The sequence below is a fragment of the Odontomachus brunneus genome, unplaced genomic scaffold (genome assembly GCF_010583005.1).
Source record: "Odontomachus brunneus isolate Ranch 3 - 2012 unplaced genomic scaffold, Obru_v1 Obru_scaffold_044, whole genome shotgun sequence".
Classification (NCBI taxonomy): domain Eukaryota; kingdom Metazoa; phylum Arthropoda; class Insecta; order Hymenoptera; family Formicidae; genus Odontomachus; species Odontomachus brunneus.
The window spans coordinates 1779829-1851917 of NW_022639494.1; the positions used below are offsets into that span (position 1 = coordinate 1779829).

General features: G+C 43.7%; 3 protein-coding genes across 4 annotated transcripts in view; 2 read left to right on the forward strand and 1 right to left on the reverse strand.

Moving 5' to 3' along the window:
• Nucleotides 1-5428: 5428 nt before the first annotated feature.
• LOC116844650 lies at nucleotides 5429-16378 on the reverse strand. Its single transcript, XM_032816483.1, has 3 exons — nucleotides 16273-16378; nucleotides 7370-7669; nucleotides 5429-6619 (listed from the first exon to the last, which is right to left on the reverse strand). The coding sequence occupies exons 1-3, from the start codon at nucleotides 16376-16378 to the stop codon at nucleotides 5994-5996; spliced, it is 1032 nt and encodes a 343-aa protein (XP_032672374.1). The 3' UTR covers nucleotides 5429-5993.
• Nucleotides 16379-16445: 67 nt separating this feature from the next.
• LOC116844628 lies at nucleotides 16446-34808 on the forward strand (the record flags this gene model as incomplete). Its single annotated transcript, XM_032816431.1, has 5 exons — nucleotides 16446-16752; nucleotides 22578-22816; nucleotides 30330-30470; nucleotides 30720-30857; nucleotides 31468-34808. Coding segments are annotated over 5 exons (1035 nt in total), but the record flags the coding sequence as incomplete, so codon positions are not given.
• Nucleotides 34809-64759: 29951 nt separating this feature from the next.
• LOC116844635 overlaps nucleotides 64760-72089 on the forward strand; it is a 68584-nt gene continuing 61254 nt past the window's right edge. Inside the window, exons 1-2 of one of the 2 annotated variants that reach the window (XM_032816444.1) lie at nucleotides 64760-64885; nucleotides 65830-66014. In XM_032816444.1, the coding sequence (XP_032672335.1) occupies nucleotides 66002-66014 (13 nt within the window). In that variant the 5' untranslated portion in view covers nucleotides 64760-64885; nucleotides 65830-66001. The remainder of the gene's footprint in view (nucleotides 64886-65829; nucleotides 66015-72089) is intronic. The other variant, XM_032816446.1, reaches the window with a different exon arrangement.

Here is a 72089-nt window from a genome sequence, read left to right on the forward strand (position 1 = left end):
ACAGTTTTTCTAAAATTATAATTTATATGAAGTTATTTTGATTATTTTTAAAGCAAATAAAAAACAGACCTTGTTAGATGGATCCGAAAAAATTCCATTTCTGTCTATAAAGGCAAATAACATATATGAAATGAAAGGATAATCAATTATTGCAGAGTGTCGATATATCCCTCGGTTACAAAATTCTATAGCAATTTTTACTATAAAATTTTCTCCATGTACATCGAAGTACCGTGTATTTATTGTACGTATACTTACGCATATATAAATACGTTGCACGGCGTGCAACAATCGAATGCGATGTATCTCGTAGTCCCATCTACCAACTGAGCATGATTCAAAGCGTGTTATTAAGAAACAATACCCGCATACTTGAAGGATGACGACTTTTTTTTCTTCCGCCAAGCAACTATTACAGCAGCGGTAAATCTGACTTACGGAGAGTAACGAAGTGACCGCAGGATAAATACACGAGGGATATTCCGAAAGAATATCCTGTTAGGCATACGTAAGCGTGCAAACGCAGCTTTAAAATGTCTCGTCTCCCGTGTTCATCCCCGCGATGCGAGAAAGACGCGAAAAGTCTCGCGCGGCTCGAGGAAACGCGAATGACGACGTGACGACGATAAATCTGTTGTGAAACTCTTCGCGCGAAGGAACTAATGAATTCCTACCTTCTTTCTGTTGCAGATCGAACTTCCTCGATAAAGTTGCCTGGCGGGATAAGGTGAGTCACTTCAGCCTCAGATACTTATCTCCCACGATTCTGCGTCTGGCGGGACGTAATGCACGAGCGAATTGCGATTTATTATTAGTCGCTCTTTCCCGAAAACGGGAACTCATAGCGGATATCACACCTACGCAATCCGCGCGTTCTCGCGGATACTAATTAAAGTCGCGCGCATACGCGCGCATCGACGCACTCGGAGTTATTCCCCGCGTAACGTGTGTTACGTCCCGCGATAGACGCTACGTGTAACCGATGCCGACTGAGTTTACGTTAGCGCAATATTGTGTCTTATCGGCGCTATTAAATTCCCGCGGCACACCAACACATCCTGTTTCAATAACGAATCGGCCGGCCCGCCCTTATATCCGTTACTGTGTTACCAAGCGACGACATTTTTACGACGGGGATCGTTGCGCGCGATATGGTTAACCGGACGACGTGCTCGAGATCATTCTTGAAATCCGAGAGACCCATGACGTTCCGTTTATGACGTCGAGAGTGATGTGGGCGGTCGTCGTCACGGTCCTGCGAAATCTCGCACCCACGGGAGCGACACCCACGGGAATCGAAAGTGACGCGCATCGCTCGGCCGCGTTCACCTGCATTCCGCCGCGACGGCAAATCGCGAATTACCGCCGATATGTCAATTGTCACTCGACTCGCGAGGATCTACAGCGCCGTAACGTGATCTATCACGCAACATTCGTCGCAGGCGGCACCGCCGCGATTGACGTCAAACTTTGCGGAAAGGTCATCAGCGCGATAGTATCGTCCAGCGTAATCGGTCGCAACCCGTCATATTATTTAATAGCGTTCTAATGAGCCGCGCTATTTAGCGGAGAACGCGCCGTACCATGCGAAACGTGAGCCACGTTGCTTTAGAATCGTGTCGAATGGTGGCAATGTGAGACCGATTAGGGGCGTGCAAAGCGACAGATATGAAACAGAACCGATAAGATGAGGCCTGAGGAACGCGCAAAACACGCGTGTACGTCTATGCATTAGACTGTGCATGCATCTCTGACATCGAAGTCAAGCTTCGACCATTAGGGAGTACGAGCCGCGCGTATTGTTCATTTAATTTTCCTCGTGAGTCGTTTGCCTTGATGCCGATGATTTCTCCTTCGTCGGCGCACCGCGGGAATCAACAGTATCTCGTAGATGCGAACGTAACGTTCGCTGGCATGTACGCTAATCAAGCGTGTCTTTTCTTTCATCGTCTCGCGGGCTCACAGATAAAAAAGTACACGTGCATCACGTCGACTTGTTGTTTATATCTAGCGCGATTGGACGTATGTGAGAACGTTTTCTAGCAACCCCACAATGTGCCGAGATCGTTAGTTTTTATTTTCAATTTTGTAAATAATTAAAAACCTGCAGAAATATAAAACATTTCGCAGAAATCATTCCAAAATTCTGTGTCGCGCTTCTTATTGGTGAACTAGTTTCACGTGCGAGAGACCTCTAATTTTGACAGATGCCTTCTGATGATGAAGTACCTCTCAGACTTATAGTCGTTACTTGAAACTCTTTCTTAAATAAGATGTATAGATTTGAATTTAGAGTTAAATTTTTCAATTGAATCGTGATTATTGATACATTGTCACGTTTACCTCAACTGGAAAACTCCAATCCGACTCTAAGCTTCGTATTAATAATCGTTACTTGAAATTCTTCTCAAGTGAGATACTCAGATTTGAGTTCCGAATTAGATAAGAGTTTTCAATTGAAGCACGATTACAAATATAGCGTCACTAAATTATATAATTTAACTGAAAAACTCGGAGCTAGTACTGTATGAAGATCTGAATATCTCATATGTGAATCAAATTCCAACGACTATTAATACAGAGCTAAGATTATAATTATTACTTGAAATTCGTCACAAGTGAAGAACTCAGATTTGGACTCAGAGTTAAATGAAAATTTACTCAATGGAATCGCAATTACAAATATAAATATCAGAATTCAGAAAGTAAGAAACTCAAATAACGACTATTAATACGCGGACCTTAATGACTAATAAGACGCGATTAACTTCATGTCTTGCAATGAGCAATGAACTTTCTTTGAAGTGAACTTTCAATTAGCAAAATGAATTGACGTCGTACTTCAGAGAATCTTCACCAAGTCATTCCGTTAACAGGCGAACGCGTTGTGTGTCCGGAAGCAACCGGGCGACAGATGCCGAAATTGACCCTCAGGATCACTTTTTCTCGGAAAGTAATCTGGAAATATAAGGATATGGCGTCACGAATACCGTTCGTGACGTATTTGACCCTCGGCAAACCGCAACGGGTTAACGTCGCGCATCCTCTGCGCGTGAATAATTGAACGCAAGTCATTGGCGGCCTTCTTTAGTGTCATCGCGAGCATGTACACTCTCGAGAACGTGAGTGAACGAGTACGCCCAACGAGTGCGCAATAATCTGCTTATAAAAATCATCATTACACGACATGACGCGCGGGTAATACCCGGCTATTTCGGACATTTCGGGAATTACCGGTGAATTTTTGTCGGCCGATGGCCTTGAATTCGATTAGCAGGTCGGGACTATTCAATTCTAGCAATGGCAACGTGACAAGTTCGAGCAACCTTCGCTCGTCCGTGAGAGAGAAAGAGAAAGTCCAGACGGAGAAATCACAATAGCGACGTCGCATTCATTCGTAGACGCACCCTGTTGCATATTGGCGCGACGTTTCGCTCCACTTTTGCGAGAATATATGCTCGCTGTCTCGTGGCGTTTGAGGAGAGTCTTCCTTCGTTCTTCCACGATGCTCGTCGGCACGAATGTTTTCGCGGGTAGTCACAACACATTCTCCGTTACGATTGAGCCGTGCGATCGTCCGACTCGCATTGTAGAGATTCGTTCTTTTTGTATTCAAGGCACCGCGAAGTACACGTCACGATACCAATTGAAATGCACCATCGAAACTGGAAACTCGTGAGATTGAACGAGACGATACCGCATGTATGTATATACATATACTGCCGCGTATGAAGTCGCGTCCTGATTCGACATAAAGTCGGTGAAGGAAAAGAGACACGCCACAACGCGCAGAAATCCCCGTGCCGAACTCCGTGACGTGCGAAACAGCACTGTGACCGCCGTATGGGCAGAAAGTTCCCAAAGCTCTCCGGTATCTCGCACGAGTCAGCTGTTTTCCCTCGCTTTTTCAACGATTCGGCGAAAGCTCGATGAGTAGTGTAGGTTACTCACCGCGAAAGTTCAAATTCGCGATATCACGCGCTGCATGCATAGTTACACTTCGTAGACACGCAATATCGCAATCTACTTCGCGCCGAAGCGTCCTCGTGTGTTCAACACGATCCACCGACTTTTTTCCGATCAAGGCAACTGGCGGCAGACTGTTTATCGTCACAACGTCGTATTGCCAGCAAACGTTTTGCAACATAAAAAATATGTCGCAGACATCAATGGACAAGCACAATCGGACGTCGGAGTGCGTAAACAAAAAAGACATTTACAACGTAAAACCCCTATCGACGATCGATCTTCTCGACCGACAGAGTGCCGACTGACCGAACGTGATCAATATAATTTTTTTACGTTACATACTCTTTCTCTTGCTCAATACACCGGACTCTTCGGCACTCGTCGATACAAAAGTACAGCCGCCTCGTGACACAATTGGAAAATCCTGGCAAGGTTCTCTCATAGCGCGCACTGTAGTTACCCGCTTAGAATAGTGAAGGATCTTTCCTCGTAACTTACCGGCGCGTCGAGGCTTTCGAGAGAGGGAGAGGTAGAGAGAGTGTGTTCAACGATCGTTAACAGGAGTTTCCACGTGTGTCACGGCGCTCACACGTTTCTGAATCGATGGACCTTATCAATTAATTACGTCCGAGCTTATCGCGAGACGTACCTGCGTGCAATTTACACAAACTACACGTTTCTCTCCACTTCGATGTCTCAAACATTCGATCTTACTCATCTAAACCGCTTCAATTCTGCGATTGTACATAGTAAAAAATTTTGTGTCAAGTTTAACATATCTCGCACGTCCCAATTTATCTACTTTAATTTTCATGTTAACTTGACATAAGGCAAATGTTTTTCACCGTATAAGTTACGATTGTAGACATCAGTTTGATAGAAATATTAATTGCTTGGACAAGCGATAATTTTCAAATTAATGCAGGGCTCTGTGAAATAGAAACACACACACACATACATACAGTGTCAATTTTTACGCATACCATATTGATGAGTGCTACGTGAGGGTGCGGTAAGTGCAACGCAACGGCGAGTCGGCAGTCTTCTGGTGACAGAAGAGCCGATAATTATGCAAGCCAAGCCCGCGGGATGACCTAATATACCCGGTCGGCATTAGAGCCGTCTTACAAACGTCTCCTCCTCGTCCTCCCGCCCTTCCTCTTTCGCCTCGTCTTTGCGCGGCGTAGCGTGATCACGCGCTAAAAATAATAGCAGACGGTTACAGCCAGACAAGATGAAGGCGTGCGTGAATCGAAGATTAGAGGAAGCACCGGCACCTTAAGGGTTGATTCATGCTGTACGGTTGTCGAATGAAATCTTAAGGTCATTCGCATTTCAGTTACGACCGAATTCAATTTTTATATTGCAGATAAAAGAAAACAAATATATATATATATATATATATATATATATATATATATATATTATAGCAAGGATGTTGTGTATTTTTTTAAATTAATATAAATTATCATCCATTACATATTTAATTACACGATGGCATATGAGATCAGTAATTTTTTTTGTTATTTGTAAGTCGACTCGCGCGTTCGATATTGGAATTGCATTCCCGATCTCTGCGCGTAAGTATATACATCCCTGTAATTCGATGTCTGGCAATCGTGATCGCGGATGCACTTTAGGTCCTAGAGATACATCCTACGACGCACTTGAAATTTAAAATAGCACACACGCAGAGCCACCGATTTGTCTTCAAACCGATAGTGCGGTTTCGAGAGTCGAAATCCAGTAGAAAATTCAGACGAATTTGACCGGAACCAAAGCGAGATAAGGAGCGGATTGATCGTACAAGAACAAATTTCCGGTTGCAATATTTCTGTCTTGTTACATTATATAGTCGGCGAGAAGCTAAGTTTAACATCTGTCATGCAACGCGAGAAGTCGGTACTACTACTACTAGCATAGACAAGATCACGGGATTTACATATACCGGGAAAAAATACTTGAAAATTTATTTGTCAGACATAAAATTCTTTTTTCTGTAAGTAAAGTTTATTTCTGTAAAATCAATTTTTATCCGGCAAATAAACTTTTAAATATTTTTTTCTCAATATACAGTTAATGTGCCAATGACTAGCGATATATTCGAAAAAAATGCGTTTTCTCAACTGAACAGACTTCTTAATTTCCCTTATCGTGCCGACGATTGACAATCGTCGTGAATATCGCTGTCCGCGATCGTAGTAATGGATCTTTCGTGCACGTGCCACGCCATTTAACTGCGAAATTAAATCCTGCAAGAACTTCTCGTCGCTCGGACCTGAAGTCCATGTGTGTGAGATTTCGACATGCTCTCGAAGATGCTTCATCAGTCGCATATGCGACGCGGCCATGATCTCGTATAAGTATATTCTTGTTCTTTTTTTTATTTGCGGAAATTTCATCGACAACTCGCGGGTATCCTTGGTACTCAATATGTGTTGAACGTCACCGAGAAGTATCGTGAACGATTGATCCTGAGTAATCGACCACGCGCGTATTTTACGCAGTACACACTCGAACAGTAGAATCAATTGCTCCTCGTGTAATTTATATATGTGAACTTCGCATTTACCGTCGAACACGATTATTAGAGGTAAATAATTGTCGGTCAAAAGACCCGATGCAGACGAATAGTCCTGATTCTTAAAACCTGCGTTGAAGTGAAGAACAGTTCAATCATAATTGCAGGAAAGAAATCTGCCTTTAGTATGGTCGCTTGCAAATCGGTTTTTGCAATCCATTTGCACATTTTTTATCGAATAAAGTTACAACGCTTTAAAATTGAAAATTACTGTAGACATATATGCTCACAACAATTGATTGTGAATATATAAAAATTACTCTTTAAAATAATATGTTCTCTTAATTTAAGATGAATTCTTTCCTCCGCATCACACTATGTACTGTCACTTCGACTCCTGTCATAATCGACTGCTGCACGAAAAAAAAGTATTTGATATTTGTAACTACAATCATATAAAAAAATAATTATTATAAATTGTGGTCAAGAAAACCATTTTCGTGTTAGAACCAAAAAATATAGATATATATTGGGGCCAAAAATAAGCATAATTTTAGTTAGATCAGCAATTTTTTTCTCTTTTATATACGCGTGCGCGGTGGTTTCAATCCTGACAAGCGTTGCAACTTCATTCGATAAAAAATGCGCAAACCGATTTGCAACAGACTATACATAAACAAATCGAGTTCGCAATAACAGATCATGAATTTGCATTATTGTGTGAGAGACGCGTCTTCGAAGACATCGAAAGTGATTGCGCGATGATGGATGACCGATTTGTCTCGCATTCATAATAAACAGGGGCTTCCCGATGACTATGGTTTGTGCGACAAAAACTCTCGATACGAGCTTATACTCCGATGTATCGGTCACGCGCACCCTTTTGTTTTGACTCCTGTCGCGCATCGTCGTTGACGTCGTTGACACGTGGATGCGTAGACCTCGATTTATCTTCGGGGCTTCGGAGTTCCCCAGCGGATGACCGTTGTATTGCCGAAAACCTCACGATAACGTGGCATGTCGCCGATCTCGCGACTTGACGGAACTCGTCGGTACGCACCGGATGCCGTCGTCGATGATCGCGCAAAAGCAGCGCACCTACTCGAACGAGACAGCCCGTTGATTGAACACCGGAATAAATGAACGCTGCCGTCGCATCTCGAGAAATTTTCAAGTCGGCTCACCGCCTTCAGACCGGTAAGCCGCGTTTTCCCTCGCGACATACACGGTATGAAACGGAAAAGCGACAGACAAGACAATACTTCTTGCCTCAAAAGAATGTACCCGACGTCGTAATTCCAAATGATCCGGTTGAATTGATTCCGGTCGAATTTTGCATTACATATGAATACTTGAAACTGTTAACATTGTTGAGACAATGTGCGAAAAAGATTTCGGCTTCGTCGCGTGAGATTTTTAAGCCATGCAGTTCTTGATGAATTATTTTTCCATGATGTGTTCCTCCAAGCCAACTTTTTCTTTAGTTTTATATAGCAATAGAAAGACGCATTCTTCCTAAAGATGTACACATGCTCCTCTGTTTGACGTACCGACTTCAAAGTCGCAAAATGCCACGGCGTGATCTTTGTTGCCATTGTTTGCCTCGGTATTTCAATCTTTCTGACCTTCATTCACGGACATAACTGAACAATAAACATCCTTATAACAGAAATTGCATACGAGACGATGAGAATGGGCTTTGGGTGGTCTCCACATGTTCGAAATTTTAAGCAGTATGGGTGAGAGACGAGAGAGAAAGAGCGAAAGACGGACGAAATGAGATAAAGAGAGGGCAAAAGAGCGGGACGCGGCTTCTATCGGACCCTGCCGTGCCTTTCGTACCTGTGGAATGTGGCCGATGTCTCTATCCGCTTCTTCTTGCCGTCACGAGGACCACACCAATCGATAATTGCCTCTTTCGAAAAATTGCCCCCCGCTCTTTCGGACGGCCAAACGCCGCTTTTTAGCGCGCGCGCCCGTACGCGCTCCGAATGCGTCCGCTCGCGTAATGCCGCGCGCGAAATCCCAACCGGTTGCTGCCTCGTGATCCTCGCGCGCGCGTCCTCCTCGCCGAGATTACCGTACTCGAGCGAGTACAACGAACTCCATCGCGAACACCACGAGACGCGATCGATCTAGCTCGTTGCCGTTGACGTCAATGTCGCTTTCATCGAGTAATCCTTCGTAACCGGAAACTCGAAGACACGTTCGTTTTCTGACGTTCGTAGACTGACGAAAGATGCTTCTGGATGAATAATATTTTTGTAGGAAACTTGTGAGATCTGTTTGGTCTTTTGAAAAGTTTCACGTAATGCAAGAAACATTTACTCGTAAGACATGCAAAAGATTTCAACTCGACGTAGAACTAACACACACATTCACACGAAGGATAACTTTTAGATAATTATATTGGCTATAATGAAGGACTTTCTAAAATGTTACAAAGGCTCGAATGAGGACTAGAATGATTACATTACTTTCCTACCCTTATCTTATTGTTATAAATATTATTATGAGGTACTCGTCTTTTCCTTCATTTTCTTTTTCTATTAATTACACTGGAAAGCTCTAAAGAGTATGAAATGTTAAATATTAATTACACTGATAAACTCCAAAGTGCGACCGTGCCAGGTCGCCTTACCGATTATTTCATTAATGACTCAAAATCTCGAGCGTTTCTTCCAGAATGAATTCCATGATTCATCACGTAATCTAAAGCGCCATGCCAAATACGTAAATAGTCTTAAATGTGACCTAAGCGACACTTATGAAACCGTTACTATCGGAAGCCTTGATACGCAAGGATCAGGGAGACATTATTACGATTATTCGGAAGGATCTTACTTGAAGTAGTAAAATTCTGAGTAAGCCTCGCATATTTCACGATTAGGATGACGAACGCGACATCGTTACGCGAGAGAACCTCACTGAGACGTGTTGAGTCGCTTAAACAGATTTCGGCCGCGTAATACGGACATATATGGCATTATTCGATCTTGTGCGCGCAACGGAAGTGAATAATCACGCATCTCCACATTTACACTCGCGTTTGTACAATGTTACGTATCGCTACGTAACGCATTAATCCCGTAATTTTCGCCTGTACTCTCCGACATAAGAACACGTAATCGATCGCTTTGAAGAAGTGAACTGAAACAAAAAAATAATTGATTCAATTAAAATTATAATTATTTTTAGCTCCAATCATATTTTCTGATTGTTTCAACACAAAAATGATAGTAGCAATATACATATAAGGTTATCATTACTAACATTATAGTAGAATTTATTACAGAAAGTAATATTTTACCATAATTATAATAATTATTACTCTATGTGATTATAGTTATAAATACGAAACATTTTTTTTCTCGATATAGTTGATTAAATCCTTGCTGCGGTATTGAACAAAATCTGTCAAAATGACGGTAAAATTTTGACTTTTACGCATCAACCGTTAACATTTGGTATGAAGGGCGTCGAAGAATAAAATGAGAGTAAATCTGCTTAGTTTGCGAACACACACCGATGAATTGGATCAGATTACACTTTAGATCCTTAAATACATCCGGCCGAGTCACAAATCCAGGATGAAAAGGTATTTACGGACTGAGCCGTGAATTCTTGCGGGTATTTCGAAGTTACGTTGCTTTAGAGCTTTAGAGCTGCGTTAGACATTCGTTCGTTCAAGTAAAGCGTAATAAACGCCCCGTATTCTGTGCACGTGTATTGGCACGTAACGCATTATCATCGCGCGCTGCATCTGTATGCGCATAACAACACAGGCGCGATATTAACGATCGTCGTTAGTTAAAAACAGGTTTCGATTACGCGAGAATAAATCTTCCTCTTTTTCGCGTCGGGGGAAGATCAGAACACACGTGGCGCGCGGACGGGTACACGTGTACCCGATACATACCACCCGTTGCACAATTTTGAGGCCTCGCCTTGAGAAACGATCTCTCGTTTTTCCATTCCACGGCGCTGCGCACGTGTTCTCCGTTGCGCGCAGTTCCCGCGATTCTCCTCTTGTGTTTCCATCGAAGTGATTATCGGCTATGATGATGGGCATTACGCGTTGATGCGTGACTATGAGCGTAATGGCCAGGCCGCGATACGAAATTAGACTAATTTCCATAAGTAACGAGTCCTATGTGTCAATCTTGCAAAAGCCGGCGAGGATGGATTCGTCACACACGCGACCCCGGCGTGCGCATCGCGCATGTACCGTTTTCGGCGGAAAACGGGCGCGTTTCCAGCGAACGCAATGATCGCGTTTGACTCATTAATTAAGCAGGACGTTCCACTTGGCGCTCGCTCCGTTCCTGCCTTTTTTTGTTCTACTCTTTTTTCCTCGTGGACCACGCGACCGCGCACGTTTTCTGCGTAAACTCTGTCCAGTCACCACTTAACCCCCCTCTTAAATGGCCCGTTGTAAATTTAGACGGAAGGAAATGCGTACATGTCAAGTGCCTGGAAGTATGCGACACTGGCGTCACGAATCACAGGCTGTTTCTTAAATTATAAGCTTGCCCATCTTACGCGAGCAGCTCCGCATTCCACAGCGGCGCCAAGTTGCATGAAATTACAAAGAGATTAGGACGATAAAGAGAATTTCAAAGAGCTTATTCGCTTCTATACGTGCTGACTAGAGTTTGCTTTTATTTTATTTGACCACGATAAGCTTGATATCGGCGCGATAGGTTAACGTGAAGAATAGCGAAATACTCTCGTTATATCGTTTCTGGAAATTGCACGACACGCTGCGCGAATAAAGTTAAAGTTTGTGGCGAAAATATTCATCAGGAATGCAGGTGAATTGCGTACGTAACGATTCTCGGAACGATGATCTATCGAAATTCAAACGAAATCGTCCGCTACGGTAAAAAATGCTTTCATTTGCGAACAACTTGTGCTCATTTTTAATACCCGACGCGATGTTATTCTCGCGTTGCCATTAGGAAATCACGTACATTCGGTGAAAACGTTGGCGCCGTATCACGCGTGATAAAAAAAATGACAGAGCAATGTGCAAGAGTATATTAATGCGAACGTGCGGAATGTAAGAGTTGTGATAAAAATGTGGGATTTTACCGCGCGGATTAAAGGTCAAATTTGTAATTTCTTAAAAGCTCACAGTCTGTTTAATGCGTGTTATCTATGAATTTTATAGGCGGAGAGTATCGCGTTCTTAAAAGCGACATTTCACCTAAATTGAGGCGTTTCCGACAACTTTATATTTATCCCAGAGGGTAAATTCATTTGGTGTATTTGCATACGCCGCCTCATTTGCGTCATATGCACGCAGTTTTTAATCAAATTGTCATCTTTCCTTATATCGTCCCATCACGTCGCATCACGAGCACGTAGTGCCTTCGCATAATGCGTGATCTCACACGGACAAAAGCCGTGAGGGCGGTCACGTAGAGCACATTCTTCAAATTAAGATGCGCCTCCCGATACAATGTGTCACTCGCGCGTGTACGCTTCTTTATTAACTAAATACGCAAAACGGCGCACGAAGTGAGTCGAGTGAACCGACCGGATATATAATTGAATATTTATCGCAGCGTAGAGTAAAAATATTCAAATCTAATTATCACGTATATAATATATTGCATCATATTCGAGCAGTGTTGGGCGATAAAAATTTTCTTTGACTGAAATAGCCGGCAAATCAGTAATCGAAATTAATCAATCATGTATAAAATCGTTAATAATTTCATCGATAACAAAAATTAGTTATTAATCAGACTTTTATACGATTGATTATATTATATTGATTATATTAATAATTATAACTTCATCAATCGAATTATTTATGTTTTTATACATGACGATGGAATAATTTTGATTATTGATTTGCGCCAATCACTTCATATCTACTTTATTAACGGAGAAACAATATCTTTGGTAATGAAAAAGAAAAAAAAAATTGTTTTGGTCAGAAGAAAATTTCAATCGATCAATGCCCAACACTGTATTTGATTATATATCTCTTTCAAAAGAAGAAATATAGACTTGATTGAAATTGTACTGAAATACGAAAATTAATCATTGTTTCTATCATTATTATTGTTTTCGATTTTTATTTTATTTTGCTTAACGACTGTACTGTGAACCAAAACTGTGAGCAAACGATAAAATAGTTGGGAAGAATCTCATCGTCTTTGCAATCGAAGTGTGATGTTAAAATGCTAGATAAGAGTCATTGCGTATAGCAAATCTTACCAATAAATTCCATATATCGTTCGCGCGACACTCAATATCTGTCCTTAATGGTGTACATCATCTTATTAACCTAGGTCATTTATTGGCAATACTTCCGTCAGTCGTTTTGGGCTGCATGACATGTTACTTTATCAATAAAGTCACATGATTTTTATCAACTGTACTCGTGTGAGAAGTGTCAAACAGTATTTTACCAATACGACCGCCTCCCACCGATAATCTTGTAGCGTTATATTTTGCCCAAAATTCAATTACTCCTGTTCCTTAATCACTTTGATGAACAACGAACAGTCAGACATCGTAAGAGAGAAAAAATGCCGCAAGTAATTAGAAAAAACACATAATGTTCTTATATCTGTAAATAAGGTTTTTCGTCAAAAACACTATAAAAAGCAGCAGACAGAGAATTCTTTTTTTCGCGTGTCATTTGCCGGTATTGCGTTACATGAGGCAATCGATGACACCAAAACCTATCGACTGCTGTTCCGTTTGGTCCATCCGCCTTTCGATTTCGACGAAAAATAATATAACATCATGCCAAATATGCATTTCCCGTAATCCATTCTCGTTTTAAACCAACAAACATAACTTCCTTAATGCGTGAAGTATGTTTCAAAAGAGGAAAGTAAGAAAACATCAAGTCACGTTCTTCCGCAATCATAAGAAAATGTTGCCATTATATAGGAAAGAATCTTCTTACCCGATCTAATTATTGTAATAGACATCTCGACAGTCACGTAACAATATTACGTGTAATTAATCCTATTACAGTTAATTAAAATTCCTTCATAATTTGGTTGTCTGGACCGTTCATTGTTAGCCGATCGAATTCCTCGAAAATATTCGTCAGCCCGGATCCTGTGTCCGAGAAGAAGTACGTTCTGAGAAAAAACCACCCCTCGGCGTTGGTGGTGCTAGCGTCTTATGAGATTCGCGGGTGCTTCTCCAAGTTCAGCCCACCTTACGTACAGACGTACGTAAGCATTTAAGAGTTAGTGAAAGGAAACGTCATCATTGTGACTTCAAGTGGGAGGCAAAAGAGGATACAGACAGTTTTGGGTGGGGAGGTCCGTGCACTCATGGTGAGAAAATTCGAGGCGAGAGAGAGGGGGCTCTTGTCCTGGACCGCTCGGCCACACGGAAATCTCTCCTCGTCCTGAAGAAGAGAGAGAGAGAGAGAGAGAGAGAGAGAGAGGGAGAATTCATTGGTGCATCGGATAACACTGTGACTGATTTCATATCGCTATCCAATACGATGATCACGATAGCCGTTCCATACGATACATTTCATCTGATGACCAATTAGAGACGCGATTGTAACGGAGACCGAATTAACGAGTCGCTAATCACCGGTCGACGGGTGCTAACTCGAGGCGCGAACTTTTCCGACGAAGGCGCGAGGTATCGATTTGTTAGGCGAGATAATGCGCGTAAAGGAACACTTGCTCACAGCAAAGCGATGCTCGAGGCGTGCTCGTTGTTGTCGCGAACAACTCGGGGATACCGGACTTTGCTTTCGGAACGATCGTTTAAGCTTGGCTCGAGCGGGATCAATCTGGCGCCGACGTCGTCGCATGAGACGACGTAATAATTACTGTCATCGTCATCGTCTGCTGTTGTTATGTCTACGGAAATGTACATATACGCGCTCTGACGCAGTCACGCTGCGAGGAATCGCGACCCACCATCATTAACGGCATTCATCAATGCCACGCAATGATCGCGAAACCCGACACTACGAAAGCACTCGTATGCGCGAGATTCTCGGCCGTACAAATGCCGGGGATAACAAATGGTGTGACATCTTCGTCGACGACAATAATTTGCGGAATCGCACGCACGATTGACGCACTCGTTCGATAGGGATGTTTCCATACTATAATTACCCTCGTCATCGGATTCGTCTTGCGTACAATGCCGTATTAATACACCGTTGATCCCATCGTGGAGAGAGCACAAATTGACTAACTGCCGCGATACAAAAATAGGAAAGATGTCAACGGTGATACTTCGCGCAGGAATTTACTCCGTGATGCATACATAGCTTTGAAGAGCGACAATTACGTAAAAGGCGCTTTCCACCAATGAAAACATCTGCATCGGTTTGTTTAATGACATTCTGGACTTTATACGACGGACAAGATAATTAACTCATAGCGTCACAGATAATTTAATCATAGTGTTTGAATGGAAAAAAAGGAAAAAAATAATCACAAAGTTGCCTGTCTTTTTACCGTACTTTTGCGTGTACGAAATGTAATAAAACCAAAGAAAACGTAAAAAGGAGACACGAGAAGAAGCGAGACATGACAATTCACGAAACTGGAAAAAGTGACTAGAAGACTGTAAAGAAGAAAAGACAATTTTTTTGATACTTGAATAAAATGACTCAAGAAATGCAAGAGTTATCTTAGCAAATACCAAGTAACAAGAGGAAAGAAGCTCGGTATCGTACATTCGTGATACCGTGGTCATGCCAGTGAGACTCGTGAGATGAGACTACAATGTACGGCGGGCCAAGCGTGAGTCGACGTTAGCATTGCATCGCTTGGTGACTAGCGTCTACTACGTACGCATGGTGGGGACCGAGTAAGGATCAAAGTGGGGATGGCGGGTCGCTCGCGGGGAGTTATGAATGAGTCGCGGAGTCCTGAACCATCAGACCCCCGCGGTGGGGGCAGGAGTCGCGTTGGAGAACGCGAACTGTCCAGGAGGAGGGAAGAGACGATGGGCGAAGGAAGTGGCGGCGGCGGCGGCGACGGCGACGTCGATGGTGAAGAGGAGGAAGAATAGAAGATGAGAAGAGGTAAGAATCCAAGCGCGGGCGTTCGAGGAAGGGCAAGGATAGTAGGGGGGGACCCCGCCGAAAGCGGGGTATGGGCCACGTGCTCGGTTGCTTTACAATCGTATATAGGCACCGCTCGACCGACTGGCCAGTACCATACACTGACAGTCACACCGGGGGCGCACGAGGTGATAGGAAGAGTGAAAGAGTTGCGCCCGTGCAATGAAGAGGAGGGAGACGGAAAGGAAGAGAAGACGAGAGGAATAAGAAGAAGGAAGAAAGGAAACGTAGGAGAATATACAATAGATAGAGACAAGGCGATCGCGGGAGACGACGATCTACGTACACGTTCAAGGCACAGACAGACAGAAGTCCACTTCCATTCCCTTAGACAGGTTCACTCCTACTACAAAGAGAGACGAGGAGCTTGCCTGCCTCCGTTGGTTCGTTCGTTCGTTCGTTCGTTCGTTCGCTCGCTCGCTCGCCTGCCTGCCTGCGTGCCCGCTATCCTGTCAGACTCTTCGCCTGACTGGGTTCTCCTTCTCCGTGCCTCGGACGAAGGCGACGAACATCTCAGTCACTTTCTGACAATCGCTTGCGAGGCCAGACTACCCTTTCGGACACCCGCTGCGAAAGTGACTAGTAGTAAAGCTACCGGTGGCAACGTAAACGTGACAGAGAGGGGATGCACGCCGGCTAGAAGAAACGGGGCAAGAGAGTTGGCAGAAAAAAAGGACTACCATTAAGACAGCCTTTAATAATTTACATTCTCTGATTGTTCCTTTTTTTTCGTACGAGTTCTCCCGCCACTTTTTTTGGGTGCACACCCCCGCCCCGCCGTACACAGCCTGGGGGACTCCTTCAACCCCCATTCTGTCCGCGTGTATAAAAATCAGTGCGTCGCGTGTGCCGGGACCAGTGTCAAACAGATAGTGATTCTGTGCGGACAGTTTGTCAATTTGCATCCAGTGTTGTGCGATAACAGCTATGGCGTCTGAGAATGGACTATGGTCGGAAATCAAGGCCATACTGACTCGAGATGACAGGACTACGTCGCATAGACTCATTGACCGTTTCGCGGACTTCCGCGCTACCACGGCGTCGATGACGATGAGGTGGTTGAAGCTTGGGGGTAACGCGATTCCCCAAGTAAACTCGCAGTGTCCGTCCACGGCGTCCGACGACCACCGGAGAGTATACACCGCGAGGCGAAGCAGATCTATAAGCGATCGAGTCAGGTGGTTAAGTAAGTCAAACATACCGTCAATTATATTGATCATTTACATAAAATCGTAATCTACCCGACTTTACGAGTCATCATCGAGCCATTGGCTAATCAACATCGCGCAATGAGATTTCAAGGGTTCGCTCCGAGATAATCCAGAGGAATCTCGCATCGGGGCTGCAATTAACACATGGGGGAATTGGCGCGAGGCTTCGCGACTTCTATGTCAGGTGGAACACCGACGTCAGGTGAATTCGCAAAGTCAGTACGTGCATTTCCGCGACGGCGGCGTTACGAAAGCTTAGCGCCAAAGCGGCGAACACAAAACGGGCTCGATGCAAATGAAGCAAATCCTGATACGATGTCCAAATCAATTCGGAGAAAGCCTTGCAGCCGGAAAGAGGATGTCTCCTTAATGCCGACAATGATCGCGCGAATGATAGACCATTGCCGTTTGCGACACCCAAAATATTGCTAAAATAATTACGTAATGCTGTCCTGTTGCTGCATGCGACACTTATGAGTCAATTCGCTTTGCTCATACATTATTTGTGTGAGAATCTACAGAAGGTATACATATATATTTTTTTATCAACAATGATGCTCTCTCGAGCTACCATTCGTTACTGCATTGAAAGGAAAAATGACTGATCCAACTGAAAGTATAACGATTTTTGGTATCAGCCATATTTTTGGTATTCTAACACGAAAATGGTAATAATAGTATGCACATAAAGGTTGTTATTACTATTATAAAAAGAATTAATTAAAAGATGGTTTTGATTATAATTTACAGTAATTATTTCTCTATGTGATTATAGTTACAAATACAAACGGTATTTTTTCTCAGTGTGGGATGATATTACGACACACGGCACTTCCATACGCAATCGACTGTACATAGTAACTTTTGAGCTGACTTTCGATCTATTCCGGCTTGTTGACTCATATTATGCGGCAAACGATATTAATTTTACGATACCGGCATATTGGCGACACGCTTTCCACTGTCAGTGGCAAGCGTTAAGTGCCTACGTTAACTTTAACGACGTATCATTCTTTGCGCGCGTTTCCCTCAATTGATTACTGTTTTTCCAAAGATGATCGTGAAAATTTATTGCACAATGCAAACTATATCTCCAATCAAACTTCCCTGATACTCACCGCATATTCATGATATGCGTTACTCGACATCAAGCCGAAAATGCTCTGTCGTTAACGCTTATAACATTGTAAGCGAGTATTCAGATACGAATCACTCGAAATGCAGGTGGTTTCCGCAAAAATTGGCGCGTCTTCTTCTGCGTATCGGCGGTACTAGAAATATTAGTAGTTAACGCGATTACCAAACGTGTTGGCCGACGCTCTTCTACTAGATTTATCATTCGTAGCATTCTCTCTGTCTCTCTTCCTCTCTCTCTCTCTCTCCTTCTCGCGAGTTTGACGTCATTTTCGAGCAAACCGCTAAGCGTATTAGTCATGCAACTCATAACGGTCTCCCTTATCGATTCTTTATTTGGGCGTTCGCGATGTGATCTGCCCGCTTCTCCCACAAGTCCTCGTGCAAATACAAAGTGCATTATCGTAACTTGGAATTTCCTCGAATGAATCCGACAGAGCGCGACGACACAACATACAAGCCCGTGACGCGCTACATTTGCCTAGTCCCACCTGTTGAACAGCCGCGGTCGCCACAGGTGGTTCGACCTCTCCCCCGGTATCGATCCGCGGCCGAGACACGCGATGTCTCTCGTGTCGGATGCCGAAACTTGCGTCGCGCTATGAAATCGAACGAATCGTCGTCAACCCCCGTGAAACCTCTCGAATCGGTAATAACGCTCGCGAGCCTCGGCGTATCGACGAGCCGTCAGCGGGATTCCGCCACGTGTGTGCAAGTGTGCGCGCGCGTGTGTGTATCTGCTGTCCGCGGAGAATCGGCGGGAAATGATCTACAATAAATCGAGCGACGTGTACGCATATAGGCGTCGCGTATCGCGACCTACCGCAACGCGCCTCGGTCCGCGGACGCGAACGGAAGAAAAGGGAGTAGCGGGTCGGGCGTAATGGGGTATAATTGTCGCGAGCAATGCGAGGACAGTGCGTCATTACCGCATTTTTCACCGTCTTTCTTGCCGGTCGACAGCAGAGATGCTCTTTGCACCGGTGTTCACTAGCTTTGCGCACCATACTTTTTTCAACGCGTCCGCGGGCTCTCGAGGAATTTCGATGGAACGCCGTCGTTGAGCATCGCCGTTGAGGTAGGCCCTTCGCGACGCGCATAGACACCGTAGACATGGCTTAAGGTTAAGTTACAGAGGATCTTTAGGACGAAGATTTTGCAGAGAGAGATACGACGGACGAGTCTGCCGCCGGCCGGCCGAGCGTTTGACGAATCGATGTTTGTTGCACGAGGAAATCTACACAACAGATGTTGCGGGTTGAAATTTTAATCCTACTTTGAACTTGAATTTTTTAACATTTATACATCCTGAAGGAGCAGTGCACGCCTCCAAATGGCAGAAAACGCACAAAATCCCAAATGTGTCCTAAAGAAGAGCTGATAGGTTAATTAGAATCAACAGAGGTTGACATAGGTTTCAGAGTATCAAAGTAGACATTAAGTGAAATATTGAGATCGAAAGCAGGACCAAAATTTCGACTCGAACAAAGGGAACAATATGAAAACAACGGCGTTGGCACATCGAGGACAATAATTTTCTGCCGCATATCGACGCATGGCACTTCTGCGAAAAACAATTAAGTCCGCGGCGCGTAGTTCCTGGATTAGGTAAATGCAAGAGTAAGCGCTGCGAACGGTAGGATCGCGGCCGGCCGCTTGAATTTCTTTCCCTGCGAGAACGAGAACCCGTCTGAAAGTGCGGCCGCGTGTCATTCGCGTATCCCTTTCTCTGCCGACAAATTTGACCGATCATGGAGAGACTAATCGCATGGCAATTAAACGTCCGCGAGGGAAAAAAGGCGGTAATTAAAGAAATAAGAGAAAGTAAACGACGCTTCTCGGGACGAGACGAGTAAGGAGATACGGATGAAACGCACGCGCGGGTATCGGGATCGCGAATCGTTCGCCAGGTTCGCGCACAAACGCGCGGATAAAAATACCTGCAGAACGAGAGCGCTCCTCTCGTCGTTTCCCGCGACACCGGCGTTTTCGTATATGGACGAAAAGTACGCTGCAAGTACACACGTGTTTCTCCCTAACATCATTAGTGAGCATTAATTGGACGCTCTCCGTCAGGATTCTCGCGCCTTCAACGGACCCCGCCGTCGCTTGCGCCAGCCGTGACGAAAATAAAGCTAGGGAACGGACACTTTTATTGACGCGACATATTACGCAGCAACCAATTACGAAAACAAGAGGAGAAAAAAGGGAGAAAATAAATGAAACGCGCCTACATGATTGCGCACTGACCTTCATATAATAGTCTTAACATATGAAGTTATACCTTATTAAAGAGTATAATGTATTACTTTTGGAAAAAAAAACATCTTAAAATAATATGACTCCATATGTCAAGGCTATTACATGATGTTGGTCTGTGTACGTATACTGAAAGAAAAGATGCTTGATCTCATGAAAATTTCAATCATTTTCGAAATCAACTATCCGATTGAAACTTCATTCACAGTTCATTCACAGTTTATATCAGGCAAACCCCATTCAATTATTTAGATCTTGATAAATCAGCATGTAATGCAGCGTGGCAATAACAAGGATCATTAATAATTACGACCCGATAATATTATCTTATACAAATCAGACGACTGATTAGAATCAACCTGATAAGGACCGTGGGGTAAACTTCCAGTCGGATATATTTTCCTGTTATTCTAACAGAAAAAATAGTAGCAATATGTATATAAAAGTCTGTTATATCACTAATATTGCAATAATATTTACTACAGAAACAGTTGTAGCAATAATTCTTCCACACACTACACGACTACACTAAACTTTTTTCTCAATGTACCATAATCGCGACGGTAATGCGCTGCGACAGGCCAGTTCACGTGCCGATGACCTGCCGTTTCTCGTTTCGCGATGACCCGCCTATGAATGCGTGTCCCGACGCAAATCGCACGATTGAACGCGGCGTTGAAGCGCACCGTCGTCGCGCTCTTTCTCTTTCTCGCATTTTCGCAAACAGGTGGTGCATCCTCCAACGAAATCGGAAGCGCGGTTCTGCAGCGTCACTTTGGGGCGCAAACTTCCCCGCGGCAAATTGCTCTCTCATCGCGACGCAGAACGCACTTAAGAGCCGCTCATTAATATGCGTTAAGTGTTCGAGGCGTCTCCCTACGCGGCCCCGTCCCGCTCCTCGTTTTCTCCAGCATCTCGCCGCTCTTTCTCCGTCTGCGCTTCTGTCTCCCTTCCGTCCGTGCGGCGCGTCCGCCGACTGCGTTGCAGCGTGCGTTCGTTCGTTCACATTAAAATGAAATTCGTTAACGTCTCGTAGATGGCACGACGCGCACCTCCGGCTTTCGGCAGAGCGCGCCTCTGCTCGTCCCATCCGGCGAAATTTCAATACCCCGTGTCCTCCTCCGCTTAGCAAACTACCGCGTTAGCCATGTCTGATATTTTAGAAATGCGGCGAATCCTGCTGAATAACAGCAAGACTGATCAGCAGGAGGAATTAATTTCGATCATTAATTCGTCCCCGTTACATGCGTTATCCTCTCGAACGGTAGTTCGTTAGCATGCGAGGGACAAGTTTCGGTTGTAAAAGCGACGTTCTCGACAGATTGACGTCCGGCAGCGCTGACAAACGGCGGAACGGCACGTTCGTGGGAGCGAGAACGTTACATTTCATCCGACAACGCACGATCGGCATTCGATTTTTCGGAGGCTCTCTCGCGCAACCGCAGCGAAGCTGCGAGGGGGTTGGCAGGGGCACGGATTAAATGCAGACAACACGCATCGTATACGGCCGTCGTTATAACGTCCTCCAAATGCGTGCGCAACTGTTGATGGTTTGTCGTCGTACACGCTGCACGTGATCCGAGGCCCCTCATCAAGGGTCGTAACTCGCGTAATAATGCGACGACGAATTCGCGGGGACGTAATTCGACGAGCGGTGATCCCGAAACTGCCGGATGATCATAAGACGGCCCCGATCGGAATCTACCATTTGGCCGCTCACTATCGACGAGTGAGTCCCCGAGGGTGAAAACAGCGTGCGAAGAACGCTGGGGCCCGGCGAGCCGGAAGCTCGATGATAATTTCACGCAGGCATCTCGCGGCTTTCACGTTTAATCGTTGATTACCGACGCACATTGAGACGTGCACCGTCGTCTTTTCTTTTCGCAGGCACGCGGACAATTCCGTTAATGATGCCCTGCCGAGGAGTTAGTGCCCGTCGCGCGGAATAAATGGGCCGCCCGAGATCCCGCGCGATTTGCAAATTCACAATTCGCGGATCGTGTCACGCGGCAGGATCGCATTAACGTAACTGTTTCGTCGATTTCTCCGTTGGCGAGACTTCCTCTATCGCACGCCACACCCGCGAGTGTGTATCGTGACGCGAAAAACGCGACATATACGGGACGGGCCTCACGTACGCGAAGGATCAGAGAAGGGAACGCGTCCACGCGATCCGTCCATCGATCTGACTTGTATTCCAGTGCGTCAGCAAATGTTATTTTTCATTAGCGGAATGTCGGTCGAAAGAAGGAAAATGCACGAGTTTTCCCGCACATTTAACTTATGAATAAGAATTAATTTACCAGCGTACTCAGTGGCATCGGTCAAAGGAGTGTTCTTATGTACTTAAGCTTAAAAATTGAATGTCACGAGAAGAAAAATCGAACGCGATTCTCTTTGCTTTCAGGATTATTTATTTGGACGTGCTGCTTCATCGGAGCAGTGCACAGCGCTCCAAGAATGACGGACGACGACGACCGAATGAACAGCACTCCCAAGTGGGTGAACCCATGTGGCCTGTCCGGCGACTACTACGTTGACTCTACTGTGGACGTGGTGCAAATAGGAGACGCACAGCTCTTGTCGCAAATAGAGACGCAGGCGAAAACGGCATTAACACACGCGCGCATTTTGCGCGATGACTACGTAAGTAACGTACATACTATCTATCGGTGCGATTCCGCGAGGTAACAAGCGTCTCGCGGCGTTTCTTCCCTCATTTCCGAATTTTCACGGTCCGCGTATATCTCGACAGACCGCGACGTGCCTTATTCCCATACGTGAAATATCGACAGTTCAAACGGACGATCGATCGTAGCGGCAATAATTATCGGCGTGACTTCTGGGAGGGGATCGGATAGAGCGAGAGAACCTCGAGCGGAAGGCAGTTATGGTAGTACTTCCGGCCGTCCGTCGTAGATCCATGAGTCGCATAGACCTACGAAAGAGATCTCGATCTTGCAAAACGTGCCGCGTCTTCGTGCCGATCGCTTTGTTAACCAACATGCTTTGATATCCCGCTTTTACGCTCCTCGCTTTTTTGCATGCGCAACGCGAATATTTTGGAATCGATGTATTTCGCTTCAGATACAAACATACGCGTATTCAGGGAAAATAAGTCTGCATATTTGACAAAAGAACTTTTAATTACAGCTCGTATTTCCCTTCTGATTTAATCATAATCATACATCGAGATTTGCCAGCAATTTTGAAAATTTGGATAATATCTCGGAGTAAAATTTCTCTTATTCGTGTATCATTATCAGCAATCCATTTTTTTAATACTATTATTGCGTACTTTGTAATATTATTTCTTTTCTTAATTTGTACGAATAAAATTATTATTATTTTATAATATATTAATTGTTTCCAATGAAGTAAACGTTATCGTATTCCAAGAAATATAGAAAGTATGAAAACGTTCAAATCAGGGCTGTGAGAAGGAAGATATCTTTATCTATTAGGATTTCCGAGTCACCTATCGTTTTGCTGTTGTTCTCATGAAAGAAGAATCGACAAGACATGGCTTGGATTCAGCAGATAATCGTTCTTACGAGATAGATAGATAAATACAACTGCGAGAGATTTTCGTTTCGAAAGAATCTTCTCAACCAATCGTACCTTATTACCTCTCTCCAAGGACAATAAATCACGCACCGGACCCGAGCGGCTCCTCAAGGTTCCTCTCTAGAAGCGAACCGTAAAAAAAAAGACCAAATCGAACGGCAACGAGTAAAGGGGCAAAGGCGATGTTTCGCGTGCGGAATTCTTCACTTTTCGAGAAAAACCGATCATTTTTGCGCGCGGTCCAACAATCGAGACAACGCGATTCCTCTCTTCTCGTGTCTCTCGCGTACCTCGACCGTATCCCAATATCGCGGAAACTCAAACAGGAAGCAAGAGAGCAGCGGTGATTGTTAGACGCTAAACAGCCGCATTTTGTCAAACGATGGTACTCAGGAGTAAAAAAAACCTGCTGAACAACATCGGTCAAGACCAGAAGACAAAGACCCCCCTTCCGCTCAGCTCGCGCGAAGTAGGTGTTTACCCAGGCGATGCGACGCGAGTGTATGACCGAGTGAATTAGCATTCGTCGCGTGCATCGAGAAAGGGTACTTGTGCCTCCTTGCATTACAGGGTCCGTCCGTCTCGCCCTACGGCCGTTGCCGAAGGCGGTCTAGAGAGCGTCCCCGTTACATCATCGCGAACAGAACGATACCAGATACCGGTGTTTTCTACGTCAGCGCATAATCCGATATCGTACGAGCCGTAAACTCGCTCCCACCCTTTGCTGAGAAAGACAATAAATCGCACACGTGTAAATATCTCGCAAGATATAATAGGCGACGTGGAAAACGAGTGAAGTCATAGCCGTGCATGGTGACAAGGAGGAAAGAGAGAGAAAGAGAGAGGGAGAGAGAAAGAAGAAGAGAAAGGAAGAAAGAGAGTCAGGTTCCTCGCGAGTGTGAACTCGAGCGGCGGAGCTGAGAGCCCCCCAGGGGCACCCCTGCCGTGATATCGACTCGCGGCGACACACTGTCTGCTGGTCCAATGACTTCACCTTCCAGCGCTTGTTATCGGTTCAGCGTCAACTGCTCACCAGCAGAGAGAAAGAAGTAAGATTAGCCGAGGGTACCGGGAACGACGGAAGTCTTATGAACGATGCGTAAGTCGTTCACGGCGAGCTTGTGACGCGAAAGCGAGGAGAGCTTGCGACAGATGCGACATCTCGCGATTTCGTTTACGTTTCGCGAAGAAACGATTTCCCAGGGGATAAAAGAGATAAAAGAATTTATCTCAAAGAGATAAAAGAATTATTGAACACGAATTTATCCGTTACTTTCATGTCTTCGTCATTTTGATTCCATTCTGTTCTATTCTGCGCGTCTGGAAGGCCCCCGTCGCCGTGACGCGTTGGCGGTTCATCGTACGTCCTTGCACGCCGCCTGTAATCCTAAAAGTCCGAGTGCTCGGACTGTTTGCGATTCGTCGCGAACGCGACAACGGACAACGCCGGCGTCTTCGCGCGTGCACGGTCTCGCCGGTGTGTACGTGCAGGAATCGGATAAAATATCGGAAGCGGAGGATTCCAATAAATCAGAATCGGAAGCTGCCCCTCTCCACTGTGCGTGGGCACCTATACGCCACACGCGGGCGCACCGCCTGCATACTAAAGCCCAGACCGGATACACAACCTGCCAGTGCATGTACTCGCCTCGATACATACGACATATATCTCCCACCACGGTGCGCTATCGCGCCACGACGTTCATTTGCATCGCACCTCTGCACGATGACACTTTCCGAACGCGCGTGACCGTCACCGTGGATCCTTGACCGGCTCCATCAAGTTGTTAAAACTTTCCGGAACGAGCGAGACAACGTCAATATCACACGCGTCACTTTCACCGTAAACGCTCGCCCGAATGACGTTGTGATACAGCATTAACCCTTCATCAGGCACATAGTCCACAAGTGTAATTTGAAGGCTGCATGTCTCATTAGTCATCGTTTCTTGTAATATACAAAGCCTATTGATTATATTATATGCATTTTTTAAAAGAACACATCTTGAGTATACATATACATGGAAAAAGATATTTCCCGCTAATAAATCTGAATTTTCCGATGTGACAAGAATCAGATGAAAAACTAGACTGTACATGAAGAGAACATTGATAATTCTTTTCTTCGTATAAATTCTTTTTAATTTTACTATGTTTATAGTAGCCCAGTAACAGGCTGTTGTCAGTAAAGTCTACCTTGTTACCTAACACTATAAATTTTGCTAGAAAAATAGTTTTAATACAGAACATATTAGTTCCTAAGATACAAGTAGCACATATGAATGCAAAAATAGTGAATTATTATGTCGATTTATTTCTCGATGACAAAATCCTTTATAGCAATTTTTATTATAAAATTTTCTCTTTTGTGTAGAAAAAATGCCTGAAATCTTGGATAAGAAATTTTTCGCGTTCGAGGTAATAAAAATGTCATTACACGTGACTGAATCTTCATCTGGTTCTTATTCAGTTGTCCGAATCGGGATTTTCTTCTCGTGTACAGCGCTAGACCAGGTGTCCAAAGGAAGGTTAAAACGGCACACACCTACTGAAAGGTTAACGACGACGCACTTCCGACATCCTACATTAGGAAAGGCTAAACGATCCGCCTGACTAATGTAGTTCTTCACTACCGGACATTATCGACGGAATCCAGGAATTATCATTAGGATTCTAACTAAATCAAGAAACTTTATTTCCATCCTTGCTCGTTTATCCGCTTCGCTCTCGTGGAACGCGTCATGCTCGCGAGCGACTCGATCGGCTCTTGAGGCCGTCACACCAAAATTTTATAACTTATAATAAGCGGTGCAGTCGGCGAGGCCGCGCTAGAAAAAGGACTGAAAGACTAATTGATTTTGACGGATCCTCGGCAGCCAGCGCCGCGCTCAGACCGTACCAACTCTTGCCAGCCTACTTCCTGCCGGCTTCCAGAGCTCGGTTTTACGATTATTCGTGCCCCAGTGTGGCCGACGAGACTTTTACGAGGCACAAAAGACCCACGCCACAGATTTGTCCGCCACCAGTGGTTATTAGCGACAACAATTTCTTTCATACCGCCCTTTTTTGTTTCGTTTCACCACCTTTCCCTTCGCCCCCGTCCACCCTCTTTGTCGCAGTTGATCTTTCTTTCCTTCTCGCGTTTGTGTATTCTGCCGCGTAAAAGTGTGAGGAAAATCCAAGTGCCTCGGAGCGTAGAGCGAGGATCGGGACGGTTGTTTGTCCAGCTCCGCGATATAGCGCGCGATTTCGTTTGATCGTCGCGTAGAAAACGGCCAATCGCCGAGGTAATCGATTCTCGGGCGGAATGAGAGCCACCGTGCGAATGTAAGCGACACGTCGTAAAACGCACGACGATGGAAACGAGTTCCCTTCGGCACTTGAAAGGAGAAAAGGCGAATTCGATGGAGAGGCGAACTCCCGCTAATGTATTTATTACAAGACCGTTCTCGCACGAAATTATCGTAAAATTCGATTTAATTGCCTATCAGGCCTCCCGCTTATATGCCATACGTCCGCGGAGCTTCGCGGTAGATATCGTTATTTCGGTATTATTAGCAATAACAGCCAATGACGCAATCGACGGGTCTCCCGACCCGTACGCGCGTATTTAATATTTTTCGATACAAAGTGATGGGCCGGAAAGATATCTTTGTATCCTGCCGGAGGCTTTCGTAACGATCGGGGCGTGTGTGAGAAGGGCCGATCGTCGATCGGCGCACGAGTGCCCGCAGGTAACCCACGAGATCGAACATACCATAACGAGGGAATGAATTTAATGAATGACTACTGCGACGCCGCCTTCCATCCGGACTATCCTCGCGAAAGCCACGAATCAACGCCGCCGTTGCGTTGTCTTCAGAATTTGTCATCACACGTATTTATTTTTTGCAGGCAACGTACGCCATGAATTATTATGCGAACAGATATTGTTTCTCATATACTTGTCCAAACCTCACAGATGATATATATATAGAAGATACATATAAAGAAAATATATATATCGGAAATAGCATCTATATAATTGATATTAGTAAAACGGTATGTGTCTGACGATCAAAGATATACTTGTGTTGGTGAAGGTGCATGCAACGCGTTCATCTGTTATCTGCCGCGAACACTTGCTTCGAGATGCATGACCGATGACGTTGAGTCGTCTTTCCGCATGTAAACGCCGCCAGCATGTGCCGTATTAAACCTTTGAGTGCGTAGCACACTCCAAAGCCAAAGGCTCACTATGAGAGACACGTGGCCCGTGAATGCTTATTCGCGTATCGCGTACTATTGTTGTATTCGTCCTTCGATCTGACTCTTTACTTATATCATTATCTTTTCTCTTGTAATAATTTATTTTTTTTTTAATTAGTTCTCTCTTGCGCAATATTTTAGTATATTACAAAGATGTTTATATAAAACAATATAATATGTTATACACAATTCAACTGCAATATCGCGTTGAATGTAAGTCAATCGGTGAGAAAACATACCACTTGAAAAGTCGTAAGTGAAAGTTCGCTTATTAACGTCGTTGAGATACGTAAAAGGAGCACGAGCATATACACTCGTCGCAACAATTGATAACTGTTGCTTGTGTCGAAAATACATGCTGAAGAAATTCTCTCATCGGACGCATACATGTATCCACCGCACTCAAAGGGTTAACACGTTTATCTTGGTTTGAGTCCTTGATTGCTCGAGCGACGCCTTTGGTTCATCACAAATGCTTTCCATTGTGTAAAAGCTTTCATAATTCCGTGCAACTGGCTACATAACGCAAAGCTTACAAAACGAAAACGATATCTTATCAGCTAAGTTTTCAATGCCAGCATTTGCTTAAAGTCTAACAAATGGATTGAGATGATCATCAATGGAGAATTACATTAAATGTCACGATATCATAAAGAAATCTGAGAAATCGAAATTTAGGATTCAGTGTATGTTTTGTAAGTATATATTTATACATTTAATAATGCTTTTTGAGTTACACGTATTATTTCATTGACATCTGCCTTCTTTTCATTTTTTATCAAAGAGTTACAGAGAGCTGTTGTAACAAATATAAATTTTAATTTTTATCAGTGCACGGCATTATTAGACGCACAAATATTATCTTTGCTCTTATAATTTCTCCCTCTTTGCCTCTTTTAAATCTTATCGAAATTTCTAACGTGGGAAAAAAATGAAAGTAGTAAATTATACAATTAATATATTGAAATTAAAAGTAAAAATTATATGCAGATAGGGAGAATTAGGTTTAATATCGCGAATATTAAATATTTCGAAAAGAAGTCTCTCGAAAAATCAACATGAAGAAGTTTGTAGCATCAAGGTAGGACAACAGCTCGCATTTTATCTTGAGATACTCTATTGATCCTTCAGGTTCAAAAGAACCTGTGGAGTTGACGTAAGCTAAAGCTTCGACACGCTTCTCTCATTCCCTGTTTCCTTCACACCTCTCCCGGTTCGGCTGGATGATTCATAATGACTCGTTCGATGTAAGCGATCCCTGATGGGACAATTAGCGTGTCTCGACCGGCGGCCGGGTTTCCAAGTAGTTTCCGAGTAAAGGACTAATCCGACTTTTGTTAGCTGACCCATCCCGGTATTCCCGAAAAGTCAGCGTGCCGCCGCCGCTGCCGTTCGAGCCACGCGCCACTCGCGCGCATCGAGGATCACGAGACCGTGCGAGCGTTACTCATTCGGCGATTCGCACGGTCGCGTACCAGGAACGAGGGATATCGGGAGACTGATCGCGTACGAGATGTTACACGACGTGTATAATCGGTGACTAAACACGCGGAAATCCATCCAGCGAGTCGTCGCTCCGACCTCGCGTTAACGCGAGAAATTAACGCGAGCGACGATGCTGGCGCAATCGCGGCTACTTGGAAACGTAATGAGAACGCTGCTTTCCCGCTCTTTTCGCAAAGTAACAATACACAGCGACGCGGACACGACGAAATGTCGAAATTTTTCGTTATACACCCGTAAACAGAAAGGCTCGCCCGAAATTTCTCGGATGAGCTTGTGAACTTTTTTAATGGGAGAATCTCCCATTGAATAAGACGAATAAAAGTTCACAAACTCATTTCAAAAATTATGGACAATCTATCTGTTCACGAGTATACATCGTGTATTGAGTAGATCGCATGTTTCCGCTTATGAAAGTTTCCGATCGAACTGTGGAAGTGAGATAGAAGGAAGAAGGAAAGAGAAAAAGAGAGTGACTGGGACCGAATTATTCATAAATTGTACTAACGCGCGATTAATTTTTTTCTCTTTTCTTTTTTATATATAATCACGTTGACTCTTGGTCGGAGCAGTGAGAGTCTGCGCGTATGCATGTCACGTAGTATTACTTTATATACTACGGATCCACTCGGGCGCGCAACGAGTGTGAGATACGCGAAACGACGTAGCGATAACGCGACACCCACGCACGATAATTTTTCTCATATTTCCGCGGAGTTATGCATACTGAGAGGACGACGATACGGAAACCCGATAGTGCTCCGTGTCCTTCTTCGCGGCCCCTTTTTCGAGCGAAATGAGGTATCTAATCGCGCCCACGTTTGTCTTCCTCGATCTTACAGCTGGAGCAGATTCTCTTAAGTAGCAACGCGGCGTTCAAATCGACCTGGGATGACACCCGCTACGATTGGCTACCTGGGCCGAAAGAGATACCCAAGATGTTGGGAGAGAAACTCGATGAAGCATATCTCGAGACGTTGACCGTACGTATAGACCGATTACGTTATTTCGTGTCGCTTCTCCGCGCGAAACCGTCTGACACTCTATCAATGATCAACAATCATAACAGAAACGATTTTGTGAAGATAGTTCATTCGATGGTTATTTTCCGCAAAGCATACGACGCGACATATGTATGAGTGCAATGTTATCGTATATATTACTTATAATCAACAACAAACAATAAATATATTATTTATAATCAATAACAAACGTGCTTGTTTCATTTTTAGATCGACACAACTCTTCAAAACACGTATGAGTACCTGCAAAAATTCGCAGTGGGTATAGAGCAGATCGTCTGGGAGCAACGCGACACAGGGGGTCGCTTTAGCAAGCATTTCGAGGATGTCGAGGACCAACTTCGATCGGTAAGTTCATTTTCTAGATCAAATCTCCGTTATCTCGCTTCCTCTTTATTTTTCCATTTCTCTTAGTAATTACGTCAAACCACGAATTTTCGGATTATCGCTCCTCTGCAACGTGTGGAAAAGAAAAACTGTGACTTTCACAATAGCGACAGCTAACAGAGCACAATTGACCTGAATTATTTCGCCTTCCGTTGTTGTAAGGGTGATAAAAAGCGTTTTGCCAAGTTTTACGAGCGTTTTACGTAAAGGTAGAGACGTTAAAGATCGTCGCTGAAAGACAAAACTACCATTTTATCGACCATTCCGACGAATAGCTTTCGGTGCGTTCCTATCGTGGTTTCCTGTGTTTTTTCTATTTTCTTATTTACTCTCGATATGCATCACCGACGTCGCGAGCTGATCTTGAGAGAGAGCTTTACGAGAGGCAGCTGCTGCTCGTCTGAAAGTGATCAGGAACGTTCTCACGTTGATTTTTCACGCGACATGTTTGGCGCAACGAGACATGCGTTTCAGATTAATAATTATAGCATTTCCCAAGGATCGAGAAATCATAATCACGCACGCAAACCTATCAGTCTATCTCTGATATCTCGACGTATCTCTTTTTCAGATTCTCTGCGAGGTGCAAGTCGGTTTGGTAGAGCGCGGGACACCGTTACCAAAAGACGTCTCGCGATCTATTATGCCGGACGAGCAACGCTCCCTCTCCTCGCAGACCGAGCGGAATCTGCGAGCGTTCATCATCTACCGGGATTACGTGAACTTTCTGGAATACATACAACAAGTCTTTATGTATTTGAGAAATAAAGCGTACACCTGAGGATTCCAAGGCGAAAGTAGAAGAAGGGTTACGAGGCGACGACTCACCCATTTCAGGGCAGCGGCACAACCGCAACTACCCCATGTTCTGCTGACTTGAGATGGTTGAAGGAGGAGGGTGGCAAAAATCCAAGAAGATCCTTCCGATTATATTTTTTCTCGTCGGAAGGACGACTTTCACAAGTCATGACGGTGCAAGGAAGCCGAGCGATTCGTGATTGGTACCGACGACGACGACGATGATCCATCGAATTGTCGTGGAAACCGACGGATGTACGCCACGTAACACACGTCGTCACGATCGTCCGTCCGATCCAGCACGATAACTGCGAGACAGAAGTCATACGGCAGCCATTGTCGAGTCTTATCATCCACCGTCCTCCTTCGACACTCCCCGATAGAACATGTCAACATTAAGGGTAAACTGATTCGCGTCGTTATTAACCCACTCGCTTTCGCCTGCAACTTGCGTTTATTTATACGTACATTATCACACCCTCACAAGTAGCATATGTAGCATGGCTTCGGTGCGACGATGCGCCATAACCGTAACTGCGAGCATGCTTAACGATTCTCGATATCGCGCGAAGACGAAAGCAACAGGTTCGAGCTGTTCAAACGAAAATAGTCCTGCACGCGACGACGAGACATCGCGGCGTTACTCACATCTTAGGAACGTGATACCTGTTGTTCTCGATACCACTTTCGACGGTTTCCAACTGTCCATCAGACGGGATCGTGCTTGACGCAACGCGCAGTGCTTCAAGCAGGATCGCGGTTCAATGTGCTTTCTCTATCAGTAGCCTGAGGCTCTTAGCGATACCTCTTTAAACGAGCAAGCCGATTGCAATGAGCACTATGTACGAGCGACCCATGTGAGATCGAAGCGAAACTGTCTCGAGAAGCGCTTGCCGAATATAGCTTGAAATTCAGCGGGGATCTAATGAACGATCTCACGATTATCATCGTGACATCGTGACATTTTGCTCGTGCTACTGAAATCCACGGTAGATCTTAGCAGCGGCTTGTCTTTTCGCCTTTCGCGCGTGTCGCAGAAAATCTCAAGTCGAATAGTCCAGTGCGATCACCTGGACAATGTTTTCATTCGCACGTGTCTCGACACTTGGCCACTTGTAATATCTGATATTAGGTATTTTTCTTTGTGTGCCTCAAGAGTGTATAGTAGAAAGTAACTATGGGTTGAAGTGTACGATATAGTTATGTTTATATGTAGTATAGAGAGAAAAGAAGTCAATCGTAGCGTCGGTTGGGTTCCTAATCAAACGCAGTATTCACGCCGTAATCCGGGCCACTCGTGATTCATGAATAGAGAAAATCGCGCGTATACGTGTGCACACTGTGCACACACACACACACATACACACACACACATATACATGAGAGTGTCACGAACGACATCACTAAAGAGGTATTTCTGCGCGAGCACACAATTCATACGCTCCCTACTACCCTTCCCATAAAAATCCTACATAATAATTTATTGACTCCGTAATATTAGTATATATTTATATTTATTCAGATTATTTATTTTATTTTTATAAAGGTTTTTTTTTACACGTCCGTATTGTATTTAAAGTTTCTAGTTGAGCTTAAAAGTGACTAGCGTACAGAAGAACATATCTCTTTCTCTCTCACATGTAGTTAAAACTATTAATATTATTATTACAATATCACACTCTGGATGGTGGTGCGCGCGTCCATCGCGCGTCTATCTACACAGAATATGAAGACTCGATACTAACTAGAAACTTTACGAGGCTCATAAATTCCACAATTCCGATCACTACTACTTTGCACGCAATGACATGCCGCTAATATTGCGTTTTACTCATGTTTGACACTGGTTTTTTTAATAAATATTCTTTTACACGATCATTTTTTTTAGAGATATCGACTTTTTTGCTTTCGATTTAGCGATACGCAAGACTGTTAAAGACTGTTGGCTAAAGGGGCACGTCGCCAGATTCCCTTTGTTGTGTATGACTTTAATCTAAGTTTAGTCATAATTCTCTATCTGTGACGTTGCGTTACGATTGTCGGACATATCTTTATACACACGTACAATGTATATTTTTATACTCTATCGTCGAGTACGAACGACGAATCAAAGAATATATCTCGTAGCACACCCTAGAGCCGACAGTCTCCGAAAGTGATAAAACGGAAGAATATTGTTGGTACTTATTATGTCACTCTGGAAAAGTCACTGTCCGATCATCTATCAAATAAAAATGCATTCTGATGTTATATCGTCATTAATTCTCTCCTCAGTAGCGGCCCGTAAGCTTATCATAAATCATACGTACAATTGCCTTCATGGGTGTGCAGTTATCATTTTAATGCGAAAATCGTTATTTATATGCACACGTGCAATGCGTTGAATGTATTTTTTTGTTATCGTATCATCGCGTCTGTGATATGCATCGTAGAGTATCTCCAATCTGATTCATTGTTTATCGTCGGATCGACAGATTGTTTGCTTCCGTTTCGAGATAAAAAAGGAGACAGAAGAAAGGGCAATAAAAACAGAAAGAAAGAATGTCTCTCTCATATGTCTTCAATCGATCTCTGCGTCCCTTTTCCAAACTTGTACAGTTATATAATTATGGAACGCACGGACAATTTAAAGGCATGGGAAATCATACACGATCTTAAACATTTCGGTTAATAATAAAATTAATTAATACTATTAAGTGTAGTATTTATTAATTTAGAAATGCACATATATAATTAATTTATTACTAATGAATCAATAGCATATGTAAAAATACTATTTTATTATGTAATATATAATATAATTAGAGGAGTGAAGATGAGTATCACTATGAGATCTTATGAAAAAAAGATTGAAGAATAACGCGTAACAAAATTTTCTCTCGAAGTGGTGCGTTCCATAAACCTTGCGATACAAATAAATTAAATGTACATCAGCCATCATTTTTGTGTATACACACATACACACACACTGTATATAGATCAATTCGATAAAATAGTATAATATAGTGATAAGATATAGACTATAAAATTACATGTGGATATGTAATATGCATACGGACTTCTCTCTTCAGAATGTCCGCTCTGTTGTATCATATTAAACCAAAGACCACTCAACATCGAGTGCTGTTATTGTTTCAACTTACCATCTCCTCCATTTTTCCTTCCTAATGCCATTACACTCTGTATAATTAATTATAAAAAAAAATTCATTCTCAAAAGCGGTTTAGAACGCGGAACACCATCACGACAAAATTTGTCGGCACATGTACATATTTCTACAATGAGCAATCACGTAAATAAAAAAAGCTTATTTTATTTTTAGATTGACATGATTCTCCAAAACACTTACGAGTATCTACAAAAATTCGCAACAGGTATCGAAGAGATAATCTAAAAACTAGGGATCTCTTTGGTAAGCACTTCGCGGATGTTAAAACCGACTTCGAATAATCAACAACGATAATAATGAACAAAATTTATATGTTGATATACACAAGTTGCTAAACATTTTCAGCAGGTTAATATTTCAAATCTTCTGTGAAATGCAAGTTAATGGAATGGAGGATACCATTACCGAGAGAGACATCCCGCAACCTATTATACCAGATGAACAATGCGTACTTATCTGACAAACCGAATGGCATCTCCAAGCGTTCAACATCTATGAAGATTTTGTGAACTTTTTGGAATATAAATAACAAGGCTGGCTGTATTTAAGAAATGTTACGTGAGGATTCCAAGACGCAAGTAGGAGAAAGGTTACTAAATGACGACTCAGGTAATCCACAGCAACAATACAAGTTTCTCATATCTTACTAGCTTGAGATCGTTGAAGGAAGAAACAATAGCATAATTAACGGTTCTCTATGTCACGTCAGAATGCAAGCAACAGATTCAACCGCCCGAGTTCTCCAACGAAAATTCTGTCACGATAATTTCAAGTATGATCGTCGTCCAAAATGCTTTCTAATCAATGATTTGAAGTTCTCAATGATATTTATACATGCACATAGTTTATAATAGACACTTGATATTAAGATTTTATTAACTAATTAATAGTAACTATTATAATTAAGATTTTATTAAATTTCATTAATGCTATTAACGAGACTTATTTGTGTGTGGGACTGAAACAACGAATACTACAAGCGATGCTTATTAAAAATAACTCGAAATTCCGCCGAAACCCAATAAACGATTTCACGATTTCATCTTCACGTCTTTTTGCTATTGAAATCTACGGTAGATCTCAGCAGCGTTCTGTCTTTCTGCCTTCCGCGTGACTTCTCGTACGGTTAGAAAATAGTCGCAGATACAAGAGTTTGCTGAAGAGTCATATAACTGCGAAGTCAACGACTTTGGCTTGTTTATTCTCTTTGACATATTCGCGCAAACGAGCATAGGTCCATCTTGAGGATACGTCTTTCTAGTGACGTGTGTGTTTCACGGACATTTTATGATTTATCGTTAAGCGAGCATATCAATAAGAGACGACTGTCATGATGATGGGCACGCGTTGCCCGAGAGCATTCGAGTCGCGCATTCCGACTTGAGCAAACGGGATTTGTCTTTTCCCATGATCAGTGTCCGATGTCGTGTCTGGAGCTGTCGACGTTGTCGATGTTTGAGAGGAAACGCGTAAGTACATGATGATCGGCTCGAGCATGGCTCTGTCCCGAGCCGCCGTGTTTGCGCACGCTGTTAGCTCGTTGTCATCGCCCGTCCAACTTACTTTCTCATAAGGATTTCCACTTCTCTCGTACTGACCCTGTGTTTGACGATCCCTGTCCGCCTTCCCTTTCATGCCCTCGTCCAGATGGTCCCCTGAGCGCCGCAAAGGTGTCAATGTTTTATCTAGCCATTAAGATCGTTAGCTCATCTTCCTATGCGGCGTTTGACGGCGGGAGGACGATACAATTTTTCTATAGGAAAACGAAGCCTCTCTAAAATAGCGAGATACGACGTTCTCGAAAAAAAATTTTCTGCTACTCGATATATAGAAATCAAATCATTTTGTAAAACCAAGAACTAAATATGACACGGAGAACAGTAGCCGACGAGTCCTCCGTAACTGAATCCGAAAAGTCCGGAATGTACACTGAGAAGAAACACTTCAAATTTTACTCGTGGCATACAAAGTTTATTTCTATGAAGCAAGATTTATTTTTGTGAAATAAAACTTATTTCTGTGAATAAATCTGAATATGTACCACATGTAAATTTTCAAGTATTTCTTCTCAGTGTACGAGAAATTTACGGAAACGAGGAAGTGCGCGTTGTAGAAGAGAGGCTCCCTTCTTGCCTTCGCCGTCGGCGCATATAGGGATCGTCGATCGAGTCTCACACGACGAGATATGAATGAGCCGTGAGAAGAGACCGAAAATATATCGGTCGGCGCTATGAATGGCTGCTGAAAACCGCGGCGCTTTTTTTCACCAGAGAGCGCGCACTACGGTTCTTCTCCTCCATTCCTACTCCGATCCTACACCATTCTTTGGCTCATCCTTGCTTGTTCGCTCGTCGTCAATGACGGCGGCGATGTGCCGGCGATCCTTTTGCACTTTGCTCCAAATGAGTCCCGAGAGCGGTTCGTCTAGGCCCCGCCGCTGCCCCCTACCTGCCATCGCCATCGCCATCGCCGCGGGCAAATACTTCGGCTCCTTTCAGCTGGAGGAAAAAATAAAAGGCCTCGTTGTAATTAGGACAGTGCGCCCGCATCCCGCTGTTAGAGGGAGTCTCCGCTACTCGCCGTCTCCATTCTTCTTCATCACCCGCTATCTGACTCGCCCTGTCCTCCTCCGATCTTCCGTCTCGCCGCTATCCTCGAATGCCCGAAGGCGTCCTCCCGCTACATTCCTAGTGACCATCAAGACAACTTTCAGTAATGTCGAGACAAGAGGCTCCCAAAGCTGAGTGGTCCTCGGAGGATCACCCGTGGCATCCTTGGAAACGGATCGTCCGTTATATCGACTACGTGTGACTCGAGCGGACGTGTTTCGTTCAAGAACATAACGATCAGCGCCGCGCCCTCGAATAATTATCGCGTTCGCGAAAGTTGTCGCACTTTTACACGAAGCAAAAACAGAGAAAAAATACATTATATGCGCGCTATAAAAGTGCGGGAGCCACGAGTAATCGTGAATCTAATTCTCAGCAACGACAATTTCACGCTCGCCATGTTTACTTTTTGCAAAATATTAAGGGTCAACTTTCCAACAATAGTTTAAATTTAGATTCAAGTCTAAACTTTATTGCAATAATGTGTTTGATGACTTAAACAGAGTTTAAACTCAACTTTAAGTTTAAACTATTATTGTGGAAAATTGGCTGTGAATATTTTGCAAAAGGAGAAATATCACGAGAGTGAAATCCGCGATTACTCGCGCACATTTACGCGTACACATGTAATTTTCTTTTCATACATCAATCGCGTCCGATCAACTTTCCTTTTCTCGATGACGCCGAAGGTGTGCGAACCGTCGCAAAAGTCGTCAATCCGAACGATCGGAGGACTATGAGCTTGGCACACGGTCATCCTTAACTGCTGTTGATTGAGGGGCGGTACCGTACTAATAGGTTCTATCCCCCGCCCTCCTGCCGCGGATACCACGTTCTAAAACAGACTAGATTTATTTCACGACTAATTTCGCCTTGTTAGTCGACAGGACGTGGCTGGTACAAGGGGTTCTCTATTCGTGCTTCGTGAGCGAAACGCGTGCACGTCCCTCATCGGATCTTAATAGGTATTAATGGTGACTTTGCATCAAGCTGCCCGGCGCTTTCGAGACACGCGTGTTTTGCGTGTTCGGCTATAATTCCTCTCGTAATGTGTACCCGGAGCGAGTCGAATCATTTCGCAACGCATACGAAACGTACAATTTCCGTCGTGTTATGTTTCTGTCCAAGAAATCTGCACGTGTGATTTTCTCAGCGTTTCCTTTTTGTTGAAGGAAGGATACAATCAATGTGTGTGAAAGAAATACTAAAAGCGATATACATTTATTAAATGAGCCGTGTCGCCCAAAGAGCCCAGTCTTGACAAAGGAATAAGCTATATCGATTATATTTATTCTTTCCGATGTCAACACCTCAAGACAAGGCCGTCAAAGAGAGTGTCAGTCAAAGGTGGGCCATACAAAAATATGTTCTCGCACATTTTCGTCGAGAACGTGTGCCCGCAGCTATATATCCCATGTTAGTGACGCGGTTTCCTTCTGTCCAACGGCGAGAGAGATTTCAGAGAAAAGAGGTACCGTTCGTGGGAACCATGAGACAGCTTCCTAGAAGAATGAGCGAGGCAGATATCGGTCGGAGAAAAAGCGAAAGAAGCGAGAAATGAAAAAAAAGAGGGAAAGGAGATGTAGAGCCCCGAGAGTGGAGAAGGGCGCTCGGCATTATGGAAATGCCGCTCTTTCGCAACATCGGCATTGGCCACGTACGCAGGAATCGATGTTCCTACCGCAGCAGCAGTATAATACGGAGGACCCGTTTTCGACCAGCTGTTTCAGCCGAACGAGATGCATTTTGTCGCGAGATAACACGCGGAGAACGATTCGGGCGCGTGGGTGGGACGGCGATAACCGGTGAAACACATGAACACTTTTAACAGCTAATTGCCATAGATAGGGACGACGAGAGGAAGAGTGAAAAGAAAAATAAGAGAGAGAGAGAGAGAGAGAGAGAGAGAGAAAGCGAGAGGGAGAGAGGAAGAGTGAGAAGTTGGTCGTGGAGCCGCTTATATTGTCGGTCGTTCTCGCGAAATGCATGGGAACCAAAGCCATATTGAGCGATGAGTGCGTCATCGTCATCATCAGCGTCCATGTCGTGGATACGCGCGACGCGGGAATCCGCGGGTGATCCGCGGGTGATCCGCGCGGAGATTGATCGAACGCAGTCACTTTCGAAAGTCGCCGGTGTGCGTCCGCGAAAGAGTGACTTCTCGTGTCGCCTTGTGACACAGTGCTCTCGTTTAATGCGTGTCACTTAACTGTCATCCAGAAGAGATATTTGTGAATATCGCACCTCTGCAGTGAGAAAGTAATTTTGATAGCAGGACACGTTTCTTTTGAATGCAGGACGAAGTTATATTATCGGCTGATATTGTCGAAAATGCACACATTGGTTGCGTAAAATTGTCTGTTTCCTCGCATAGGTATTTATCAGCAGATAAGCAAGATCTACGACGGAATTCAGGTGCGACGAAACGATTCTTACGCAAGTGCCTTGTAAATAGTTAAAATATATAGATAATAACGAAGGAGAAATAAGCACATACACAAAAAAGCTGACACAAAAACAAAACAAAAATATTTGCATGTTATATGTTAAGTATTTATCTCTGAAATTTCTTTAATGCGGACAAAATTGACAACGTAAAACAGGAAACTACGAAACAAACAGAAAAGATCCGACAAGAGAAAAGGTCACAAAAAAAAGATAAAAGGAAGAGACAATAAAATGCAATCATGTGGCAAGAGAGATTGCTACAGAGAAAGCAGGATAATTAAAGGAATTAGAATAAAGTTTTTGCGGAGTGATTGTGAGAGAGAAGAGACCTTTCTTTTTAATTTTCTCGCTATCGATAAATATCCTCCTCACGAGTCGACACTTACGGTCGAAATAACTTCAAATCCCTTTCCTCCGTCCTCACTCTCTCCGCTATCTCGGTAAGGTCTCTCGCACCGGTCAGCGACCATTACGTATGGTTACACATCTTCCAGGCCTTTAGGGGAAGCAGTCGGGCTGGTAGTCGGTTTGGTGGCTGCGGTGGCGAAGGTTTGAGAAGGTAGCCCGAAGCGGGACGACGAGGTCGCGACATCGTGACCACGGCTAGCCGCTGATTTACATATTGTCCACCGTTGAAGCAGCATCGCGGCTCTTTGTTTTGGGATGCCTGCCGAGAGCGAAGAGGCTCTCTCCTTCTCCGTCGCGCTCCGCGACGCTCTCTCACTCGCGTCTACGTTTGGTAATAGCGTCCAGATCCAGACGTAGCCGGTGCTATCCGCTGAACCACCAACGTCGATCTCGCCGAGAACTCCGAGAGAAGGCGTCGAGGTAATGCATTCTCATTTTTCGAACGGCGACACTCTTACCCGCCGTTCCTTCGAGAGCATACGAACACAACTCCCGGGCGATCCTTCACTGATTAGGACATTCTTCTCGACGGAAGTGTGCTTGATTTTTCGCGATGATGGCATGAAAATTGTGAAAAGCACACATAAACAAGTCGGAAGGTAACGTGTAAAAAGAATTAAGTCAAAAAGACTTCCTCATCCTTGAAACATTTTTAGAATATTATTAAGTTATTTCAAAATTTTTGCTGTACTGAGAGAAATTATCCAATAAAGAATTATCAAACGGTTTTCCGATCAACTTTTATATCCGACCAAGTTAAATCGGATACTTCCGATCATAATGATTTCATCACATGAACTGATCAAAAAATTAAGAACCGATTATTTATATCCGATCATCGGATGTTTCCTGATCGGATATAAAAATTGATGGAAAATATTAGTTTGATAATTTTTTGTCGGATAATTTCTTGTTATCCAATATATATTGTTATCCTTTTATATATTCTTCCTTTGTAACTCAACAACGACTTTGGAAAATTTTGAGAAGTCAACTACTGTTTGAAAATATTATTATCTTCCTTAAGAAAAATCCTTTTGAGGTGAATATGCTACCATTAGTTTTAAGTAGTGTCAAATAAATATAACATAAAAAGTGCTCAGTGTGAAAACTAAATTCGTCCTTGGTCCATTCTTTTTGGCACACAAAAGCATTACAGAAAATTGCGGAACTAATATTGGGGCTGGAACAGGTGCTCCACAGGTGAAAACTTCAGAGTGGGTATGAAGATTAAGCTTAAGGTTAAGGTTGAGTTGGGATCAGCCCATAAATATTATTAGTCTACTAAACGTCATGGCACTTTTTAAATCATGAATCTTGACTTCTTTACAATGCTTTCAGTTTTTTGTAACAAAAAATCATACTTTTTGCGAGGTGGAAAACTTGTGAGAAAGATTTTTTTGCGTAGTTCTTTTATTACAAAAACATAAAAATGTGAAATAGTGACATTGATAAAGTACTGAATAACTGTTTGAAAAAACTGAGTTATTTATTAACGATGTTTTTTACGAACTTGACTAGTAAGAAACGTGACTAGTAAGAAAATTCTTCGCAATAGTCGTGCCTATGCGATTGGATTTTGAAAAGAGGCGCGATCGCTTCGATCTTTTGGAATGCATTCTCGACGAAAAACGTCTCCTCATAATTCAAACTCGCTCCGTCGGAGAGATTGCGTGTGATTACTTTTTAGCGAACGATACACCTTTCCCAGCATGATGCACGTGCGCGCGAAAGGTGAGTATGTCAAACGCTTTTGGGACGATGCGTCATAGATCGTTATCGTGTTGAAAGTAGCGGCGAGGCGGCGGGCAAAGTGTTTCGAAACAGAAAATAGTACAAAAAAACCGCAGGAACACGCCGCGCGAATCCAGCATTTCGATATCGCTGTTCACCCATCCGCCCAAGCTGCCGCACCCCCTTCTTGATCGTTCCACTTGTAGCCGCCGACCGCAGTCAGGCACGAGACTCATGTTGATGCCTTGTTAACATCCGCGAAACGACCGTCGGGAATCCCGAAGAGCCTGTCGCATTAGATCTACCCGAGAGGAGAAAGCTGTCTCGAGCTGGTACGCATGTTCGTGAGACCCGATTGAGACTAGACCATCTTTGCCATAGATCACACGATCGAGTGTTTGATTTACGCTGTCGAGAGAAAATTTCGCAATCATCGAGTTCGACAGTGTCGGCTCAAGTCCGCAATTCTGTCCATTTTCAATAGTTGCATAAAAAGGGCACGTGTGAAAAATAAAGTCATTGTATCTAAGCGAAATTCGATTTCAAGCCAATACATTAACAGAAAAGAGTGGTTAATTTAAAATTAATATCTAATAGTAATTTAGATATTAGATCTAATAGTAATTTATGGTCCATCATTAATCATTTATTTTTTGGTTGTTCTAATACGAAGTAGAAACAGTAGAAACTAGTAAAAAAAGTTTCCTTTACCACGACTTACAATAATTATTTCTCTATGTGATTATAGTTACAAGCAGCAAAAATTTTTTCTCAGTGTACGAACCAAATGTTGCATACATTTGGGAATGTTTGCATATTGCAGAATCAACAGTTTCAGTTTGGTCCTCTTCGACCAAAATGCAAGAACACTGTCTCTTTGTTTGAAGAGCAGCCAATTCGCTGGGCGGCCTACGAAAGTACGGAGCACTTTGGTTTCTGCTGCCGAAATATGTAGAAACTTTTTGTATCAGAGAACCCGGTTTCCGGATTCCTCCAACCGCCACATACTTCAAGAGCTATTACATCGCAAAGTATGCATAGCCAAGGTGAGGAGATACAGCGTCGGCACGATAAAACGGGATCACCCACACGTGGGAAAGTGCGAGGTCTGACCGTGGGGGGTCCTGGTCCTGTTCTATCCTACCTCGTATCTTCCCTCTTTCTTTTTATTTCTTCCCATCCGACAACTCGTTCGTTGCTTCGAGAACGTAGTTGTCCCTGCAATGCGGAATCGTATTTCTTTCAGCACAGTGGTCCGATATACAAGCCGGTTGGTGGGTAGTTGTAAGGGTCCTTCATAACGGCGCTGAACGGATATCATGGGAGTTCGGCCGGTTGTGCCGGCCATTTTGTCGGAACTCGTGCGGTCCTTAGAAATACGTACGTTCACTATCCAAACCGACTAAAATCTCCAAAAGTTACGAGACAATTTGCCTTTTAACAAACGCGACAAAATCTCCAAGCTGCAATCCGATATAATTGGCGCTGACAAATAATTACTAACGCTGACGATTAATTATTGATAAAAACATACGAAGGACGCATCAATCCGGAAGTCAGATCAAGCAATTATCAATTGAATAAACTGAATTAAATTAATGACATCTACACATCACAAGAAAATATGAAATAAATATATTTGCACTCGCTTCTTTTAGAAGAGTAAGGCCCACAGTAAAGAAATTATTTTTAATTTTAATCGTGGCTCACACAATTAACGACTGATAATTCCTATGAAATTCAGATTTGATCGAGATTTCATTTTATTTAAACTGAATGTTAATATCCATGTCACACATGCTGCAGAAAAAATTATGTCTGCGCGAACTGATACTTTTTTTTCTTACTTGACCGACTCGAGGCGCGCATCTTGTGAAGCAGTGCTTGTGTAGCCGCTCTCTATTAATGCGCGCATATTTGTATCCCGGCATCTCCGATTACCATGAGCGAAGGCTGCTTTCGGCTCGCGATCTCTCGGACCACCGGCGGTACCGGTAGAAGGATTGCTTTAATTTTCCCGACACTCACGTCAAATATATCACAGCTGGGGCGATAATATATTAACGGTCCGAGTAGTAAAGTATAAACCGCGGTCCCGCACAAGAGAGATCAACGCTCCTTTCTTCCTTTCTGTCGTCTACACTCGAACACACGCGATGTCCGTTGTTAACCGCGCCCCGTCGCCTACTCTACATTCCGCTGTCAATTAAAATAGAATAGCGAGCATTTACCGGAGCGTGGAGAGATAATTATAAAGGAAATCCGAAGGCGATCGATTCTACGCGGCAAGATGGTAGATGCGACGTGCATCGGTATATCCAGGTATCGATCGTGATGTCTGGGTGGCGGTAGAATCTCGTTTCTCGTTAGCTCGCAAGAGGGTCGGCTGTTATCGTGCCTCTTGAAAAGACAGCCCTCGAGACATTCAAAGATCCGCAGGTGACGATATTGGCGTTGAACCGCCAGCAGCTACGAATGGTATGTTTGCTCAAAAATTTTATGAAAAGCTGTCCCGAACAGCAACTTTTAATGCCACATCTATTTCACAAGAAATCACATAAATTTTCCCTCTGATCATAAAATGTGGATATACATAGTAGTCATAGTAGTAATTTTCTCCGTGCAGTAGCGACGTATCATTAAAACACGATAATGCTATGATAAGTGACAGTACGATAACGCTAATGTTACTTGATACAGTTGATCGATACGACGAGAATTTCGCGAAGAAATTGCGACGTTCTCAATGAACGTAATGGCGTGAAAACGCGGGCGCGCGTGCGCTCGCTACTTGAGTAGCGGCATCAAGTAGCGTCACGCTCTACCCTCTCGGTTTCACGCTTCTCAAACTCGAGCGATCCGCGGGCATAATCTGCGGGCAAATTGCGATTTCACGGCCCGCCAGTTGCGGATGCTACCCCAAGATCTACGGGATCCACGAGCGCGTCCGATTTCGATGCCGCCGACACTCTGGGAAAGAACGCCGACCGGTCATTCGAGAAGCTCCGGTCCACGCTGGCGCCAACCATTTATGAAATTATACGGAACGAAATTAATACCCCCAAAACATCTCTTCCGTATCATCAAAATAATTTGGTATCTCCAGTTCATAATAGATTTGCCGGTTAAATAAATGTTCCTCCGCCGACATCCCAAAGCGACGATCTTCTCACGGGAATGTTTGAAAAAATTGCCGACGCTTATAATGGAGATGGAGGCAAACAAATACATCAGAGACTGAATTAAAATAATTATTAATTAAGATAAACTGCAAAACGTGCAATTTTTTTATTTTAATTTTTTGAAAACAACATTGCGAAAAGTAGTGCAAACATTCGAAATTGAAGAGAATTTGCTTTATTTAAATCGAACGTGACTTTTATTAAGGATGTTATACTTGAAAATTTACCGACAAGATACTGACTTGTTTCTGCAAAGTTCTGACATTGTATTAGTTGCACAGAATTGCAAATGCTTTCGCACAATTGCTCATTCGACACATGTCGTTTCGACGATCGCCTCTGCGTATCGACGCTTTTCGAGTTCATCATTCTCTTTAACATTCCGTTAACACATTCCGTTAATATAGATTGCAAATTAACCATATTGTACAGTACGTGCTGCACGATAACTCGTGAATTATTCGCGATACGCGAGATTGTTCATTAAAGACCATGACTCCTCCGTCGCGCGAAGGAAGAAACGCAAGGATCAAGCGAAAAATTTTCACCCGTACGCGCACGTCGTTCGCCAGGGCGTGAATATGGTCACTCGCGATTCCGCTAGCAAGCAGATCGTATGCTCAGGCACGTTTGGGCCACATAGACTGTGGTAAAGAACGCCGCGGAACGCCCCGTGCAACGTGTAGCAAAACACGACGCAATTACAGCGCGAACGTGCAAAGTCCGACGACAACGCGCCGGTTAATTGTATGCACACCCTGGCACATTGTTCGCCGAGAGGCATTCGGAACGACCGCCCGTGAGACCCTGCCGGTAGTTCTTCGTTCGGAGGACCGTAAAGAGGCTCGTGAGCCTGGAGATGACGCTAACTGTTGGCAAAGTCAAGCGGATAGGAAGTCGTATATCGCCCATTCGCGAGACCCTTCTCGTGGCGGCCAACATTCGCATCGGTTCGTTCGCACGAAGAGTTTTTTTTTCGATTCGCCCGCGAAGAAAGAACACAAGAGGATCACTTCGACGGTAACTCTGACGGTTTTTCATCATTACGTAGCTAGTACGAGTAATAATCCATTATCATGTCGTAAAGATGATACGTAAAAAATCGAGAGTTGATTTATCAGATTCATTTGTATTCTCGCGCAATCTAAGTTACATCGAATCACAAAAATCACGTGTTTTGATTACATTTGACGTCGACCTAACAAAAAATAAAATTAGTAATAAATGTCCTAATTAGTAATAAATGATGCAAATGAATTAGGGATGATGTTTGACGGAACCCTCGTACGTTTCATACGATGTAGTTATTCTCAACTATCCCCGATTTCCCTTTCTCCGAATTGACGGTTATCTTAGAAAAACCGTATATGGTAAAGAAGAAAAAACAAAGAATAGTGGAAGATGCAGGAATCGGTTTGCATCTTCTAAGAACTATAACGCAACTCTAAGCGTCTTGCAATCAACATTTTTTGCAATCCATCGCGATTCTTCGGGTCACGTAACATAAATCGAAAGGAAACGCTTCAGGGCTCTAAACTTTTCTATAGGAATATGCAGGGTAACCTATTGACATAGCGCTATGCTTATATCATTCTATTGAAAAAGTCGTGGTGAATTATTAACGCCTCACCACTACCTTGATTTATTAGCGCGCAGGCACTGGTGGGTCGGTTTGAACGTGAAGAAGCGAACGGAAATGCCCGGGGTCGGTCGGTCGGCTCGAAAGAATCGGCGAAGTACGAGAACGCAAGTCTCTTCAAAGTATATAGCGGCTTCCAATTCTACGGTTCACGAGTCTGTTGGACTCCGTAAAGCCATCAAACCTGGCAAATATTTGGTCTGGTGGGAAGAAGCAAGGGGCACGGGGGAGGAAGGTGAGGTGGGCGCGTTGGCGGGGCCTTAAACTCACCGTGGGCACGAGACCCCCTTAATGAAATTACAGGGAGAGCGCTGCCGGCCAATTAGCGTGAGAATGTCGACTAGCAGCGAGGCTAGGGGGTGTCGGACGGAAGATCCTAACTTTCTCTCTCTCTCTTTCTTTCTCTCTTTCTCTAGGCTGCGAGGCAGAGAGCGGTCGTGTGTGGATGTGTGTATGTGCCAGAGAGAGAGAAGACGGACATCCGAGGCTGTCCTCGTCGTTTCGTTGGGGCCTACCTGAGTAGCCCCAGGGACTCATCGTCGGGACCAAACACGACGTTATCGGGGCCCCCAGAGCGCCTTGTTTCGCGGTGTTGTGTGTGGCTATTGAGTTGTCGGTCCCGCGGGGGACACATACCGAAACCTCGTGAAACACGATCGGACACGGACACACACACGCGCACACAAACGGAACTATTCTTTCATGGGGATGCAACGATCGAGACCTCGATTGATCTACCTCCTCCTACGCTTCTCTTCCTCGTCCTCTGCTCTCCTCTTGCTTTCATCTCTCCCCTTGGTGCATTCTTTGCTTGGCTTGCTTCTCTCGAGCAGGTATCCGTAATAATTTAATTGTTAACAATTCAATTTATTCCTCAAACTTTTTATTCCGCACGTTTTCCAGTTGATCACCGAGTCCGAAATTGATAATGCCAATCACGTCCGCACTCTTTGTGAGGCGAGATAAAAAATTCGATCAATTCAACGTGTTTAAGAATTGACCGCACTATTGCGCACGGACCACGCGGTGTCACTTTGATACGTAATAAAGGATCGCCTGAGAAAGCAAAAGACGACGATGACGGAGCAGTATATACGCATAAAAGCGTGATAACTCCGTCGTGTGTCAGAAGCAGTTAACCCCCGAAGAGCGAGGCCGCGTTCCATCGCGCGGCGAACGATATCGGCCTCGTAATCTCGATCCGGTTTAAGCCCAAAAATGCTACACGCCGGTGGGATGCGTGTTAAGGGCGGGACGTGAAGCTATGTCGTTCTCTACCCGCGCGAGGATGCCCCCCCTGGGTTTCCCACCCCTTATCGACTCCGGTCAGACCGCCCATGAGTATTCTACTCAAAACAAGCACAAATGCATTTACCGCGACAAATGCAAGCCATTCGGATCTCCCCTGTTTGGCGCAGCACTAAAAAGCCGGTCACTTTGACGTCTGCGGCGGCCGCAGAGTGACATGGTGGCCCACCGGTCGGAAAAGGGGCTCGGGATTCGACGCCACGGGGGTCTCGCCCCAAACTAATAGAGAAATCACCTGACGCTGATACCTCCCGCTATTGGTAACGCCGTTCACTCACGCCGCGCCGATGAGAGAACGCGCCTCTTCTACGAGCCTCGTAAATCCACGACTTATACGGCTCATGTCAGACCAGAGGTGGTCTATCCGGCAACCTTCCTTTCTTTCGAACCTGCTCTAGTGTGTCATGTGGTCCCCTAGAGCGGGTGATGGCTGCGGCAAATTGATCGTTTGTCGGGTTTAACGAGGAACGAAGAATCAATTCTCCGGCTACGTTATTTTGACAGCACGATGAAGCCAGGCCTGATCGGTATTACGCATGACCGCGACAAATAATCTTTGAAATCCATTAATCGAGATATTGATGAAGATCTTATGCCCGATCTTTGGTCACAAACGTAACAAAGGCGTCGTAACTCGCGCATAACTCGGAGAGTTGAAAAAATCGTGAAAAATTAATCCTTCAAGATAAAAGGAAAAGAGAGAAAAGAGTCGGTTGCGCTTGTTGGTGCGAATGTTTAAACTTATGGGAAGGTAATAATGTTCAAAAGTGACAACGCACGCGCCGAATACTTTTCCGGACTTGCAACTATTTTTCTCTTTTTCGTATGTAACTGTTTATATTTTATATTATAGTAGAAGCGAACAAAGAATTCTTCGATTTTCTCTTTCGATCAACAAGAGACATGGAGACGATAACTCGTGCATTAACCGGGTGGAAAGTGGCCGACGACGAGCGGCATCATTAATGCCTCGAATCGCTGTGACCGTGATGTCGCATTTGCGCGCCGGTAGTCCAAGTGGAACAGATAAAGCTCCGACGTGAGAAAGCGGCATGGCGAATAAGCGGAGGTCAGATTTTGCGGATCGCGATCTCGTCGGGATGAATGAGAGGAATGGCGCTCGCTTACGGCTACCAGCGTTGTGTTCATTGAGCTCCGACATCGTTCTGCTCTTTGAGAGTTGTCTGAGGAGGTGGGTGAGGAAGAGAGAAAGAAAGAGGAGGAGGAGGAGGACAAGGCAGGAGCACGAAGATGGAGGAAAGCGAAGCCGAGGAGCGGAGGCGGAGGCGACGGCGACGACGGCGGCGGCGGTCTGGTTTTGGTCTGGGTTGTTCTGGTGTCGCGTTACCGTGGAGGCCACAAAGGATCGCGGAGGATTCTTATCTTAGTATCGCCTAACTTGTTAACATACCTAACCTACCCGAGGAGCTCATCCGGCACCTTGGGACAACTCAATCCCCGAGTTTTCTCTCTCTCTTCCTCTCTAACGCGACAACCTCCGGCTCTCTTATTTGCCTCCCTCTTTTCCTCCTCTTCTTCTTTTTTCCGCTCTCCGCGGTCACCCTTTTCTTTCTTGCCGCTTCTTCCCGTTTTTAGTAGTGCTGCGTTAAGATAACGACCTTGTACGCATTTGGGCAGCTCATGCCCCGTTTATATCGGCCGACCTGAGGGGCTAGATCGACCGTTCGCTAATGCACGCTCCGCGAAAGACGGACGGAGGACGACTCTGGAACATGAATATTTATCTTCCCGGATTCCCGATGAGCACTTTTGCTCAAGGAAAGGTGCCGTGCTTAAGTACCGGTCGATGTTACGAACCGCTCGAGACTCCCACGGTCGAGATGTCCTCGGATGAATCAAGCGCGCTCTCCCCCCTTATTGCGTTTGTTTTCCTTTTTTTTTTCTAATAAATTTCCGCCATATACAGGCCGCCGCCGCTAATGGATTGGTAACATTTGCCTTGATGATTATAAAAAACATCGACCTCGTGAAATATATTATCGTTGCAGCCTAATAACTTCTGGATCAATAAACGACGACTTTATCGGCGCACGAAAAGTTGCGCAAAAAATGCACGCAGAAAAAAGTTATGAAAATTAATTCACCACGAGCCAAGTTCTAATAACCTCTCGTTAATTTTCGTCACTTCCACAGGGACAAAAAAAAAAGAGCAATATGTGAGGGTCACTATGTACAAATAGGAGATTACGATGTAAACTCCCGGGTCGTCTAAAGGCGCGATCAAATGTCAAACGAAGGCGCCGCCGTGCGTTTTCTCTCTCCTGGTTACACGAGCCTGTGGGAGCGCAGGGAGAAATGCGAGGTAGAAAACACCGATAACACGCACGATAAATAAAGCCGAGCGAGTTTACGCTCGTTAAAATGTCGCTGGCGGACAGGACGAGTAAGTCATCCTCGGTTTATGCTAATCTCGCCGGCTGCTAGGGCCCCGTCGTCAATAAATTCCGGAAAAATATGCTCCAATTACAGAAATGACTCATCAAGTAATTGCGTATAAAACAAACCGCCTCGCGAGAGATGCCTATGCGATGATAACGGCGGTGCCGGCGGCTTTGCATTCGGAGCACACGCGGGACACCGAATAAAGACGTAGATAAGACATACTTTCCCAAGACGTCTCACGCGATCGACCAGATTTACAGTAACCCTTTGTGAAATTTCAAACGGATGCTCGAAATTCCGTGTGCGGCGGATTAACCGTCGAAACAGAAGGATCTCTTTTCTGCAATGACTCATTCGCGATTGAACTGCACCGAAAAGTAACGCAAAGATGTCGTAATTTCGACATTTAATGGATATCACTTCTTTTTATCAGACTTTTCGTGCGAAAAAGAAATTTTGATCATCAGTATGTCTATAATTCATTAATATGTCTATAATACATCTATTCTCTATAACTGTTGTAGATAAACGGCTTCTCTGACACGATTTCAAACAACTCGAACTCCTGGCACTTGTTTCCTTACCAACAGACTTATACATATGGTTGCGTTTCCCAGGAACCGTACATGTTTTATTTACAAATTAATTTGAATTAAGATGCCACGGAATTTGCAAGTACAACTTAATCGTACTGACTTGCACTAAATTCGTTTCAATTTAATTATATGCTTACGTCATTCGTTTGTAAAAAATGCTTGAAAACAGTAGAATTTTATAAATTTTAATTTCTTATGACAAAATTAACGTCTGAAATTGATACATTCAATTGCTTCGCGACGATTAATTGCAGGTAGACGCTCTAATTTTCCTTTGAATTCGCGACATGCAACAAATATTGTTATTTGTAAAACATAATCTTCTTCCAGGCAGGAGTCTCCACCGTGACAAGGAGCGAAACTACTTAAACGTATCACTTAACCGATAACGAAGATCTCTACGTTCCCAGATCTTTTTGCATTGTATCCCAGCGTGAGATAAGCTTCGATTCGCACTGCCGACTCGTCAATGAAATCAAGCGGACGATCTGCACGTCGATCGCGATCGTCTCGAGACGATTTAACATGACATCGCGCAGTCGACGTCGCGCAAACGGACCGGCCTGTAAAGAAGAATAAGTCGCGCGCGTCGTGCTCGTTATGATTGCGAAAGCCATTTCCCGCCGTATACGGCAGTACGTCAGCATACGAGACGTATAAATTAGATTTCGCGATAATACAATAAATTGCGCTGAATGCATTGTAAACGTCTCGTCCGGGCGCGGACGATATTTTACATCCGGAGTCGCGGGCACGCATCCTTCCACAGGACGCGTCCGAATGGGTAATAAATAGCGCGCGATTCCCGAATCGAATGATTTAAAATTTCATAAAAGAAGATCGCGGACCCGGCGTTGGCCGGCAGGCCGTCGCACAATGTGTATAACTCTTCGCGGCGACGGGGTTGCCTCGCGCTCGCGCGAAGCCAGTTCGAAGCACCTAAATAAATCGTGGGAAAGGCCCGCGTCGCGTCTAGAAACTTTTATGGGCGATCGTTTCCTCGTGCCACGGAGAGTCGCGAGAGGCCGATAGTCCTTGCCAACTTGGCTTCCACGAAAAGCGATCACTAAGTACTTATTGCGCTCATTCCTTCGCTCGTTACGTTCCGCGGTGTTATGGACTTCACTACTAGGTATGCCCGAGATTTCTGCGATGACGTTTCTTACCAATCGCTCCGCCGAGCGAAATGTTTGTTTCGCGGGAGTCGCGAATTAATTCGACTCGCGACGCTATAAATTTTATTTTCTCCCCTTCGAGTCTTTCGTCAAAGAGTGACAAAGCACCTGGACACGTATCTAATCTTAAAATTTTTTACTATTTCGATCTTTAAAATGTTGAATCTTTAACGAAAAAGAATAGATATACATATGCTAAATATATACACCCAAAAAATATAAACCGAAAAATTCTGGTTGACCTTATCAAAATTCTTGAAGTTAAACAGAAATCTTCATAATCTTCAGGATTTTGGTAACTTCAACCGGAATTTCTCGTTTGCTCATATTTCACTTTAATTAATCCGACCAAATTTTTTTTCGCGTATTATTCTTTTTTCCTTTTGAATAAAGAGGAATGTTTACTTGAAATAGTATGCCCTGTTACTAGAAAAAATTTCTATCGAAAACAAAATTGTAAATAAAAGACGAAATTCTTTCAACTTTAAGAATATTGTGCTTAGAATGTTTCTCTTTTAGAAAAATCCAGAAGTCACATATAAAAGTAAAATTTTCTAAAATTCAAAGAACTTCGCTAAGAATAAGATTATATACTTTTAGGTGTGCACACATGTGTTTTATGCTGAAAGTTTAAATATTTATATTTAATGACAAAAATAATGTCCAAGATTAGGCGCGTGTCCATTGTTTTACTTCTTTGAAAAATTGATGTTCTGTGAATGAATGAATGAACACACACGTGCATGTAAGAGAAGCTTCAATGTACTTCAATGCGACGAGGGTAAATATTCGAGTGATTAAGTAAATTTAATAATCTGAATGCGCGATGACGCGATTAAAATATGCGAGCATGAATTAACGAAGCAGAACGCGATGGATAAGGAAGCGGACTACTGCATCTAGTTATGTAAGTGTAACAAAAACAAACAAAATAGGACAAACCGCCCGAGGAATATATCGAAGATTAATGCAGTCTCATGGACCATGGATCCGCATAATTTACATGCTAATACATGGATTCAATGTGCGCGGTTGCTCGACGGCCTAGCGTTGACGGCGTGTACACAGCGGCACAACACATATACATGGTCGCACAAATATGCCAACCGACCATCAAGTCATCATTTCCATTACACGTATTCATCCCAGCGATTAAACGCCGCGGATGAATCTAAGCCACCACACAAGATGGATCGAGCAGTAAGATATTTAACTCCGCATTAGAAATTTCTGTTGAATATATTTCACCTAATATGACATCTCCGATGAGACATGGTTCGGAGATCTGTCAACAAGATATTGTCCTCTCTGGACAATTTCTGGAGAAAAGAATCATACAAGACTATCCGTCGTAATTTAATTACCAAATTTTCGACATTGAACGATTTCCACAAATTCGAATCAGAATTCGATTGATTGTAAATTCGACGTATCTGGCGAGATAATAATAAGCATTGTCATAATGGATTGCTCAGCCAAAACTGAACGGCTCTTTGACTATGCAATCATGACTCTCGCGCACCGGCTATGATAAGGGGATCACCGACTTTTCGGCGATCTTCTTTGTCACGGATAACGGCTGAGAGTATTCCCAGTTTTCAGTGCGGTTTCACGGCTCGACCGACGTTGCGTTACCAGCGCGATTTTTACGGCCAATAAAAATATTAGTAGGTGATCCTTTTCCACCAGAGCCGTGCTCGCTTGTCGTTTTCTGCCGTGCGCTTCGGTCGATACTAACCCCTTCGAAACGGACAGAAATTCCACCGTGATTCTCTCTCTTTTTCAGTCCAACGGGTCCGCGACCAAATGGATTCCTAACTCAACGATCTCCTGACGATATATTTCATATTTTATGATTTGTAGAATGTTCTCGCTCGCATACGCGCTCTTTTTTGATCGTCGGGCCTCTACCGTGTGGAGCCACGGATCCAGGTGCCTGTCTTCGACAAAGAAACGGCGAGATCAGACGGCGGGGTGTAATTCTAGACAGCTAAGTCGCTAAATATATTCGCCACTTTGTCAACCCGCCATTCGTGTTCTGCCATTTTCAGCGAGTCTTATTCATCCGAGACTTCACCCCGCGACTCACAAACACACGTATGCTACGTTCGCGTCGCCAAAACTCCTCTCTCTTTCTCTCTTTTACACAATTCGATAGATCGCCAAGTATACCCGCGCAATTCGGAAGAAGCGCGTAATGGTGGAAGTGAGAGAACGAACAAAGGCAGCCCTCTGACGTCCAATTACATGACGTTCCTTTAATTATGCAGCATCGGTGGACCGGCCACGAACAGTTCGTAGGAGGCAGCTAGCGGCTTTAATTTGGGTCTCTGGAAGTTTTGCCGGAACCCGCTGCCCGCGGCGCCGTACGTGGGAATATAACCTGGACAGTGGATGGATCGGTATGGGTGGCCGTCTACGCCACGCTCCATCGTGTCCTTGGTCCTTGGACCAAGGTAGTCGTCCGGTCTTGTCTTCTTTTGCGGTTGGTCTCCCGCGGAACCGAGACTCTTCTCCGTATCGGATCGAAAGAGAGAGAGAAAGAGAGCTCTCGGCCGGTCGAGCACCGAATTGGCCCTAAGACGCCGCTTTCTAATCAACAACTTTTTACCGCTTAGCGAATTTTACCCCAGAATCAGGTCCATGTCGTTCTTTTAGCTTCTGCTGGTGACTAACACACTTGCATGAGCTTCCGATCGGATTATCGTGCGCTCGCTCGGCTTCGAACGATGCAGCGCGGATCGTCACCGAATCTTTTTTCACCGCACAGACGACGAAATGTGTACAGATACAATTCATTCCCATCAATTACGTACTTTCGCGAACTAAATCGGGACTCTCTAAATTTCTTCAAATAACATCTCACTCAAATAGGGATTGAAAAGTGTCGGTATTTTCACTCGAGGTGATGGAAATATTGCCACTCGAAATCGCAAGAGTAAATGTCTTACAAGTAAACCCAAAGTTAGATTCCAATTTCTTTCTAATTTAGCACAACTATAGAAGTACGAGAAATATTAAGGTCATATTTTTAATTTGGGCAACTTTGAGTTTATAGCTTTTTAATGTTCTCACTCCTATCAATACAACAAAAATGCATAAGAAATAAAATTGAATATAAGATATAGGCGTTTTTGGTTTGCTGATTATGAATATAAAGTCAAATGTGTAAAATTATTTGTATAAACAATAAAATGTTTAAACAAAACATGTAAAAAGTTAAAATAAATTATTTATACAAATAATTTCTCGGTTTGGCCTAGATTTGAACCATTTTTTACTAATTTAGTACAGATTTGAAATATTTCGGTTGGAATCTCGGCTAAAGAAATTTAGAATAGTTTGTGTTTCAGCTATGCCGATTTTGTTAAAATTTTAATTAAAATTGCCGGATTTCTCTCTCTCTCTCTCTTCCGGTTTGGCCGAGATTCGAACTATTTTTGACTAATTTAGCACCGATTTAAAATGTTTTAGTTGGAATCTCGGCTAAAGAAATTTACAATGGTTGTATCTCAGCTATGCCGATTTTATTAAAATTATTTAACTATATTTTGTATTCAATTTTATTTCTTATTCATTTTTGTTGTACTTGTTGATGATAGAAATGAGAACATTAAAAAGCTATAAACTGCCCGAGAAACTCAAAGTGGGCCAAAATGAAAAAATATGACCTAAATATTTTTTGTACTTCTACATTAATTAAAGAAATCTTAAGAGGATGCAAGATAATTATGATATAAGCTATTTGGTAATATATTCCCGTTTACGGTAAAACTGCGCACGCGAGTCTCAGAGTAATCTAAGAGAAGAGAAGAAGAGAAAAACGAAGAAAAAAGAAGACAATCATGAACGAAATCTAAAACGAGAGAGAAAAACGGAGAGAGAGAAAGGGAACAGAAAGAAAAAATAATATGTAATATATATAATAAAGGACTCATAAATAGTTGATAACTTTATGCATCTGCTTTTTGCAGCCGCGTCTTCATCACCGTAGCAGCCGCTGGCGACGGTTGATTTTACAGAAATCGCGCACAAGGAGAAGCGCTTCGTAAGGACAACGATCCTAAAGACGCGCGTATGCGATCCAAGGAGGCGAATAAGATGGTGCACTTCGTAAACAGAGATTAGAGTAAAATCAGCGAACCATTGCGGTCAGCCTCGCAGTATCTTGCGCGTCGGAAAGTCCGACGTACGGTCTCGCGTTTTTCAACGCGACAATGTGCACGTAATGCTAATCCACATTCATTGCGGCCGCGCGCGATACTTAAACGATACGACTGGCCGCCGAAAATGGCGCGGATATCGCACCAATATCGCGCGACCGCCCGCCGTTCGCTTTTGCATCTCGCGAGAGATCCGACGACGACTGTTGCGCGCTTGGGCTCGTTTGGCTCGTTCGCACCGTCGAAGAAATACCCTGACAGTTACGTCGATCGCTGAAATTTAGCGTACGGCTCTGCGCGTCCACTTTCCACGTAGAAGCGCAGGTAGATGAATTCGCCGGTGATTAAGTTAATCCACCCGAACGTTGATGACGATGATCTCCTCAAGTGGGCTGTGAAGCCACCACTTCTCTACGTGGCGTATGATTTATGAAGATTCTAAATCGGAGCCTTTGGCTCCGCACTTTTCGAATTCTACGGCGAAGACGCGCGCGCACGCCACTCGTAATTGGCACTCGCGCGTACCCGAAAGTATAGCTTTTGCTCGCGCAAACACCGCGCAAATAAAGCAAGAAATGCTTACGAAATGAGCAAGAAGATAACTCGGAGAAAAGTGAAACGCGCGCTCCGTGTAAGAATTTGAAATGTTACTGAATTATCGACACCGAAGTGTATATGTAATTTGAGAAACGGGAAAAAAAATATCTTTGATACATTCCGCTTTATTACGTCAGATCTGTCCTAGATCTCGCTAATATGGAACGTTAATAATTCTTGTCAACCAGATAAATTCATGTTTTATACTCCCGTAGAGAGCGTAGAGGATAATTTCCCACCTACAACGGGCCTCCTTTCCAATCCGATAATGTCGATCTGATACATTCTAATGAATTTCGCCCGCGGCCCTGCGATTTTTCCCGAGAGTCGCTAATAGATTAGATAATTAGTAGATATTTCGCTCTCGAATCAAAGATAACTTGCGAGGTCTTTCTCAAGCGTAGTTGAGATCGTCTAGATAGACAGATAAATTTGTCACAGCAACTTTACTAATTGATTTGTAAAAAAATACTTTCTACTATATACTAAACGTCGCGATAATTATAAACATCTATCTGAGAAGTGTACGCGAATTTGGCAGCAATTTTACTAGTTGATTAATAAAGATTGCTCCCTCACGAATAATTTATTAATAGAAGTAAGAAGGAAATATGAAAATAAATGTCAAAATTTACTCGAAGAAATCATGTAAAATGCTACATGGAAACATGAATGCAATTTTTAGTAAATTTGCAGTTGCATCAACAAAATTTATAATTTAAAAATTTAAATTTCATTTTTACATTATCATATGTTGTAAATTTTGATGATTAATTCAATACAGTATATTTGCTTCATAAGTGTAATTGAAAAAATTTCAGAGTTTTCATCATCGATTGTATCACGCCAAGATAATCGTGACAATTTGTCTGAGTGTTTCAAATGACATATTTTCGTGACGAAAACCTCTCCTGTTCACTATCATCATTGACGGATCATGGGGCAGAAAAATATCCGTGATGTCCATGGCCGTCTCGAGATCGATCTGCAGCAACGCAAAGCGCGATTTCTAAGAAGGGCGTTACGTTTTTGCGACGACTTATCCGCTCTTTCCTCCCGGCACGGCTCTATCCGACCGAGAATTATTTCCACCTTGCTCACCAATTGGCTTCTCCACCGCGACGTTGCTTAATGACCGTTCAGTGACAAATAGACCCGAACAGCTAGCGCTCCAGATGTTCGCCTTCGGCGGCGTGCTATGGCCGTTGAATAATTGTACATACATCGATGGATATAGGTACGCGACTTCAAACCGCTCGGTACCGCCTTCGAGTACTCGCGGTTACAGTTGCCTGCCTCGCGCTGCCCGCCCCATGAATGCGCGCATTAATGCGAATAGTCGGACACGCAAAAGTGCCGAGCAATTATATAACTTACGGGCATCCAAGTCGTTGTGTAAAAACTCGCGTCTTCTTACGGACGAGCGCGGCAAATACTCATTCCTATTTCAATCGCGATTTACACAAATTCGCCTTCTTACAGCGTATTGTCTCTTCCCTTTAAAGATGAAAGAAAAAGTATGCATTAATTTGACGCAAAAGATTTGTTATTTTTCTATTAAATTCTCGTACAAAATTAAAATCTGTTAAATTCTTGTAAGTGTCAGAAGGAATACAAAAAATCCTCGCGCGTTAAATGTCTAAAATTTCAATAATAAATGATTAATAATTGGAAATTGGATAATTCGATTTCTATTTTATTTGACAAACACGGCAAACATTTTGCGCCAACCGAAGCTTCGGGCGCCAACGAGAACGACTCATTTCGGTGGTCGCGCTCTTCGACGCGCGGAGAAGAGAAGCGGCTCGAGAGAGAGATGGATCGCGCGAGGCTGCGGCGAGAGCATCCTAACTGGCGCGTTTCGGCATAATTTTCGGTGTGCCTCGATCTTTATGCAGATCGGGAGCAAACATCTAGTCGGACCGGCTGATTGGTATTCCTGACGGCACGCGGCTCCTCACTTTCCCCCCCAGATTTATCGTACAAAATTCAGCCCGCATTTTTATATTGATAATCACTCCGAGAGGCAAGCGGGAAGAAGCGAACTCAGAAGGGGAGGAGAAGTACGAGGAATGTGGGATGGGTGAGTGCAGTCATGATTGTGACGTCACGACGACAGTAGTAGCGCATTATCGGGTTGCGGATAGAACGAGAACCCCTAGAAATTCATCTTATGGTTTTCATCAGATTGATCCCAATCAGTGTGATTTGGCTTGTACAAAGTAACAGATCCTAATTATTAATAATCCTTATCACATTGAAAGAATACTGTTGAATACTGTTGAATCAATATAAACAGCGCCGTGGAATAAATCTCCTTAACTCAATAACAATGTTATTGGAACTAATACTTGAGTTATTAAAATAAATACGTCATATGTTGTTTTAATGATTCTAGTGTTAGTTTCAATAATATTGTTATTAAATTAAGAAAACTGATGCCCACTATAGCGCTGTTGATCAATTCTATTAATTCAACAGTATTTTTCCTGTTTATAATTAATCTGTACATATAAAATAGAATGGGTTTATCTGTGTGATCTCTATTAACTACTAAACTCTTTGACTGATCCAACCAAATTGTACATAGTTGCTCTTTAGGATCTTACGGAAAATATAGGCTCCCTGAAACCTGAATGCCCCTTCAGCACGATTTTATCTCTTTAACACTTTGTGATAATTCGGGCAACACTGGGTAGTTTAAGCTGGTTAATTATAAGCATAACCTAATTATTAATAAGGTCCTGATTGTCATGCTGCGTTACAGTATCTATCAGGTCATCATCTTATACAAACTAGATAACTAATTGAAGTAAATTTAACCAAAACCACAGGATAAATTTCTAGTCGAGAAGGTTTTATCGCGTGTCGCCTCGACCCAAATCGCTGTCGACTCTCTCGCACAGTCGGTGCAGCGTTTCAAGATCGCGTCTACGTGTTTTCGCAGCTTCGACTAGGCCACGCAAGTTACATGATAAGACATGTATATATTTACGCTCAAACAAGTAACAATTCACTCGGCCATTTATTGAGTCATCGGCGCAACGAGAGTTTGCTCCAATAATTATCGTGAAGTATGTGGATTCCGGGTCGCTCGTGCGCGAGAATAGCTGACAGGATGAAGTGACAGGGACGAAGGAGCGCCTATGCACGATATTAAGATGTTTGGAGAGTAAACAAAGAGTGACATCGAGTACACCGCTTCGTGAGCGCAACCAGTCCGTCATGCTAGCACCACGTCAGGTGGCTTTTCGTGAACCGCCCACGATGTGTCTTCGTGTAAACCCGCTTGGCGAGAGAAAGAGAGAAAAAGATAGAGGTCTCTTCCTTCTCGTGAAGCGCATCAGCCTATTCTTGAGCGAATAAACTCGTTAATGCCGCGAGCCAATTTCGCTGTTCGGTTATTCGCTCGGCCACGACTCATCGTCCGCGATGAATTGAGTGAGAGAGAGAGAGAGAGAGAGAAAGAAAGAAATCGCGACTTCCGCCAGTTGTCATCGAACTCTGCCCGACCTCTTCACCGCGAGCGCGAAGAACCTTACCGGGACTGAGCAAACGATGAGTTTGCAAGTATCTCTTCGCGCAAATAAAATCCACGGCGGTAGACAGACGCTCGGCAGACCGGTGATTGCGAGCCTCGCGAGCTTCGCTCGCTCAGTGGATGACAAATAATGATTGCACAATGTCTGCTTGATCGCTGATACGAGACGCGCTGATAAGATCGACGGGCATATCGAATGTGGCAATGGTCTCAGTGCTTTGGAATGTATTAGGACTGCGATGTAAAGGTGCGCATCGTTTCGCGCTTGTGTCGCATTGTGTATTTTACACAAAGAAATACACGAGTTCTGTTCGCTTTTCTTCTTTTTCTCTTTTTTTCGTATATATGTTCTTTCGCTTTCTTCGCGAAAACTTTGAGGATTGTTTCTTCGCATGGTCGGTTCGCGAATCCAAATGAGGAAATGTATAGCTCACGATTCCGGCGATCAAACACGCATAAAGATGTTGCGAATAGATCTGACAGCAAGCCGAAACAATTCTATCACCGTTGCCCGGCTGTCATTAACTACGACTATGACTAACCCACTTTATTCTCGTCATCATCTCGTTCTATTATTACGTCGATTTTGCAATAACCAGACAGTATTAAAACATAAATCTATTCTTGCGATATCGCCGTGAAAAGTCATTCTCAATGTTCTAGTCGAAAAATCGAACTGAACCCCCTCTCTCTCTCTCTCTCTCTCTCTCTCTCTCTCTCTCTCTCTCTCTCTCCTCTCTCTCGTCGAAAGCATTGTTAACTATTTATGTCGGCGACGGCGATAACGATAATCGGTTTAATGTTGCAAGACGACCGGATCAATTTCTTCGTAACATTGTATGCGAGCGCGATAAAAATATGTGGATTCCCTTTGGTGGGCGATTATTCGCGAGTGCTTAAGGTACATCGCTGCGGGTGACGCAGTTCAAGTAAATATCGCCGATAAGGGCTCAGGGGTGGACGCGAGAAGCAGGTAAGCCGAGCCGATAACGCTTGCAGGTGTCTCGATGCTGATCCACGGGAAGTCTGACGCGACGCATATAACCACAGCAGCAGCAGCAGCAACACAGTAGCAGCAGCGAACGTTCTCGGAGGCGCCGATGACATAATCGCGGCACGTCCGAACTATGTCACCTGCACGATCGTTATCACGGCGAGTGCATGCACGGCAAAAAAGCCGACCCTTTCCGAGTAATAACGCCCGGCGGATGATAGCTGCCTGGAGAGTTTTTCATTTCTCGCCGCGCTGAGCATATCACGCGTCTCGCTTACCGGATATCACTTAGATATTTCCCGTATCAGTAACCTGTCAACGCTACGACGATCGCGGAGACGACCGCTGCAATTAGAACGTGCGACGTGCTTACGCCGACGAGCGGGCTCGCTTCGTAAACACATGTTGCACCAGATCTTTGTTTTCGTAGATAAACAACGGCGTAAAAAGTCGTATCTGATCTTGCTGCAATAATTACGAATGGCTGATTCATAAGGCGCGCGGGCGTGCATGAACGTTGCATTCGACGATTCGAGAATTCGCAAATCGTTGCGAATGCCTACCAGACCGAGTCGTTTCCCCGAAAAATGCTATTGTTATGCTCTTAAGATTCATTAGGCTAAAAAAAGATAAAAAGAGTCTATGAGAGCTTGTTTTACAGTGCAATAAGTCAGAAGACAATCAATTATTCAATTTAAATAAAGAGACGACTTTATTTATTACAAACCAAATTTTTGGATGAATTCATCATTTAGAATTATTAAATAAATGGAATCATCTCCTTATTTCATAATTGATCGTTTTCTAGTTTAGTGCACGGTGTAAAATCCGCGCACACAGACTGCTCTTTTTATCTATTTGATTGAATTAATTTTGCCGTTTTCTTTGTGTAATATACAAAGTTGCGACGTAGGATGCACCAGAAAATTCCACATAGAGAGAGTTTTTTCTTTCGATCTCCCTTTCATCGGACGCTTCTTATATAACGGTGCCTATATTTTAATTAGGACACCAGGCTCTCTCGATCTTGCATTTTCGGTAGCGTGTTAAATCGCCGTTTCTTTCAGAGCCGTTTAAATCCCCCTCGATTTAAATTCCGTGTCGAATCAATCCGTTCGATCGGAGTCGACTCGACACAACGCACATTTCGCATAGTCGCGCTCGATCGCGTCAATATTTGCACTGACGGACGGTGAGATCAAAGGCGTAAACAACTCGCCTGTTCCACAGAGCGGCGCGAGTAATCGTCAAGTCTATGCGGAGGCGATGAAGAATAGCATCGGGAACGCGTGGAAATCGCGGCCACGATACGACCCAAAGAGCAGGTTTATCGACCGCGATTTTGGGAACGCGTAAATTAGGCGCGCTTTCGAAGCTGATTCAGCGGGGCAGGTCGTCCCCAACAGGGACCACCGATGCCGAGGATTCCGAGAGTGAATCATTGATACTCGATACAGTCGATAACCGTGCCGAGCCTTTCGCGATTCCGCGATGCGTGGGCACTCGACGGAGCCACCGGGAGAGATCCTGTCCGGTTAGATCAGCTCTAATTTTACGAGGCAAAGGCAGCCGGCGGACACGCGCGTGTGTCCGCAACGCGGGCCTCATTTTGACCTGTCAATTGGTTGTGTCGTGGCCGCCCTGGTGCGTCGCTGAATTAATTCGCGCTATAAGCAGTTATTACTATGTCTCAATCGAGAAGCTGCCGGTCAGCCGGGAATCAATTAACATCGCCCGAACTAAACCCACGGGAACATTGAAACCTCCTCCAGACGGCGCAGTCAGCTGTCTCTCCTCGCTTCCTCCCTGATTTTTCTCCCCTCACGTCGTTCTCGTGTCGATCAACGGTGTCTGACTGTCGAGTTATTAGAACAGCGGAAGTATTCATGTTAATATTGAGGTGTGGTGTTTTCGAGAAACTGCAAAAATGCGACCAGTAAACAATATAAGACTCTCCTTTTCTAATCACCTCTAAAACTCTAAAGAGTTTTCCTTTAAGATTGTGCAATGTCCGATTTCTTTCTTCTTATTTCTTTATTCTTGATTTTTTGTCCAATTTCTGAATAATACTTTGCTTGTAAAATGTCTTTACAATGTATTCTATTTTTTAAAATATAATTAATGTGTTCTTTACTGAAATGCTGTATTTATGACTAATAGTTCAGCTATAAGTGCAGCACTGTAATCAGAAAAATCTTGCTGAAAGGATTAGTTAATAAGTAGCGATCGTTCCCATTATTAATACAGTTTGCAAACACAGACGGTATCATCACATATAAGGTACATGGAAGCCGCTAATTTCGTCGCCACAAAACATCGAAAATTAGATTTGATTCAGTATATGATGAATTTGTATACTATAGGTTTTTTTACACGAAAAAGTTTGGTTAAATAAATCAATTTCTGATGAAATGTAAACACGATTAAAAAATTTCGATTAAAGTTACCCGAATTCTATTTAAATTAATAAAAAATCTTGATAGTTCTGACATAACCTTAACCGAAACTTCTGAATCGTTCATATTTTATTTGAAATTAGTTTACCTAAACTTTTTTCCCAAACTTTTTTTGTGACAAATTTTTTTTACTTATAGGACAAAATTAGCTAGATATAAGATAAAGAAGTAAATTGGTAGGGTTTCCACTGTCTGTGAAAAGTCAAAAAGTCAGTGGATACTCACTGATTGTCATAGTGAAATTATCGATTCAATCAGTAACATTCTTACTTTGAGAAAAAAACAAAGAACTCACACAATGATATAAATTTAATAATAGGAAAAAAGGGCTAATTTGAAAATATAAGTTTTACCCTAAATGAAAAAATAAATTATTGAAACAGTCATATAAAATATTTTTGATAAATTGTAGGCTTCCCAATCGAAATCATGGTCCTCTTTAACGTGTTCGATTGGAAACATGTCAAAGTTTTGCATGAGGAACGTTTTTACTTGAAACGCCTGATTGCAGAGATGATTTATATCAAATTCCAAAAGCATGGATTAAATTTACAAAAGGACACGGAATATTTAAGCAATAGCTACTGCGGCTTGTTATGATAAATCTCTGTTTGTTTCCTTCTCTTCCATTATAGGGTCACCGCTACAATATCTGATGCTTATATATATAAATTTGTTATTATCCGTATTACCTAGAGTTGGTGATATTATCGTTGAGTTGGTGATAGGATCGTTTCACATTACTAGTTGAGCCTACAATTTATCAAAGGTATTTTATATGACTGTTTCAATAATTTATTTTTTCACTTTAGGGTAAAACTTACATACTTTTTCTTTTTGTTTTATATTTTGTTAGAGTTATGACGGCTACATCGTAATTTTTACTCAAACAAACTCCTGAAAGATTATTATTCTTTTAACGCTCTTGTCAACTATAATATTAAGAACAATATCGATATCTTTTTGTTTCACCCATCTCTTATCGTAGTTTTTTCTCAAACAAACTCCTGAAAAATTGTTATTCTTTTAACGCTCTTGTCAACTATAATATTAAGAACAATATCAATATCTTTTTGTTTCATCCATCTCTTATCGTAGTTTTTGCTCAAACAAACTCCTGAAAGATTATTATTCTTTTAACGCTCTTGTCAACTATAATATTAAGAACAATATCGATATATTTTTGTTTCACCCAAGTCATGATACTATTGCTTTGTAATTTGTTCGTTCTGTACAAGCCTTGAGTTTTTTATTTTTATTTAATTATCACTGAAGAGGATTCACGATTGAACCGAAACGTTTGATTATTTATATTTTATGTTCAATAAAATTACTCTATTTCCTAACAATAGGAAGGTTTTACCTATATGGTACAATAGCACTATTTTGTCTGTGCTTGAACTCAAATTAGCCCTTTTTTCCTATTATTAAATTCTTACTTTGATCCACTTTAATACAGACACTTTAATACAGATATCGTTAATTCCACTTGATAGGTTCATGCGAACGAACCGTTTCGATGGGTTGCCTCCGTTGGCCTTATTCTCCGCGAGGGCCTGCTGCTCGCCCGACGGCAACCGACGGTTGCAGCTATTAGCCGCCGCGAAAAAATAAATTAACGCGCCGGGATAACCATGCAAATCGTGCCTTATTTTCAAATTAATCCACGGTCTTTCATTATCGAAGGATCTAATGGATATACGATGTTCAAAGATCCGCCGAAGCGGTGCGTGGTCGTTGCCGAGATTGACCGCCGTAGGAAAGCAGAATTCAAAGTGTGTGTTTACAAGCAGTGACGTCATTTGCCCAGGGGGACACGTGTTGCCAGCCTGTCTGGCCGGATCGCACCGCACCGGTCGTGATCCTCGATAACGAAAAAACCACTATGATCCTATCAGGTATGGGTATAGGCTTTAAGCCGTAGCTGCGGGTAATCGACACCTTGTATGCGCGGACAGGCGGTACGACCGACGATTGTCGAGAGCGCGACCGGCAGTCGTAATGGAATTCGCGAATTTTCATTCGGAATGTGGCGGGAGCGCGCGCGCGGGGATAAATCAGATAGAAACCGAATCGAGAAAGTGCACGTCGCATAAATATACATGGCAATTCGAGTGAGCAGAGATCGAATCGCCGCCGTGTGAATAATTAAGTCAAACGGCGGTCGCCGAATAATTATTAACAGGAACCAAACCCCTTCGCGTCAATTTTTCTACGCCTGATTATAATCTACTAACTGACAGCTATTACTGATTAATGAACCGCGGTGAAAGTTGTAACTGATCGCGTAACGGCGCGATTGATTCGGTTTTTAATCTCGATGATACAGCCGTGTTGCACAAGATTTCAACGATACTCGGCGACATTTTCACGCTGGATACTGAGAAGATCTATTCATCGACAAAATTTATACAAATTATGATTATAATATATAGATATAAATTTGAAATCTAATAATTATTTGTCTAAAACGAATAAAGCTTTCCCCACGAATTTCTCGCAATATGTGATTATTCCTCTCCGCGAAAATATTTCTTCCACACTTACTGAAACCATGATTACAATCATTTGTGAAATGAATGTTACGAACGTGTACAATTTGTGTCCGTTTTCTTCAGAGATACAGAGTTAGTATGAACTGCGCAAATTATTTTATACCTCATGCGTGAACGAATTGGGGAAAAGACTTGCCGAGATCGTATGTCATCTTTTTGAACATGTTTGTAGCACGCACAAAATAAAATATAATCTGAAAATTTTATATCCCTTATTTTTTATTGTTAGATGTCGTTCATCTTCAATATATGATAAAAAAAATTGACGAGATACAATTTAGGAGATCGGTACGATTTCGGCAAGTCTCCCCTATTTTACTGCGTCGAAAACTGCAGGAGACGGTCCCGCGGCGCGTTCTTATTGACAAAGTTTGTTTTTAGCGCGCAGTTTGTTAAACTGCGAAATTACGTAATATTCGCTATCTTATTCTGCCAGTTGGTTGGTCGCGAGCGAGCGAGCGACTGCGTCGTAGAGAGCGAGGGCGTGGTGGTCCCTCTTACATTACGTTATTAACGTTTCTCCGGCGCAGAAAATGTGCACGGATCACTTGTTACTTATTACACAGGTATGCACCAACTGCAGCATCCAGAGTGCCTTGTCATTACACAACGACAAACACGATGAAAGTATTTTTCTCCGCTTTCAGAAAGCCGTAACATGCGGCGGCGGAATAAGCCCGCCGCCTGCTCCGGTTCCTCGCGCAAATGAGCATCGTTTTTCTTTCCCTCTTCTTTTTATTTTCCTTCACTCTTTGCGAACAGAGCATCGAAGTAACGTATCGCTTTCTCCTGATAAGAATACCTTCGACCGTGAAGAGAAGGACTCGAGGTAAATAAAAATGCGGAATCTGTCAGAATTTGGTGCGCGCGGCACTCTTGGCACAAAAAATTACGGACAAAGGCTGATATTTCTTATACCATCGACAGCATGCGCGGCATTGCGTGCGATATAAAAATTTACCCGGCGAGGATGACAGCGATTAACGATAATCATATTGTTTCGTCCTCTTCGAGTCGTTTAATGCTGAAATATGATACTCGAATGAGACACTTGGCATGATACTCGTCTTGTTCGCGTATCGGTTCAACGAAAAAGAACCAAGTAATCACTGATATATTTTGGTTATCGTCGCTATTAGGCAACCTCCAAGAATGCAAAAATTGGCAAATGGCGTGGAGATCCGTATGGCCGCGAATCCGACGCTTTCACTCTTTTCTCTCTCGCGATTTGATCGATCGCGTCTGGCGAAAGTATCACCGACACTACCGTCGTTCGGCGCGCTCCAGCACGTGTAGGACGAAATGAGATAGGCACGAAGGGGATACCAGTTCAACGGACAATCGATCGATGACTCCAGTCGTGATTCACGAGTGGAAAACGTGCTCGCGCCACCGTTAATTCCTTCATCACTTGCTAATCGCGAAGTCGAGTCTTTCGCCGTGGCATAGCGGTGGCCACATTTCCCGGCCGATTACACCGGGAGGCTCCTCCTCGTAATCCAAGCTCTATTTATAGGCATCATCAGCGAGCTAATAGTTATCCAAGGTAATGTCATCAGCCGAGTCGTGTGTATGCCGCATGTAATAATACTATCGATATCTTGCCGAGGAGTCATAATTTAGCCGTATCCACCGCGCCGGGATCTACCCCGCATCCACTCGGAGCCTGGCCATCATTGAACGATGTGATCCGCCTAACAACTATAATCTCGACCTAACTGGAGTGTACTTTACATACCTGCGCGATAGAACGCGAGGAGCATCTAATCTCGCGGGACATTGTCTCCTCAAGGTGAAATGTAGCCGGAGTTGTAACTGGACGCGAGTAACGTGTTCTGTACAAGCTAGATTTCTAACAGATTTCAATCAACTGTTCCCGTTACTACCTCCCGTAAACTACCTCGACGAGTTACTGAAACTACTGAACAATTTTGGAACGTTAAACGACTTTTCCCGCACAAAGGAGATAAAAGCGAACACGGACGGACAACCCCGCGGAGGCGGCGGTGGCGGCGTACGCCGTCTCACCACCACAGAGTTACGCGCGCGGAGATTCGACGAGAGACTTTGGCGTATAGCGAACCCCTGGAATTTTAAGTATCATATTTAAGCATACAATAGCGCGAGCGAGACCGCCACCTACGAGCCAGCGTCGCTCTTTGGGCACGGCCCCGAACGGGGATAAAATCGGGTCATAAGATACGCGAGTAAGATGCAGTTATCGCGGGCGCCGCGCCGCTCATTATCGCGCTGAATTTCGAGCGTAACGTATCCGCGCTGCCGCGACATAATTCGCCGAGGTGAGAAAGGTAAAGCGAGAGGTGAGCGTGCGCGACACCGCGCGTCCTCGTAATTGCTCGTTCCGGGGGCGTCGCATTATGGGTGTCTCACGTGGCTCGCCACATTCGTTCTACCGTGCGTGCATACGTGCATGCGTCGCTCGCGTCGCGAGCAGGAAGAGAAGGGGCCTTCATTTGTCGTGGAAGCGTTAATGGGCCGGTGTAAAACTTCGCGACGACAATGCGGAGCGGAGCCCGGCGTGTGGGCGCCGGAGATATGGGCCAGTCCGTCGCCCAAGAGCGGTCTCGCTCACCCTGCGCGCGACTCGTCTTAACCCTTTACTATACCCAACTTTTCTTATATTTAAAAAATTTTTCATATACATAAAATGTTTGAAGTACTCGACATATATAATGTGAAATTTTACTTTTCTAATTTTTTTATTTTCCCCAAAATAAGCTTATGTAATTCTGAGATCATATTGAGTAATTGCTATCGCTGCTAACATTACTAAAAAGAAGGCAGCCATATTGTGACTTTCACGTCACATTAGTGAAGACTGGAACAACATTCATATTGGAGATAATGATGAAACTGGATAGTGACTTCAGAGTCACCGTGGACAGTAGGGGGTTAATAACGACGAATCCCTCTCGTCGCGGAATACGGTGCAGCTGCTCGTTATTCGGAAAAAGCCGCAATTAAGCGAGTCGCGCGTACTTTCACGGCGTTTCTGTTATTGGGCCGTCGTACGCACCGCCGCAGCACGTAACTGCGATTTCTTGTACTTTGCTTGGTCGCGTCGCCCAACCGTAGAAAGTATCCGGTATTAAACAAGGGCATTATAATTTCCTTCGACGTGATATCACGTACCTTCGCGGCGTCGCGCGACTTTCGCGAGGATCTCGGGTCTCTCTCTCTTCAGTTCTTCCTTTCGCTGCATCCCCCTCCCTTCTTGTTTTCTTCTCTTTTCCATTCATGAGTAGATGCCAGCGATATCGATAGTATAATTCGCATAAACGATATTCAAAAGAAACTGTTTCTTAAGAAAAATTGTATTTTTCTTTTTATAAAATAATTGTTATTATCATGTAATAATTTAAGTTACCAAAATGTCTAATAAAATGTTCATGTTTGTTGAAAGAAAATTTTGCAAAAAGTCAATCAAATAACACGTTAGTAGACGATTAGTATTGCACGATCGCGATGATTTATCGCCTATAGGAATTTTTATAAAACCAAGGATTTTACGGTTTCTATTAACTCGTCAATCCCGCTCTCCCCGCGTCTCCGACGTGTACGAAGCGCCGACGCACGAGAACGTCGGCCGATCTCCATCGGCCAGCGATACATCTACGTCCACCTTCGTACACCGCGGGGGAAACTGCGTTACTTCTGTCACTCCGGCGGCCACCATAACGGACAGCGATGTAAATTGCGGACGCAACCTGCGCCCTTATCCCGTAGGAGGAGTGCTCTCGCATCGGCGATCGACATCTTCATAATGTTCCCGTCGCGCTGAAATTGACCCGGCCAATCGTGACAAACGAGGATCCCGCCGTCCCGACGCGGCGACAAAACCTTCCCCGCCGACGGCAAACACGTGGGCTAATAAGACACGTGATTCACCGGACTGCGTGGCGCATCGAGACGCATATCTCGCGTAATATGATCGCTGTGACGGCGACATAAACTCTCGATTGATCGTAAAACCAAAAGTGTGCGAGAGTTAGGAGAATCGTGTACGTGGGGGTACTACGAGCCGAGGCCGGCGGAAGATGCACGCCAAATGACAAACGTAGCCACAAATCTAAGAGAGGTATTATTGCAGATACTAGTGTATAATGGCTCCGTCAGTTCAAAGAAATAATGAACGTTATTATCGTTGCATCGGTACCTATAAAAGCGTTGATGGACTTTTGAAGCATCTCAAACGTGGATATATAAACTCACTGATATTTTTAATATGTAAATATATAAAAAATAATATATAGTAATGTGTGACATATAAATCATTGAGGGTCAGTCATTTAAATTGTAAAATATCTGTTGTTTTCACATATAACAGGAAAAATGTGTAAAGGATAAAATGTGTGGTTGGAGGGAAAGCGTGCGGTTTACTACAGTATTTATCCTGTTAAAAACAACAGAGAAATTTCGCAATCTAATTGCGTGACTTACATAATAAATAAAAATCGACGGAAAAGAGATTCGGCCATGTTACCTAATCTAACACACGTCTGTAATAAAAAGAAATGTTGCATGTTTTGCGAAGCGAACATACATGCGCGTTTTGTGTAATTCACAAAACTTTCCGCGAGCTGATTAACGCGGTCGCAAATCGATCGCAGAACGCGTGACGAGAGGGACAGCAACCTCGATTCTCGTCCGAGGGATCTCGCGCCCTTCGTTCTTCCTCCGAGAGCCCCCCTTGCGTGCGGAACAAAGATTATACCTCGTCGCATGCATCCAGCAAACTGCCCGACCATCTATATTCATACGACTCGTAAATGCGGACAACTCACGGACGCCTTCTAAGCGTTCTCGATGCGCGCGGTTTCGAGTTACCCGGCTCGGTTCCGAGGGATCCCGCCTCGGAACTTTTGTGTGTATTACAATTTGCAAGGATAAGCACCTACCGACGATTTCGACGCGTAATGGTTGCACGTATGCACAAAGGGGCGGTCGCGACGGCCCGGAGCATGTTCGACAGTGCTACGTAAAATATTCATAAAATATTCGTGAAAGGTGAAGGATACGATGCTGCGCCACGCGAGATCAAGTTCCTCGCTCCTTATTGTGCCGAGAGAAAGAGAGAAAGAGATTTTTTTACATTCTTCATTGAGAAGGCTGTCACGAGTGATGTGTGAGTCGTAAATAATTACAACAATAATTTGCGAACTGTATAAATATCGAATAAGTTACCACAAGCCGTGAAATAAAAAGAGAAAAATTCGGCATAACATTAATTCGCAGCGAGTCGAAGCTCCGGGAAGCTATAAGAAAGTCAAAGTGCTTGCAGAAAAGAATAATTCCTGCAATCGATATAAAGGACTGGAAAAAAATAACGAGTCCAAATAACTATTGAACGTGCATCGAATTGAACCGCAAAGCCAAGTGTGTTTTCTTGGCTGAATT

Coding starts and splice junctions, on each gene's coding strand:
- LOC116844650 (XM_032816483.1), bottom strand. CDS start 16,378: ATGGGGGTTGAAGGAGTCCCCCAGGCTGTGTACGGCGGGGCGGGGGTG. Junction 7,670..16,272: donor AAAAGGAACAATCAGAGAAT/GTAAATTATTAA, acceptor GAAGGCGGTGAG/CCGACTTGAAAATTTCTCGA. Junction 6,620..7,369: donor ACAGGAGTCAAAACAAAAGG/GTGCGCGTGACC, acceptor ACTTCAACGCAG/GTTTTAAGAATCAGGACTAT.